We start from the raw sequence: 72,089 nt of genomic DNA, 5'->3' as shown, positions 1-72,089 counted from the left end.
TCATTGGATTTGCTTGATCTCTATTTAGATTTCATAAAATTTGTTGTGAAATTATTAGATTTACATACTCAAGTCATTCCAAACATAAATAAAAGTTTTTCTATAATTGAACTGAATACCAGAGATAATTTTCCTTTAATATTCATATCTATGATGACAAAGCATGTTAATATTTTATAAGAAAAAAAGTGTATCAGTTTTAAAACTTTATCCAAGTTAGGTAAATTCATTAACTGTGTCAGCTTGGAGTTATTAATATTAAGCTCAGAGGAAAGCTGCAAAAATTGAAGGACAATTCCAAATTTGACAATATGAACAAAACATTTTCAAATTTTTCCTTATAGTTTTACAGCTAGTTTACATAGCACAGTTTGCAACTTGATTCACTTTAGAAAAAATGTGTAACATCAATACTATTGTATTTTTAAAAGTTTTCATTTCAAAACAAATGTTAGTACCTCTCTAGTCTGCTCACAGATAAGGTCTTTCTTTTTGAAAGTTTAAATTTAGCTTGTTCGTATGCAATACAAAAAAGTCCTACATTATATTTCCATTTTTATTTGATTACTGAATATTTGGTAATTATGTTATTATTTCAAGAAAATTTAGAATTGGAGTTACAGTACATTAGATATTTCTAAAACTTATGGCTCAACCAATGAGCACTGGAAAGAACTTAACATTATTAGATATGTTATCTTTTATTTCTTTCAATAGTTCCAAAAACTGGTTATGATTTATGTATTTGTGACACATTTTATAGCTTATTTCTAAAACCAGAGCATAAAGATTTTCAACATGTATCATGTAGTGGAACAAAGCAGTAGGGAAGCTATCAATTTCGTGTTTTAAAATTTTAGTAAGTCTGGCTTTTTGACCTAACATAGAGCACTGTTTACTGTGATTTTTAAAAATATATATACCTAGCTGAAATCATTCTTTAAAGATGTAAAATATTCAAAAGTATCTATGCCCTGAGGTTGATATTTTAGGTTGCAAGTTAACAACATTGACTTATAAAGGTCCATTGAAACAGAATATGCCCCACTATTTAATTGGGCATTATGTTTCATGTTGTAATTCTTTGTAAAGCAAAAAAATTATTTGCAATATTTAAAATTTATAATTAACTGATCTTTGATACTGTTAGAAAGGTGTACGATGGGAATTGTTTTGTACTTTAACTTTCAATTTTAACTTTTAAAATCTTTTCCTTCATGACTTGCTAACTTAATTTTCATAATTGAAATAATAATTTATTTCCTTCTCTTTATCTGAAAATGACTTTTTTGAGCATGCACAAGAATCTATGCTGTTTTATACCTCACCAATATTATAATCTTAGCTCTCGTTAAAAATCATTCATAATTTTTTTGACATTTAATTTTTATTTTAGGTGATTAATTCATTCAGTTCTCTTTTTTGCTGGTTAGATATGATTTATTATCAAATTTACTATGTCTACTTGATAGTGCTCTCTTTATTATTTCCAAGATTGTTTTTGTAAATCAAAGAACTTCTCCGTTTTGTTCTGCTGCAGCAACTTATTTATTTTTTCTGAAGAGGAATCAGAGTATGTTATGGAATAAATCATGTAAGACCAATTAAGTCTCCTGAGATTGAGGGACAGACCATGAAAGGAAACCAAGATTGATAAAATGTATAGTCTTTAATGCTCACGATGTGCCACTATGTAGATTTTAACAATATTTTGATGCCATTACACTTCACATAATAATCTTCCTAAAAGACAAAATTATTAATTAGATAATAGCTTTAAATTTTAAAATTAGATAAACGAACCCCTTCCCCCAGTAGGTTTTGTTATTTTAGAATTGCGCAGGGCTTTAGTCCTCTTTCATCTTATTTTTTTAATTGACAGATAAAAATTGTGTATCTTTGGTGTGAACAAGATGTTTTGAAATACGTATACATTCTGGAATGACTACATCAATTTAACATACGCAATGCCTCACAAACATCATTTATTTGTGGCAAGTACACTTAAAATCCATTCTCTTAGAATTTTCAAGTATAAGAATGTTGCTATTAACTATAATCACCATGTTGTACAATAGATATCCTAGGTTTATCCATGTTATCATAAGTGACAGAATTTCCTTCTTTTTAAGGCTGAATAATAGTTCGTGTGTGTGTGTGTGTGTGTGTGTGTGTGTAAAACATTTTCACTATCCATTCATCCATTAGATAGACACTTAGGTTGATTCTATAATAATGCCACAATGGACATAAGATTTCAGCTTTCTCTACAGATAGGTTTCCTTTCTTTGGCTATATAACTAGAAATGGAATGTCTAGATCACATGGTATTCTGTTTTTAAAATTTTTTGACAAGTCTTCATAACAGTTTTCCATAATAGCCATACTAATTTACATTTCCAGCAACAGTGTACAAGAATTCCCTTTCCTCCACATCCTAATACTTGTTATCTTTTGTTTTTCCGATTATAACCATTCTAAAAGGTATGAGGTAATGCTTCATTTGGTTTTGATTTGAATTTCTTTCCCTGATGACTAGTGATTTTAAGCGTTTTTTCATATACCTGTTGGCCATATTTATGTCTTCTTTTGAGAAACATCTATTAAGATCCTTTGCCAGTTTTTAATTAGATATTTTGCTATTGAATTCTTTAAGATCCTTATTTTTTTGGTATATGTAGATACATATATTATTAATGTTGTTTATTTGTAAATTTATTTTTATAATTTATAATTTTATTATAGGTTAAAGACTACACATGCAGGTTTGTTGCATGAGTAAATTGCATTATGCTGATGCTTGGGGTTACAATGATCCCATCATTCAGACAGTGAGCATACCACCCAACGGGTGGATCTTCAAGGCATGCACCCCTCCTTTCTTACCTTGTCTAGTGGTCCCCAGTGTCTGTTGTTCCCATTTTTATGTTCATGTGTATTCAATATATAGGTTCCACTTACAAGTGAGAATGTGCAATATGTAGTTTCCTGTTTTTGCAGTAGTTCACTTAGAATAATGTCCTGCAGCTCCAACCATGTTGCTGGAAAGGATATGCCTTTGTTCTTTTTATGGCTTTATAGTACTCCATGGTGTATATGTACCACGTTTTCTTTATCCAATTCACTGTTGTCGAGTGCCTAGGTGGATTCCAGGTCTTTGATATTATGCACTGCACAATTTATAGCATTGCAATAAGTACATGGATGCATGTGTCTTTTTGATCAAATCAGCAATTTTCCTTTGAGTATATACCCAAGTAGTAGGTTTGCTGGATTGAGTGGTAGCTATATTTTAAGATCTTTGAGAACTCTTCATGTTTTGCACATTAACTCTATTAGATATATGGTGTGCAAATATTTTTTCCATTCTGTAGGTTGTCTCTTTACTCTGTTTAGTTTTTCAATTATACAGTACCTTTGTTTTAAAGTAATCTTATTTGTCCATTTTACTTCACTTTGTTTTATTTTGGTAGTTTTACAGTTTCGAGTCTTATGGTTTTATCCAATTTGAGTTTATTTTTATACATGGTGTGAGATAAAGATCCAATTTTATTCTTCTGCATATATATATCCAGTTCTGCCAACACCATTTATTGAAGAGACTGCCCTTTCTGCATTGTGTAATCTTGGCATATTTGTCAAAAATCAATTGATGGCAAATGGATGAATTTATTTCTAGTCTCTATATTCTGTTCCATTGGTCTATATGTCTGTTTTTAGGCCAATACCATGCTGTTCCAATGACTGTAGCTTTGTAGTCGATTTTTAAAGTCAGGTAGTATGATGCCTCTGGCTTTGTTCTTTTTGTTCCAGATTGCTTTGGCTATTAGTATCTTGTGGTTCCATGTGAATTTTAGGGTTTTCTTCCTATTTCTGTGAAAAATGCTACTTGAAATTTGATAGAGATTTCATTGAATCTATAGATTTTATTGCATAGTGAAATATTTTAACAATATTAATTTTTTCAATCCACGAACATAGAATATTTTTCTGTCTATATTTGTGTCTTCTTCAATTTCTTTCACTGATGTTTTATAGGTTTGATGTATAGACTCTTCATCTCCTTGGTTAAATTCATTCCTAAGTATTTTATGTTTTTTGTTTTGTTTTGGGGTTTTTTTTAAAGCTCTTGTAAGTTGGTTTTCTAATTTCTTTTTGGAAAGTTCAATTGTTAGTGTATGGAAACTCTACTGATTTTCGTATGTTTATTTTTGTATCCTGCAACTTTATAGACTTTAAATTAGTTCTAATAGTTTTTAGTTGGTGTCATTAGAGCTCTAGAGAGTAAGACTGTATTGTCTGCCAAGACAAGTTAATTATTTTCTTTTGATTTAGATGCCTTTAATTTCTTTATCTTGCCTAATTACTGTGGCTATGACTTGCTGTATTATGTTGCATAAAAGTGACAGGAGTGGGCATCCTGATCTTGTTCCTGATCTTAGAGAAAGAGCTTTCAGGCTTTTACCATTGAGTATAATGTTAGCTGTGGACCTGTCTTATATGGCCTTTATTTTATATTGAGTTATACTACTCCTATACCTAATATGTTGAGAGATTTTATCATGAAAATATGCTTTATAGTGTATTATATTTTACTTACCATATTTTTTCAAACTAGAAAAACAATTTGCTTTAGTTATAAAATTATAATACATGTTTTAATCCATTTATCAATTATAATTCACATAGGTATTGCTGTAACTGCTGCTGTCTGCATAAAATATTCAAATAAAAACACTACAATCTTAAATCAGTATGTAGAGAAATATCATTCAAACTGAATCCATAGACACCAACTAGATTGGTGAACACAGCTATGTGTAATACTAGAAGTGATTAATGTTGCCAACATGTGCAGTAAAATACAACAATAACATCTCACATGACGCAATAGTTAAAGTGAAATATAGCTCTATCAAAATAATAAAGTGATATACACAAAAGTACTGCTTAAGTTTTAAAAGTACGCCTTAAATTTTAAAATTACACTGCTGAAGTTTTAAAATTTGAATAAATTAATATATGAAATGTTAAGTTTTTTGCTAGCCACATTCAGATGTTCATAGCCAAATATGACTAGTGTCTACCATATTAGACAGAACAGTTCCAGATTCTACATTGGCATTTTTTAATGTTTCACACTCAGTGACTTATTATCTTTTCTAATTGCAATAACTGTAAAGGACATATTTCTCCATATGATGTGCTTTCTCATAAACTGTGGTTATTTTTTTGTATTCTTCCTATCTAGTATATTGCCTGAACATCAGTAAATACTATGTAAATGAATAATTAAGCAAACCTATACTTTGTCACTGTTTTTTGTTCCTTCCATTATTAAGCTTCTTCAATATATTTAGAGTGATCTCTCTGAAGAACGAGTAATGACCTGATTAATTTATCATCTCTTAATTTTTATCAGTATATTTCAGATTATTTGATTCTTTCTTAAAATCTCTTGTTATAAAAATATCAATGACGACTATAAAGAGGAAAAAATTAAATACCCATCCAAAGCACCTTGTTTTAATAATCGTCAATATATAACCAATTTTCTTTCATTTATATTCTCCAAATCCCAGTCTTTGCCCTACCCCACCGCCAAAACTATTGGATTACTTTAAAGGAATCACAAACTCATTCACTCAGAAACACTTCACTATGTTGCTATAGAAGATAAATTCTTTTAGAAACATTAACACAATACCAATTACACATCTACAAAATTTTTTTAAAAAATCATGAAATACTTAGTAGTCAGTGTTCAAATTTCCCTAATTATCTCCCGAGTTTGAAATTTTGTCCAAATTTGAATACAAATTCCACACGTATCTGTTAATTCTCTAATCTATAACAATTTATTCTACATTTATTTTGTTTATTGATATTTGTTTACTGAGGAAACAAAATTTTTTTTACAGAATTATTCACATTTTTTATTTTGCTGGTGCATCCCTATGTTGTATTGTTCATCATGTCTCTTTCTCCTGCTTTTTTTTTTTTTTTTTTTAGTGGAGTGGTAGTCAAACCTAGGGACCACATCAGTTTTTAAACTTCTATGTATCCAGCAGGTTTGGTGTCAACTCTCTTTGATGAGCTCAATTATTACCGCTCATCTGAATTTTTCTAGTCACCAAATATTGGTGCTATCATTCTCACGTATACTCTCATTCTCTGTGGGTTTATACCTCTTTAAAAACCTCTTTAATATACCTTCGGAAAGGTGTGGAAACAAATACTTATGTCCAATTGCCATGCTTCTCTATTCTCCTTCAACTCAGTAATCTGCATTTTTGCTTTCTCTTTATCATAGCTGCTCTCTAAAGTTACCAATAACCTCCACTTTAGCAATTACCACTGATAATGTGTTTTCATTAACACACTATTTGGCAGAGTTTTTAATCCCTTCATATTATGGAGACCAATTTATCCTGCTTCTTCCTCTCTTTCTGTATTCTTTCCTTTATAAAGTTCTTCCTCATTCTTTTTTCTTCTTCTGTCTGTCTCTTAAGAAATAGATTTTTTGTCCTGTCTCTATATATTTTTATAAAGACCTTTCTGTTTTTTACACAACTTAAGACTATCCAAATGTGAACTCATCATTCTCTTTCAGACACATATGTAAGCTTTATATAAGCAGTAAATGTGTTTTCTTTATGCATAATTTTATTTCCAGCCCTCATGAGAAAATGGCATAAAGTATATAATAAATGTTGTAAAATAATGTAATCCATAAATAACATAACTTTAAAGGGAAGTTATATTTTCTTAGTTCTCTAACTAGATATTTTTCATTCTCTTCAGTGGATTTTCTTTCTCTGCCACCAGGTAAATGTTGTTCCCCATGTTTTGTTCTGGGTCTTCTACTTGTCTCATTCTAAATTCCTTTTCGGTTTTCTCCTAAACAGCCATAACTGTGGCTCCCTTTTAATACCGGTGCCTTCTTACATTTGGATTTCTAGTTCCAAATTTTCCATAAAGCTCCAGTTCGTATTTTCAAATTTCCTACTGTGTACCATCAGGTCTCACTCTTGCCCCTAAAACTTAGCACTTTCTGTGCCTGACACTGTGGTCCCCATCATCCTTGACAATCTGTGCTTTATCTTTCACTTAGTATCCTGGATTAATAGCCACCAGCTTGTCTGGGATAGACTCCCCATTATCTCCCCACCATCAGTGAATCAGTTGCCAAGTCCTGTGTTATTCAGTCTAGAGTTTCGAATCCAGTTGCCTTTTTATGTTAATATTTCTATGATCTGGCCAATGTCCCTATTTTCCCTTGCCTTATTGCAATGCTTTCCTTACTGATCTAATCACTCTCCCTTCTTATTTCTGTCCATCTCACACATTGCCCAGATGATTATCTCTGTAAAAATCAAACTTAACTGCATATCTCCCTTAAATAAAATCCGTTTTGCTCCCATTGCCCATACACAGAAGGACCTGACAACCTATCTTTCTATACTTAGCCTACAATCTGTCTCCTTCACCCTTAACTCTGTCCCTTTCCCTTTCTAGTGGGTTATGGAGGGCTCTCTATTACCAAGCCCGGTGGAATTATTTTGTCCATTATTACCTCTCTGTATAATCTTTAAGAGAAATACATATTTCTCTCTACTTAGAATGGCCATCTGTTTCTTCTTCACCTGAAAAATGATTCAATGCAACTTTCAAATGAATATTCAGAGAATTTTCTAATGTAGAAACACAGGTATTAATCGATCATCATTTCAAAAAACGTCTTCCTTTATTTAAGCATGTTATTCTCTTCTACAAAAAAGCCTCTGGTGTTTATTGGGGAGATTTGTGGGAAGAAGGGGACAGTGCTGAACCACACACAAGCTAACAAATCAACCCTGATAATTAGTAGAGTGGCAGATGGGGAGCCCGACGATGCTCACACCTTTCTGAGAACCAGCGCAATTCCCATCTCTGATCTGACACTTTCTTGCTGGTAGTTAGTCACTCTCTGTGTTTCTCATGCACTCTGTTCATAGTTCTATTGAAGTACATGTTATATAGCTTTCTAGTCATTTGTTGACACATCTACTAAAATGTGAAATTCTTAAGGGCAAGTCCATTTTATCTTTATATCTCTACATATATAGTTTATTCTAAGCTCATTTATTTTGAATGAATAAATTTGAAGATGGGACAACAAAGTATGAGAGATATGTTTAAAACCTATAAATGCAAAACCTTGAATGAAAAACTTGTTCTTGTTAGCTTTTAAGTTCTTGGATGACATATTTCTAGGGCATAGACAGTACCTGCCAAGGCATAAATTTTTAATAAAGGGCTTCCTTTTAAAAGAGATCTTTAAAATATCACAGTTTCTTTGGTCTGTGCATTGATATTTCAGTTAATCTGTAACAGAACTTCTTATTTAGGAACACTTTAAATGACCTGGGGTATGGAGACTAGCTCTTTATGGTCCCTTTTGTGACATGAGCAAGGCCACAGCTCCTGTGATTTCTGGTATGTCAAATTGCTAACTGAGAAAGAGAAGGGGGACTTTGTCTAAGAACCCCAGCATCTACTGGGAAGCAAATAGACAGTACGTTTCCCTTCTCTCATTATGGATAAAAATATTATTTTATTCAAAATTCTTGCAGATGCTGTGTAATTAACATTTTAATCCATAGTCACTTTATAAACGATATTGTGTTGGCCCATATGCTTGCTAGTTTCTACCTTCTAAAATACATAACCAAGAACTTGAGCAGTCTCAGGAATAGGTTTTCTTTATTTTTTAAATGTTAGTGTAAGGCAGATTTACTTGACCTTCAACCAGTATTGGTAGCAGGCAAGTTTAATGAGATTCTCAGAATAACATTACCTTTGGGAAGCAGAAAATCTAAGCTTGAGTAACCTGAGTTGCTAGGGGAAATGAATAGGTTTAACTTTGACAACTCTAGTAGTGCTGTAAATCCAAATATCCAGCAAGAGATTTGTTTTAGGTAATACTAACTACACATGTGCATGTGAACTAAAAAAGTTATACTTTGGAGCCTATGAGTGGCACCACAGTAGAAACTGTGTAGGTATATGGACCTCGTATTATCAGGTAGAAAAATTTCTGAAGGGCTGTACAGGCTTCTGCTTCAACAATGACAGCAATATTACTTACACCAGGCTCCAGATTTTTCTACTCCTGATGTCAGGAGAAAGTTGATTTACCTTTAGAATGAGATAACTTCTGGGATCCCTGAACAGTTAAAGGGCAGACGGAAATAAGCCTGGGTGAGAACTAATGAGATTCCTGCTAATAAGTCAAGATGAATTTGCATGATTAATTAAAGAATTATTAATCAAAGAATAAAGAGATGACATATTTGTTCTCTGCTTCTGTGGCTCATAATAGTTACACAGAATAGTTTGTAGAAGTTTTTTTGCATACTTTGTGAAAGTCCAATGTTGTGACATCACTGAGATCATGCAGTTATGAGTACTTAATAAGGTGAAAATATTATACAAATGAAAGAAACTTTATAATACATTATTAGCATGAATTTAAAATTTGCATAAGAACACCTATGAAGCTATAACAGTAGCAATTACTCTTGTGAAACTATTTTAAATAATTTGAAAGAAGTAACTTACCAACAATATTTTTCTAATCCTTTCCCACAAGGCAATGAAGATGGACAAGGAACATATCCCAGTACATCTATTATAAGCCATTTATCCCAGACTGTGATGCAGGTGTGCTTAAATAGGAAATGCAAGTGACTTGTACTTAGAGGCAAAATACATTCCAGCTGGGGCAAAAAGGCAAGACTTTTGCCGTCCTTTATGACCTGTTTGATCCTGTTGCTTTACATTCATTATGGATGTCTCTGGATGGTGCCAAAATAGGTGAAAAGTGGAAGATTAAATCACAGTCAACCATTTGTTTTGCTCATACTGTGCCAAAAATAAATATGCCGTTAAAATTTTTTCACTAAGTTTACTGATTTTTTCCCCATAATAGTCTTTATTATTTCCTTTCTTTTTCTCATTTTTAATTAATTTGGCTGTCTTATCTAGTTTCTGTTTGTTTTTTGAGAAAGAGTCTCACTCTTGTCTCCCAAGCTGGAGTGCAAATACCGATCCCGGCTCACTGCATCCTCTGCCTCCTGGGTTCAAGCGATTCTCCCACCTCAGCCTCCTGAATAGCTGAGATTACAGGTGCCCACCACCACACCCAGCTAATTTTTGTCCTTTTAATGAAGATGGGGTTTCACCATGTTGGCTGGCTGATCTCGAATTCCTAACCTCTGGTGATCCGCCTGCCTAGATCTCCCGAAGTGCTGGGATTATAGGCATGAGCCACTGCGCCCAGCCTGCCTTACCTAGTTTCTTAAGGTAGAGGTTTAGGTTTATTTATCTGAGATCTTCTTTTCTAATGTAGGTGTTTACAACTATAGATTAACCTTTTAGCACTAGTTTTGTTGCATTCTATCTATTTTGTTGTGTTTTACTTTTCATTCAACTCAGGTGTTTTCTAATTTCCTTTGTGATTTCTTTGACCCATTAGAGATGTAGAAACACTTGAGAAAGCTCTATGATGTACTCCACCCACAATGGAGAGGTGTTTAACAGGTGAGTTTGAGTGAATTCAAATAATGAGATTGATAGTTCTCCCTATAGTACTGGCAATGTGAGCTGATATACTGAGCTGGGGAGTTGGAGATGGGACAAGTGTAAGTTAAAACACCACAAATCTCACTAGTCTTACTGATAGTCATTCATTTTTTTGACTAAATATGACCCAGGTTGCTGCAAAGCTTTGACTAACTTTCAAAGTTTTGAAAAGTTGATACTTACCTTCTTTTTTTTGTCAGGGATTTTTGTTGCTGATTTTATGGAGGGACTGGCTTTCAGCAGTCTTTAATTCACCATTTTCGTTGATGTCGCCCTGTTACCAGAAAGACGTCTCAATTCTGACCCCAAGAGATGGTCCTTGGATCTCATACAAGGAAGATTTCAGGGTAAGTCCATAAAGTGAAAGCAAGTTTATTAAGAAAGTAAAGGAATAAAAGAATGGCTACTCCTTAGGCACAGAAGCCCCAAGGGCTGCTGGTTGGCTATTTTCATGGTTATTTCTTGATTATACGCTAAACAAACCAAAATGGATTATTCATGAGTTTTCTGGGAAAGGGTTGGGGAATTCCTGGAACTGAGGGTTCCTCCCCTTTTTAGACCATATAGGGTAACTTCTTGGTGTTGTGATGGCATTTATAACCTGTCAGGGTGCTGGTGGGAGTGTCTTTTAGCATACTAATGCGTTGTAATTAGAGTATAATGAGCAGTGAGGATGACCCGAGGTCACTTTCATCACCATCTTGGTTTTGGTGGGATTTGACCATTTTCTTTATCTCCTGCTGTTCTATCAGCAAGGTCTTTGTGACCTGTATCTTGTGCTGACCTCATGTCTTATCCTGTGACTTAGAATGCCTAACCCTTTGGGAATGCAGCCCAGTAGTTCTCAGCTTTCTTTTACTGAGAACCTATTCAAGATGGAGTAGATCTGGTTCAAACGCCACTGACAATCCCAACACTTTTTTAAGAAAATGTTCAGACATATAAAAGGAGACAAGTAGACATATAAAAGGAAATTCCAATAACTTGGTCTCCAAGTTAAAATACGTATGTCTTTACTGAACACTCATGTGATTGAAAATGTGCTAGGGGCTTTTAATGTATCATCTGATTTAATTATTTTAACACCTAAAGGAGGTTGGGTACCATTAGTCACTCGCATTTTACAGATGAGAAATCTGAGACAGAGATAATGAATTACCTGGCCTAGATGTCAAAACGAGCAGGCTGACTTTGAAAACCATTGCTTTTATTATGCATAATGTTAGGTTAACTTTTAAAAACTCAAGTTAGGGAGAACTGAAAGTCTTCAGAGAGTGTAAATAACTCCTCGTTCTGGTTGTTGCTGAGGGCATTCTTACATCATATGAACAATTGGTTTAGAGGATGTCTTTTTTTTCAATTTTTTTTAATTGTACTTTAGGTTCTGGAGTACATGTGCAGAACATGCAGGATTGTTGTTGCATAGGTACACACATGGCAATGTCGTTTGCTGTCTCCATCTCCCCGTCATCTACATCTGGCATTTCTCCCTATGTTATCCCTCCTCAAATTCCCAACCCCCTCACTGTCCCTCCTTTGCCCCTCCCAACAGACCTCAGTGTGTGATGCTCCCCAACATGATGTTCTCATTGTTCAACATCCACCTATGAGTGAGAACATGCGGTGTTTGATTTTCTGTTCTTGTGTCAGTTTACTGAGAATGATGGTTTCCAGATTCATCCATGTCCCTACAAAGGACACAAACTCATCATTTTTTATGGCTACATAGTATTCCATGGTATATATGTGCCACATTTTCCTTGTCCAATCTATCATCGATGGGCATTTGGGTTGGTTCCAGGTCTTTGCTATTGTAAACAGTGCTGCTATGAACATACGTGTGCATGTGTCCTTATAGTAGAATGATTTATAATCCTTTGGGTATATACCCAGTAATGGGATTGCTGGGTCAAATGGAATTTCTATTTCTAGGTCCTTGAGGAATCACCACACTGTCTTCCACAATGGTTGAACTAGTTTACACTCCCACCAACAGTGTAAAAGTGTTCCTATTTCTCCACATCCTCTCCAGCATCTGTTGTCTCCAGATTTTTTAATGATCACCATTCTAACTGGTGTGAGATGGTATCTCAATGTGGTTTTGATTTGCATTTCTCTAATAATCAGTGATGATGAGCATTTTTTCATATGTTTGTTGGCTTCATATATGTCTTCTTTTGAAAAGTGTCTGTTCATATCCTTCGCCCACTTTTGGATGGGTTTTTTTGTTTTCTTCTTGTAAATCTGTTTTAGTTCTTTGTAGATTCTGGATATTAGCCCTTTGTCAGATGGGTAGATTGCAAAAATTTTTTCCCATTCTGTTGGTTGCCAGTTCACTCTAATGATTGTTTCTTTTGCTTTACAGAAGCTCTGGAGTTTACTTAGGTCCCATTTGTCTATTTTGGCTTTTGTTGCCGATGCTTTTGGTGTTTTAGTCATGAAGTCCTTGCCTATGCCTATGTCCTGAATGGTTTTGCCTAGGTTTTCTTCTAGGGTTTTTATGGTGTTAGGTCTTATGTTTAAGTCTTTAATCCATCTGGAGTTAATTTTAGTGTAAGGTGTCAGGAAGGGGTCCAGTTTCTGCTTTCTGCATACTGCTAGCCAGTTTTCCCAACACCATTTATTAAACAGAGACTCCTTTCCCCATTGTTTGTTTTGGTCAGGTTTGTCAAAGATAAGATGGTTGCAGATGTGTGGCATTGCCTCCGAGGCCTCTGTTCTGTTCCATTGGTCTATATTTCTGTTTTGGCACCAGTACCATGCTGTTTTGGCATACAGTACCATTACTGTAGCCTCGTAGTATGGTTTGAAATCAGGTAGCGTGATGCCTCTGGCTTTGTTCTTTTTGCTTAGGATTGTCTTGGCTATGCAGGGTCTCTTTTGGTTTCATATGAAGTTTCAGGTGGTTTTTTCCAGTTCTGTGATGAAGGTCATTGGTAGCTTGATGGGGATAGCATTGAATCTAATAGAAGATGTCTTGAGCATTTACTGTGCTCTAGTACTCTGCAAAACTTTACCTATAACATCATGTTAGACAAAACAACTTTATGAGATACTTCTGTTATTTTCATTTTTAGATGGAGAAAAATGGTACTTGGAAAGTTTAAATAATTATCTAAAATCAGTCCCATAGATAAAATTTAATGCAGGGCATTGTTGACTAAAAAATCTCATTATCTTTATCACTAATCATTGGATTTAGTGATGCCATTGGGAGCTACAAAAATATGTCACACTATTATTTCAATATAGTAACTCATTACTTTCCTGGAAACAGTTGAGGAAAATGAATGTATAAAATTTTAGTCTTTATATTGCTATTAACTATCATTCATTTATCACCTACTGCATACAATATTCTTGCCATGCATTATCTTTAATTCTCATATCAACTGAGAAAAGTGGGTATTCTGATTCTCTTTTCATATGAGGTAAAACTAGAGGTCAGAGAATGTAAGTATTTTCTAATGTCACAGTATTAGTGAATGAGCTCAAAATCAATTGCAGGCTTATCTGATATCAGAGCTCAAGGTTTTCCCATTGTGCACGGATGCTTAGTCCTTTTGTAGACAAAGTACTTGGGAGATATTGCAGGTGATAAAAAGGCATTAATGGCACACAATGGCAAAGCATTATACTCCTGCTAAGACTTAATTGAATGACCATCCAACTTTTTGAGAGTAATTGCTGTTTTGGAAGCCCAACATGGAAAATTTCAAACTTAACATAAAAGAAAAGTTATGCTCCACTAAGAACATAACTTCTTACACACCAGGAATTCCTCAGATATGGTCAAAAATGTACTAGTTAATTCTTTTCTCTTAGAACCTAAAGAAAAGCAGCAATAAAAGGAGACATTTCTTTCATGGACCTGCCATTACTATGCCAATCTCAGAAATGAAACTTGTTCTTATTAGTGTTTTGCTATCATGGGTCACCCCTAGTATTGTGAGAGGTTTCTGGGGCATAAAGAGCAGAAAATTCAATCATAGACCTCAAGAAGTTTACATTATGTTTCTGCACACATAAAGTTATGTAATATTTCTATAAAATTGTAACATAATCTGGATCAGAGTAAAGGAAAATCTGGTGTTCTTTGTTTGCTTTTTTCAATGATTCACAGCCCACGACTTTAAACCTAAGATATATCCATGTAACAAAATGGAGAGATGAGAAACTGACTCTTACATCCATGATAATTCACTGTCTTATAACAGTAATAGGTATCACTTGATGGCTAATTATTGTGTTTAAGATGTTATCCTAGTTTAACCTGTACTATCATGTTTAATCCTTAAAATTGTCCACTTATGAAGGTATCGACATTACTTACCTTCACTTTTAGAATTAAAAAATTAAAAACAGGAGTTAAGCAACACACATCAGATCATACAGGAGGTGGATATTAGGGATGGGGTTTGAATACAAGAATTTTATCACTCAAGTCCCCTTTGGACTACTGCATTACCTAACCTGGCATACAAAGCCGACGAAGTAAAATATGTACTATTTAGTTAAATGATGATGAGTCAAGTACCAGTGGTATAACTCCAATATGACTAACGACATGATTAAAACAAGTTACAAAATAGGGATATATTTGGAAAAGTATTTGACGTCTATGGGATGGAAAAGAGTTGATATATTTTACATCTAAAAGGTATTTAAAATAAATAAAATGATAGACACACATTAAAATAGACAAAGGTAAAAAATAAAGGAAGAATGCTTAGTGGCCAGTTAGTTCAAATAATAGGTTTAGACTGGTAATTAAACAACTGCAACTCAAAATCTCAATGAAATGCTATTTTAACCTATCTAATTAACAAAGATTAAACATTTTTAACAAATAATTTAAAGTTTTGGAGTGTGTATGGGAAAAGTGACACATTCATACCTATATAATAGTTGTATTAAACTTGTGCAAAGAATGACAGAAGAAAAGATACATATAACAAACAGAAATGCAATTATTTACATTAAATGGAAACGTAAAATGCCAATGATTAGGAGTATATTTAAATAGGTTGAAAAGTAGACATATAACCAAAACTCAAAATCTGAGATCAGCCTTGCAGATACAGAAATAAAAAGACATTGTTCTTTCCCAAAAACTTGTGGGACATATTCTCTAAGACCTAAAATACGCTTTTAATGACTATATGTTTCCCATTCAAAAATTCATATGTATATGAATATGCATATATGAATATTCATATATGATATATTTATTGCACATATAATTTTTCAAATATCAGGCTTACATCAAATGTAAGTTACCTGGCTATTGAGATTTGCTCTATATTACAATGCTTAGTTTTACAGAGTGATAGAATAAGCTTAAAGGAACAGAGAACAAATTTGAAGCTAAAAGTATATGTTGTCACTTTAAAAAATGTTTTATGATAGAAGTAATTGCATTACTATTTTAAGATGAAAGTCTAATTGAATCCTTAATATGATTTAGAATGAAAAGAAACTTTTTAAGTCGCCATTAAATCATTCAAATGTACTCACTTGTCAGCTCAAACATTATCTAGAAAGAGCTATATTTTCTCAGTCCAGATATCAAATCCTCTAATTTGCAGATTTTTCTTTCTTACAGTAGAAGCACACTTATATGCTTTCTTAAAGTGCTTTAATGCGTGTTTTCAAATTTGAATGTAATGATTATGTAAACAAAGCAAATATAATCATCACTATTTTAAATAGGAAACTGAGGTATAGTGACTTTAAATTGTTCTAAGGCTCACAGACTGTTGGTTACAAAATGGAACAGTGGTTTTTTTAAAAATTTTGATGGGAAGGGTCTGATTGTTTTGTTTGCTTTTTATGGAGAGTCATTGAACTGTATTTTTGAGAAGATACTCTTTATTCATTTGTACATTCATTTAACAAATTACATGGGTTAAATTCTGTTAAGACAATTCAGTCTTTCATTTCCTTTCATACTTTCTTGACAAAGTTGCCTCTCTGGACAAGTGTTTGTTATTGTATATCTGACCCCCAGCCCCTACTCTGAGGAACAAATGAAACACCCTGTGAATCTCTCAACACTATGTTGTCCAACACAAATATGATGTGAGTCCCATATGTAATTTAAACTTTCTAGTAACCACATTTTAAAAAATGTAAAAAAACAGGTAAAATTACGTTTATTCAAATCCAATATTTAAACTTAAAATAATATAAAAATTGTTAATGAGGTGTTTTGTAATTTTTTTGGTACAAAGTCTTTGACATCCCATGCGTATTTTATGCTTACAGCACATTCAATTTGAACTAGCTACATTAAAAGTGCTATATGATTGGACAGTGCATTCTGAGGGCAGTTGGGACTTCTTATTGTCTATTTTGACTCTTGGTTAAATAAAATTTGAAATAATTTCAGAATTTAAGTAAGCACTTAGGAATATACCTGCTTGCAAAGTTACCAAGGAAGCCCTGCTAGTTAGCTTTATTCTCATAATCTCTATTATTTTTCATTAATTAAAATGTGAACTTCTTTTGACTCTGTGTGTTTTTTTGTTTGTTTGTTTTATTTTGTTTTGTTTTTGCTCCTCACTTTGTTCTGACCTTCTTCTTTTCCTTTTCACTAAGATTTGTCCTGTCTCTACAAGGACCAGCCTTGGGATAGGAATAGTGAACGACCTACCTAGAGAGTAAATAAATGTTCCTCATCCCCCAAAATTCCTTTTCTTTTATTGATACCTGATTTCCACAGAAGTCAGTTCATTTCTTTTCTTTATTATGTTATTAGTCTGCTAACTTCCATAATAGATAAACTCCAAAATTTCAGTTTCTAAACCCCAAATCTACTCTCTCAGATAATAGGCCAAATTCAGGCTTATTTTCAGCAAGAGCTCTGGCATGGGGGAATTGGGGGTGGGGTTTCTATTCCACAAGTCATTCACACACCCAGGAGACTATGCCTTCTGGAACATATAGTCTCAATGATAGTCCTTTAAAGCATTAGCATTGAATAGACAAAGAACAAAGATAGAGAAGGCACATACATTCCTCAGTTTTCTTAATCCAGAGGCAATATACATCATTTTTACTTATGTTTCATTTGCAAGAACATTCACACATGCACTAGATGCCAGAAAGGATGGAAAATGTATCACTGGCTGCTCAGGTGCTTCCTAAAGGGAAAGAAGAGCATAAATCTTCGGTGAACACCAACCCTTTTCTGCCACAAATGTTAATATCTTTTGAACTATAAATCCTGTGGAGGATTCACCTATCCTGAGAAAGCGGCAGTGACAGACTAGAGTTAATAGATACCTGTATTCAAAAATACCTTCCAGCACTTGAACAAATTAATTAGCTTTCATGAATCTAGTCTTTTCCATCTCTGTCAATATGGTTGGGAGTGGTGACAAAGATTGAAATTGTTTTTTCAATACCACTGTCCTCATATTTCTTATAAAGTGTTTTGTTTGGGGGGGCAAGTTATCAATTTAAAAGCTGCGTTTCCTGAATAGGATTAACATGTAAATTATTTTTTGGTGAATGACAAAACTGATAATTAGTTTCTTTTTGGTAGTTTTTGATTGTTGACTGATGTTTCTAAATGAGAGTATAAAAGTTTTTCAGTTTCAGTTTCTTTTTTAGAGCAGTATATCATAGGGAGTAAGTTTACACTGCATTTCTGAGGAGTCAGAAAAGTTGTGTACAAAGTAGGATAGATTGTGTTATGCTTCAGTAACAAACTATCCAATTATCAATGGCCTATTTCAACAAAAATTTGTGATTCACATACATTCTGTTAAAATCAGGTGATTTTCTATGACATCTATTCTCCATGCAGTAGATTAGTGTTGGGGACTGAAGATGCACATTCTTTCCCTCAAATTCAGAGATTTCCAGGAGAGTCACACAGAGGCCTGCAATAAGGTGTCCTGTGTGTAAAGTGCATAGACACTAATCATACTTGAAAAGGCAATGAAATAATGTTTAAATGTCTGATGGTATCTGTAGTATTTTCCAGTTTTGTATACTGTTTTCCAATTTCTTAATATAGGATGAAGTCTAAAAAATCGTTTAAGATTTAAAATGACTATTAATAACTAGGTTTCTTTTGAAAACACATGAATATAGTTATCTTCCTCTTCACCATCAAGTCTATTTTAATTGAATAAAAATAATTATCTTATAAAGGTCTCAATGTGAAAGCTGTCTCCAAATCACTGTTTTCTGAAAGCTGCCAGTTAAAGGGCTACATCTTGCCAAGGTAGACTAATAGAAGTCAAATTCTATTGTAAAAATAGAAATGAAATTATGCCTCTTGCACATCTGGCAACACGTCATTTTGTACATAAGAAAGGCGTGAATAAGATTATGTCTTGAATAAATTATCCACTGATTATGACAATTAACTGGCTGTCATAGGTATTCAATTATCTAATTACCTGGCAAAATTCTGTTCCAGGTGTTTCCTGTGTCCAGATTTCCATTATGTTACATTTTATTAACAAATTTGCTTCATTTTGAGGATCCTCACTTAACATACTTGGGCTTGATCAAACAATTTGCTTTTTTTCATATTAAAAAACCCAAATTTACACATTAAGCCATCTGAATAATGCATGAAGAGAGTGTGTGGATTCAAATTCATTTGTCCACATCACAGCAACTGTTTGTACTGGCCCAACTGCTTACTATGCATGCAGATGTTAAATTGTGCATCCTCAATCCTCTGTTTATAATGCAAAATGACAGTTTGACTTGATTTTATCTAGCAGAAATAACTCAGGCATCCACATTGGTAAATTTGACCCAGAAGGTTTTGTGAATATTTTGCAGTGAAACCTGTGGATGAATTAAAATGCATCTTCACACTTTCTGTATATAAGTGTGTATGTGTGTGTTTATCACATAGAGTTTTTAAAAAACTGGAGATTTTCCTTCTTGAGCTCCAAAGAGAAACAATTTTCTCTATCAATCAAGAGTGTAAATAACAGTTTTTTCCTTTTGGTTTTACCTCCCACTAGAAAATAGCTGTGTGCACTCTGCTCAGGACTACAATATCTACTTTAGCAAATGTAAAGAAATAAGTACTTTGAGTCTACATTTTTATTTATACAGAAATTCATGCAGAATTTTACAAGGACATGTTGGTCTCTACACTTCTTGTGATAGTAAGTGTACCTCCCATTGAAACTAGGAAAAAACCGTGTTCTACAAAACAAGTGATTTTGAAAGCCTTTGATTGCATTGCCCAATGCTGTGTCACAGAGCAGCCACACACTGACACCCAGTAATTAACATAAAAACAAAAATATCTAAGTAGAAATGCCAAGAACACGGGGAAAGAATGCATGAGAAAAAGAACGTGTTTTCATAAATATACAGTTCTTATTTTTGATAGAGCCAGTTTCCCACAATTGTTTTTCCATTGTCCCTTTTCTACTTAAAATTCTGATGTTCAATTACTTGAACATTTTCGAAGACCTACCTGGTCTTTCTGTTACATGTGCTATGTTCTGAGCCCTCCATCATCTACTCTTCCTTATAAAATCTAGACCCAGCTGCAGGATAACGTCTGTAAGACCTTGATCTTATCATCTACTATTCCTCTGTGGGGCCTGTGTAAGTTAAGGGTGGGGAGTAATCTTTGTAAGGCCCAGGTAAAGAGAGAACCAAGTCTAATAATTCACTTAGCTGCTGGGAATTCGTCACTATGGCACTGGTAACTAGTTTTCTGACCTTAGCTTCTGCCATATTTTATTCTCTTCCTTCTCCCTCTCCACCGCCAACATTTTAACACCACTCATGTAAACATTATTCTCCTGAATAACATATACTGCTCCATTTGCAGGTCCTTGTTCAAATTTATATACCTAGACTTAAGTCCTCACTTAGTGTCACCAGTAGGTTCTTGGAAGCTGGTACTTCAAGCAAAACAATGTACAGCAGGTCCTCCAATGACTTTGTTTCATTCAACACAGTCCAGTTATAATGTTGATGAGAGAAAGAAAATGGTTTTGTTATACATTGTTTTGCTTTAAGTCACTGTTTCCAAGAACCTATCAATAACACTGAGACCTACAGTATGTATGAATATACATATATATATATACTTTCCATAATGTCTTTTCTTGTACTGTCTACTTGTCAAAACACTGAGACATTTTTATAGATCTGCTCATTATATCCAGAAACTGCCTTGCCTACACCTTTACCGCCACCAATCCCAATCTACAATATGTTTTCTACAACCATATCTAGCACATTTTTTTTGCCTCATTTATGTATCTGTGTTTCATTGGCCTATCAGAAGTATTTGTGTCTTACTACAATATTAAATTGTAAGCTTCTGCATATTAGAAGCTGTTAAGTTTTCCTTTGCACTGCCTTTGCCACTGCTATCAAGATGCAGAACACAGGATATTATGGTAAATATTTATTAAAGTTAAATTTAGATCATTTATTCAATTAACATTTATTAGCCATTTATATATTTGGTGTTTGGCTGAGCTTAGAATGCAAATATGAATGAATCACAGAAACATAAATTATAAAATGTAATTCACAGGGAAATAATGAACTCTGTTGGTGGTTGAGGTATCCAAGGATATTCTCTGTAAACTAAATCTTAAAGCCTGAATATGAGACCATTGTGATTAGGGCATTTTAGGTAAAAGGAATAGTGTAAAAAATGATGTACAGACAGGAACATGTGGTATATTGGACGTTACATAATGGTAAAACCAGAATACTTGACTACTCTAAATACACATGCACGCAACACAGGAGCACCCAGATACATAAAGCAAGTTAGTAAAGAGACTTAGATTTCCACAAGATAATAAGGGGAGACTTTAACACCCTACCAACAGTACTAGATCATCAAGGCAGAAAATTAACAGATATTCAGAATCTGAACTCAACACTTGACCAAATTTACTTAATAAACCCCTTATTCAAGAAATGGTGCTGGGATAACTTATTAGCCACATGCACAAGATTGAAACTGGACCCTTTCCTTACATTATATACAAAATCAACTCAAATTGATTAGACTTAAACTTAAAACCTAAAACTATAGAAAACCTGGAAGCTAACCTAAGAAGTATCATTCTGGACATAGGACCTGGCAAAGATCTCATGATGAAGAAACCAAAAGCAATTGCAATAAAAACAAAAATTGACAACTGGAACCTAATTAAACTAAAGAACTTCTGCACAGCTAAAGAAACTATCAAAAGAGTAAACAGACAATCTACAGAATGGGAGAAAATATTTGCAAACTATGCATCTGACAAAGGTCTAATATCTGACATCTACAAGGAATTTAAACAAATCCACAAGAAAAACAAACAATTCCATTTACAAGTGAGGAAAGGACATGAACAGACACTTTTCAAAAGAAGACATATATGTGGTCAACAAGCATGTGAAAAAATGTGCAACATTACTAATCATTAGAGAAATGCAAATTAAAACCACAATGAGATACTGTCTCACACCAGTTAGAATGGCTGCTATTAAAAAGTCAAAAAATAACAGATGCTAATGAGGTTGCAAAGAAAAAGAAACCCTTATACACTCTGGTGGTAATGTAAATTAGTTCAATAATTGTGGAAAGCAGTTTGGCGATTTCTCAAAGAGCTCAAAGCAGAATTACTGTTCAACCCAGCAATCCATTATTGGATATAGCCCAAAGGAATAGAAAGTCTTCTATCATAAAGATACATGCACATGTATATCTATTACAGCACTATTCACAATAGCAAAGACATGGAATCAACATAAATGCCTATCAACAGTAGCCTGAATCAAGAAAATTTGGTGCATATATGCCATGGAATACTACACAGCCATAAGAAAGAATGAGATCATGTCCTTTGCAGCAACATGGGGGCCATTATCCTAAGTGAACTAACACTGGGACAGAAAACCAAATATTGCATGTTCTCACTTAAAAGTGGGAGCTAAACATTAAGAACCTATGGACGCAAAGAAGGGAACAACAGAAACCAGGCCTACTTGAGGGTGGAGGAAGTGAGGAGGGTGAGGATTGAAAAACTACCCATTTGGTACCATGCTTATTACCCATATGGTGAAATAATCTGTACACCAAACCTCTGTGACATGCAATTTACCTACTTAACCTTTACATGTACCCCTGAACCTAAAATAAAACTTATAAAAATAAAAATAAAGAATTTATTTCCACTGAGGCATTTTATAAAACGATTGTTTTGCAGAACAAATTGTAGGAAATTCTGCCTTGATTATATTTATTTGGTAAAATCCCCAAAGTCTAGGTGTTAAATCTGAGACAATATGCCTCAGTTTCTGACTTGAATGGTGGGATGGATAGTGATGTCATTAACTGTGATAGAAACCTTTGAGGAAAGAAAATTATTTCATTCTTGGACATGCTAAACTTTGAGTTGCCTATATGATATCAAAGTGAGAAAATCTCTAACTATCAGAATATGCACCTGAAGTTTATCAATATCTTTTACATATGTGAATAGCAATTAAAGTTTTATGAGTAGAAAAAAATGCTGTCTTAAATCTTCAGCATAGATTTTGATTGAATGTCCTGTCTGTCTAACTGAGGGCATTTGAGACTTGGGAAACATCCTTTGCAAACAGAGTTGGATGGTAGTTTCCAACAAAATGTCTAAGATGGGGAAATGAAGGGCTGGTGCAGACTTTATATTTTTAACATAGCCGCTCATATTATATCCTCTGTCTGTCTCTATTGAAAAAGGTACCTTTGAAAAGCAGAGATACACTTCTTAGAGTTTCGAGGTGGATAATGAGTGTCAGCCTCCAGCAATAATGGTGATGTGTGAACTTCAGGCAATGACATGGAATCTCTCAGGTCTCTCTCAGTTTTCAGAGCACGTATCATTGTTATTAACTTCAGCCTAACCTGAAACAAGTATCTCAAAATAGAAAAACTTGAGTGGTCATTCTGAGCTTTATGAGCTACAGAGATCCATAAGCCTAATTAAATTCATATTTTTAAAGAGGTCAAAAACTCAAACAGTTCGTATTTTCAGATGGAGCAGCATGAACACCATTTTGTGTACTCTACAAAAGAATGACTCATGAACACCACCTGTTAAACATCCTTTGCCTTCTTAATGGCTGTTTCTGTGTTGATCTCTCTAGCATTCCATGTCAGAATGCAACCCTGAACTTTCTTCTTTCTTAACCCGTGACTGGCCTGTAAATGTAACATGATGTGGAGAAATAGTAAGCAATGTTGTCAAGCTTGCCATCATTTCAGTCCCACTTATTGAGCCCAGCCATAGGCACTGGGATTACTGGTTTCACATTTTCTTACTATGTTTTCAGGGAATAACCATTGGAGATGCCAATCTCTTGATGCAGAAACAAAAACAAATAGTGATGAAATAGGGAAGAGAAAATAGTGAAGCACATATAGAAAAATATACAGAGTGTACTTGCCTAGAGGAAATACATTATGCAACTTTTCCTTCAAAGATTTATTTAAATTTAATAACATATATTACACTTGTCAAGGAAAAACTCATAGCAACAGGAGATTCTCATGGCAAATCAGCATTTTGAGGTCTATTGAAATTAAGAGGATTAAACATTTTCTCATTAAACTTGAAATAGCTGATCACTGAGTATGTGGTGGCTTAAAGATGATTGCCGAATTCTTTGCCACAATCTTATAAAGAAAAAGAGTTAATTTGTCCTTCTCTAAAATCTCTATCAGCTTCTGCCTGTTCACTCTAGAACAATTACTCTTTGGATACTCCCTCTCAAAATTCATCTGCTTCTCAGAAACCAAAGTCACATGAAGAGGCTATGAGTGTGAGTTCTGGTCAATAGCCTCAGCTGAGCTCCCAGCCGAAAGAACATGTCCTCTACCAGCCATGTGAGAAAGCCATTTTGGATGTTCCAGATCAAATAAGTCCCAGATGATGCAGCTGTAGCTGATATAACATGGTGTAGAACTACCCAGCTGGCTTTAGCCAATCCTTAGAATCATGAGAAATAATAAGATTATTTTTAGCCATTAAGTTTTGATATAGTTTATTATGCAGTTATTCATAACTGAAACAGATAACATGGCTTATTCTTGGGGACAGAATAAGCCACAGAATTCCAGAGGTAAGCCACTCTACAAAGCCCAGTGCAGGTGATGGTTGAGAAAGAAAATGAAAAACGAGGCGGGCAGAGCTGGGGATAATGGGCAAATAAGAACTTCTCAGAGAGCAGAATCAGAGCCTAATCAAGGGATTACCTCCCTGTTCCTCAGAGTTGGGGTTTCTTATAATGTGTCTACCTAGTGGGATTTAGACTTAAGTTCCAGTAACTGCTATGTGTCTCCTATTCTTCTTTCAAAATAAGGGTCTGGGTTGTAGTTATCCTATTGCAGCATTACACATTGGTGTGGAGGGTAAGATAACTAGCAATGTTATTCTATGATCTTAAGACTATGACTTCGCTTCCCCAGTAAGGTGAAGTAAGTGCCACTCCACACCCAGAGATGTAGACTTTGAGGATGCAATGTCTATGTGGAACTTTGTATTGTCTCCTTGTGAGGGGATTTTTAAAAATAAATGTTTTCTTGTAATAGGCTTTATTTCTTAGAGCAGTTTTAGGTTCACAACCAGACTGAACAGAAGGTATGAACACACTCCTGTCCCACTTCCCATGGCCTCCGGCAATATCAACATCTCCTACCAGAGTGGTACATTTGTTATAATCAGCATGAGAGAGTTTGAGTGTGCTTACTATATGTGAAGAAAGGAACAAGGAATATACTGGTTCTAGAAATATGACTTATGCTCAACAAATATGTGCATTCTTTCTACTCATTCCCCAGACATGTTTACAGTTAGGTTGGGGGTATGTGATTAGATATGGGCAATAAATAATCTGTGAGCAGAAGTTATGTGTTTCATTTTTAGGGCAATGCAGTTAATATCTACGGTAATGCTTCTGCCTTGGTCTTCCACTGTCATGGCAGTTTGAAATCCATTTGTTCATAAAGTACATAAGAAGATGAAAGAAGACATCCTAACCTGTAAATCTGGAATCTGTTTATTGCAACAACTAGTGTTAATCACCTTAATTAATGCATTTCTGGGAGGAAATTCTTTGTAAGTGCTTTCACATAGAAAGAGGTAAATAACCTTCATCTCTGACTTCTCATTTATTCTCCAACATTATACACACCCTTGTGAGAGACATTTAAAGTTTCACATATTTCAATCCTTCATTCAATCTTCGCTCCATTTTCACAATTTTTATAATAAAAAGTGTGCTAATTGGCATTATTTTCCATATATTTTTCGAAGTGAAGTGACATATCTCTGGCTGTGGCCTTTATCCAAATGTAAGTGTGTCTATTATCCGACCATCCAGCCAGAATTGCTTTTTCTTTTTTGTTTTGCAATCCTAGTCCATAGGGCTGTCACTTGCAGTCTCAAACTTCAAGTGTTCTCTTGAACACTTCTATATGTAATTGATGACATTTGGCATCAGTTTTACTTTCCTAAATTCATGCTAATACAATATGGTATAGTGTCACGCATTTTAAGGAAGAAAACAATGGAAATTCAAGCATGAAAATAGCAAAGATAAAAGTAAAAGTAAAACATAGACATTTGAATTGCATCCAGTAGTTTCTTGTTTACTTGTTTTGTGCTTTGTGTTTGCGTACATCTATATACATTTTGTTCTGTTTTGCTTTTTGCTAGTAAGAATACATTTACTGAGAAATTTCTTGTTTGAGACTCTGATACTCCTGAACAAGATTTTTCTCCTGTCTGAGTTATAGAACTAACGTTGACAATGTTGGGAATTAGTTGAGTGAAAATAATTAATTCAAATAGAGTATGAATGTCTATATGATATATATATGAGATACAATCTTTGTAAAGCTTAAAAATAAGTAAACATAAATGATATTTCACAATAGCTTATGGGGTAAAACTGCTTAGATAAATTATAAAATGATAAATGTAAAATTTTAGATAAAAGGCTTGGTGCGGTGGCTCACACCTGTAATCCCAGCACTTTAGGAGGCCGAGACGGGCAGATGATGAGGTCAAGAGATTGAGACCATCCTGGGCAACATGGTGAAGCCCCGTCTCTACAGAAAATACAAAAATTAGCCATTTGTGGTGGCGGGTACCTGTAGTCCCAGCTACTTGGGACGCTGAGACAGGAGAATTGCTTGAACCCAGGAGACAGAGGTTGCAGTGAGCTGAGATTGCTCCACTGCACCACTCCAGCCTAGTGACAGAGCGAGACTTCTGCCTCAAAAAAAAAAAAAAAAAAAAAAAAAAATACATAAAAATTGCCTCTGAAGAAAAGTAAGGGGATATAACTAGGAAATATTAGCATATGATTTTTACTGGCATTTGGTAATATTTTGGTTGTTAAGTTGGGTGGTGGATTCATGAATGTTCAATTAATCACTGTAATTCACAATTCCCATGCTAACTACATAAAGTTTTGATCCTATTAAATGAATATATTTTTTATAATTCAGAGGTGAACAACTACCTCTAAAGTTAAAAAAGCCAGCAAGCAATAATGAACTCTAAAGAAAGTTTAGAGTTCACTGACTAAAAAAAAAAAAAAAAAAAAAAAAATTCTTGTCTATATGTGTTTTATTTGAATTCCAATATCCCTCCAAAAGAGGTGACTCTGTGGCAGATAGATCTGAATCACCGACACCCAGTGATTTCCACTTCCCAAAGTGTATGGCTTTGGGTATTCCCTACTTCTTGAGTATGGATGAGACTTGTGACTTGCTTTTAACCAATTAAATATGAGAATTCACTTTCACAGTTAGTGTAGATTACATGGCAAAAGAGATAGAGTGTCACTCTTGTGATGATAAGTGTGACTTGTGCCTCAGCCTCCCAAGTGGCTGAGATTACAGGCATGTGCCACCAAGCCTGGCTATTTTTTTTTGTTTTTTGTATGTTCAGTAGAGATGGGATTTGCAGAGTTGACCAGACTGGTCTTGAACTCCTGGCCTCAAGTGATTCGCACTCATCGGCCTCCCAAAGTGCTGGAATTTCAGGCTTGAGCCATTGTGCCCACCTCAAATCTCTATTTTTGGAGTTGTTATTAAGCTTTGTGAAACAGAGAACTGTAGCTTTTATTCTTTTTTCTTTTTTTTTTTTTTGATGGGGGTTGGGGAGACAGAGAGAGAAAGAGAGAGATTATGCACATGTGTGAGCTCTTTAAAACTAACTTAAGAAAGATTTTCTAAAGACCAATATCCTAGAAATCAGTATAAAACACAACTAGTATAACATAAATAGCTTTCTTTCCTAAATGAAGTTATTTGAAGAAAGTTAGCTGTCAATCAAAAACTGTTTTATTTGATCAGGCAGAGGCAAGATACTATGGCTACTTAGCCAAAGAAAATGACATTATAGATACATGTAAAATGTCAATACATTGCGTAAGGTAACAAAACGTAAGCTGTCTTCTCATTATTGTTATTAATTTAGATCTTTATTCTACTGACTTAGTTGAGAATGTTCTCCACTTTCTGCTTTGAAAGTTAAGCAACTTTCTATGAGTTGTTCACTTGTTTAATAGTACACCAATGAAAACATGTTTTGCCATAGATTTAAAGGTGTGTAACACCTCCCTCCACCAGCATTTAATCATAGACCTTAAATACTAAGGTCTATGATTTTGCGTATTCATGATAAAATAGTATAAGTAGTATCAAAAAAGACTGTGAACTATCCCTAGACTACGAGATGTTTGAGGGAAGGGGTTGTGCCATGTTTATCTTTATGTCCAACTTTAGAGAGCACCTAGTACTAAGCAGGTCATTGTAAAATGTTTCCTAAATTAAACAGAAAACCAATTCTTATTTTGTGCCAGTGAATCAAGCACAAAATAACTTTATTGCACTAAGTTTCACCAATATTGATGGTCAATATTTGCCATAAGAATTGGATGGGAGTATTTAGAGCTGAATTTCAGTGTACATTATTTGAAGGATTTTCTACTCTTTTCAGTTTGTCAGGACCTTAAATGAGGATTTTGAATTGGTGTGTAACTAAAATAGGAGAAAGCATTTAAGGATCTGGCTTGAACTGCAGATGTTTCGGATTACATCTAATTGCTTCACTGCTGCTGCTATTTTTGTCAGTCTGCTGAAAGGACTTTTGCAAATGCTGGAAGAAAGCCTAAGTTAAAAGGGTTAAGCTTCTAAAGTGCTGTGATCTATAGTCAGTGAGATGTGACAAATTGTAAGCAAAAGATAATCTCTTCTACTTTCAGAAATACCAGACCAAATATCATCTGTAGAAAGACTTCAGGAATTTTAATATATTCATGTTGATGAAGCAGAATTTACAAATAGGCATATATGGATCTTTGGAGTCCTGTTGCTTTGTAGATTTCAACTATGCTGGTGAGCAGGTTTTTTCAGTCATAGTCTGATGGAGTACATGGAGTCTCTGTATTTTAGAGGTCATGAAAAGCCTATACTGTGGAGGTAAGCCAACACCCAGTCTCCCAACTTTTTGTATCTTTCACACAATGGAAATCCACAGCTTGTGAGGCGGAGGACTTTGAATGCATTAGGAAAGTTTTACATTCCAGATAATAGAACAAAAAGTGACTTTAAAAAAGAAAAAAATTAAATCACATTAATTTTGAAAGTACTCCTTTAAAAATATCATCTTAATTATATCAGGGCTGTGGGCATTTTTGCTAACCTCTAGTAACTCATGGAGCTACACTCTACAGAGGACACCACAATATTATATTCCAAACAGAAAGTGAAGGCGACAAATAGAAAAAGGGCACTCCTTTGTTAAGGAGTAAAATCCTTTTCAGATTTCTCAAATAGCCTCTCTTTATGTCCACTTTGCTAAAACCACTTAATATGGTCATCTCTGGCTGAGGAGATGACAAGGAAGAATGAAATGGTCATAACTAGCTTAGATAAAGCATGTTTCATTCTATGTTTTAATTCTATGAAATTAGGTGTTTTCTTTAGAAAAAATTGGGACCTGTTAGCAAAAAAAAAAGGAAAAACTATAGGATAGCAGCGTAGCCATGCAACGATATTTATAAACTCTCATTCTATTTTATGACTGTCCTAATTTGAAGAATAGTTGAAAGAACTTCTCCACCATCATTCACATATATCGTTATACTTAATCCAAAGAACAACCAACAAAAAAACGAAATTAAACCTAGCAAAAGACAACACTGAAGACTCTTGAAATTTATCCATAATTTTATCACTGAAAAAGAATTTGTGTTCAAATTTGTATATTACTATCAACTTGCTCATATTATTTGTATATCATTATACCTTTAAAGTCTATATTCTTTTGTGTTCTTCCATTTTCATTTGTCATAAAGACATTTCCTTCTGTGAATTCTTTTAACAGTTTTCACTCAATGGTTTCATAGGTTTTTATCCAATGTTATGCCCAAGTATATGCAACAATTTTCCTATCATTGGAAGTCAGTATGCATAGAAAAGTAGCCTAGCAGACCATAAGCTACAGCATCACACTACCTGGCCTCAAATTTCAGTACACCACTTTCAAAGTGGTGACCTTTGCAGGTTATTTAATTTCCCTGAGACAGTTTTCATATCTGTAGAATAAAATTAATAGAAAGATCATAGTAATAATTAAACAATATAATTTCTTTTTTTTATTGCATTTTAGGTTTTGGGGTACATGTGAAGAACATGCAAGACTGTTGCATAGGTACACATGTGGCAGTGTGATTTGCTGCCTTCCTCCCCTTTACCTATATCTGGCATTTCTCCCCATTCTATCACTCCCCAACTCCCTATGTGTATCACTGTACAGTCCATTATAATAGTCTCTAGCTGCACATGGCTACAGAAATTTAAGTTTGAATTGATTAAAATTAAATTGAATTTAAAAATTAAATTCTCAGTTGCACACTACATTTCAAATACTCAATAGTCACATGTGGCTACCATATTCCACAGCAAGTAAAGAACATTTACAACATTACCAGAATGTTTTATTGAGAAGCATTAAGTAGAATATAGTAAGAGTTCAATACATAGCTGTCCATGTTCTTTTTGCTTCTCGTAAATGTCCTTGGAAAAATATCCCTAGGAGTATAGTTTCTAAATCAAAGAATATGAATCGAAGAATATGAGCTTCCCTATGGTGAAGCTCATAACTTTCAAAATGATATGTATTTATATTTAAGTAGAGTTAAACACCTCTCAAAATGCCTTTGCAAATACTTATGCCTTTGGAAAGCAGTCTTTTCCTCCTTTTAATTACTGAATAGCTTAGAATAATAATGTCACATAATATACATTCAATAAATATAGTTGTTGAGCGAATGAATGATTGAATGATTGCCCAGTGAAGTATCTAGACAAATATTCTTTCAGTTTTACAGATGGGAAGTCTGAGCCATTCAGTGAATTGTCAACAAATTTCAAACCAGAGCGCAGTTGGCCAAGCCTAAGTTTTATTCAATATTGTCATTGACAAATATTTTAAAGTATAATCATGATGAAAACAGTATTATCTCTAAAGATCAATGTGGAAATATCCATCTCTATTCCATGACAAATTTTACTGAAGTTACTGCTTAGATCAATGTATATATAATATGTATACATATACATTATATAAACATACTGTATATGAACACTGCATATGTCTAAAATAATCATATGTCCAAAATTATACTTGATGGTAATAGTGATATTAATACTCTGTTATTATTTAAAGACCTAGGACCCTAAATACTGCCCAAAATAGATTCATACCTTCCATTGAAGGTCCCAAGGAAAATTTGTAAACAAAACACACTCACAAAAGGAAATTAAAGGCTGATTTTATTGTTAGCTGGGCTTCTGCCCATAACTACAATGCAGAGCATTCTGGAAAAGTGATCTAACCCATAGCCTTCAAAGGTATTTCCCTCTGCTTGTGTCTAAATTTTCCCAAAGGCCAGCTTTTAAAAGCTAATTGATTATTGAGCCACAGTACACTGTGAGAAACTGAAACATTTCAAGACAGATGAGCTAAGCTGTCCTACTGACATTGCAGCATAAATAGAAGAGCCAAAATGCAGCTCCAGAACTATCTAAAACTTCCCTCAGTGAAGGCCCTAGTATGGCTTCCTGCTTTGACATCTAGGAAACCAGAGGAAAGAGAGAGGGAGAATACACCAGAAAGGATGACATCCATGTCTATGTGCATGCCCTTTTAATGCACAATTGTCTTTTCCACTAGTTAAATGGTCTGATTAGAGTTCCAAAATATAACTCAATAAAATGAGCTGCTTCTTTCGTTGAGAGGAACTGACAGTGGGGATTGCATGGAGGAGTGGATCTTTCCTGCTGCATTTGGGACCATCAGGGAGCCAGCTGGCTCTTATCTCTCAGCTAGACTTTGTATTAAATTCTAATACACTGTGTGTCTACATTTGCTTAAACATCTATGTTTTCCCAAAAGTGTTTTTTGAAAGTGATTTTCACTGAGCAGAGGAAAAAGGTTTGTTAAATGCTAGTTTGAAATGAACTTGAATTAGATTTATGTTGAAATTGACAAAAATTCTTGAGGCAGATGCTTAAGTTCTTTCTTTATGGGATGAACTTTAGCATCCCGTAAATGAAGCTTTGTGACAGACAAGAGGCTCAAAGAAAGAAGAGTCAAAACACTATCCTTCTGTAAAATGGTTTGGCTGCTGGGTGAGCTGTGCATTTTGTGTCTGATGTCATTCCCAAGAAAAATCATTTAGTTTTGGATTTCAAACCCTCTCTGAATGCAACAGAACAATGCAACCCTCTTCTTGAAGGAATCTACAGAAACTAAATGTCATTACTTCATTTTTCAATTAGAAGACAATCCTTAACTTTATTTTTAACCCATCACTTATTGCCATATGGGTCAATTTAAACACACACTGTGAACTAACTTTTATATTCTATTATATGTTAATGTTAATCTTATCTACACAATACTGTTAAACCAGGCAAAATGGTGAGGATCAATTTGATATTGGTCACCTTCCTTTCAAATCTGGAAATGATGAGGCTAGATATTTATAAGAAATGATGGAAATTCACTAAAATATTCTGAAAACTAGTCTGCTGAGAATCACAATCATGGTAAATAACACAGTAAATTTTGATTCTTTGATTGATGTAATTATATATGCTACCCTTGATTAGAAAATATTTCCTGGTTTTTAATAGAAAAAAGAATCAAAGTATAATTTTTGTTATAAACTATCATAGTCATTCTTTAGTTTTTATGATAATGATGCAAAGATATCACTATAAGTTTAATTGTTTGATGATATTAACTAAGTTATGAGACATGTTATTTTTATTTGTAAATTATTATATTAAATACAAAATAAAATGGTTATGTGCAGGAATGGTCAAAGGTCCCAAAAGCCTGAAAAAATTAGGACATGTGTGTGTGTTGTGTGTATGTGTATATATATAGGTGTGCATGTGTGTTTTCTTATATACATGTGTATTTGTGTAACAGTATGATAAGCAGTAGAAATGGAGAAATAAAACTACTGTTGATTGAATATTGACTCTCTTCTAGGCAGTGTTCTGGATACTTTATAGTCATTCTTCCATTCTCTGTGTACTTTATATTCAATACGTTTAAGGGGTTAATTATCCATCCAAATACGGCAATATTTTGTCACTAAAATCATTCTGATTTGGTATACTTGGTGGTTTTAAAACCAATACATGCTTCATCTTTTGGCAGTGCCTTTACTTTTTGAAGTTAGTATAAATGAGTATAAATGCTGTTTAAGTATAAACAAATCTTTTAGTCCCAGAGGAAGACTGAAATTAGCATATATAGTAAGCATCTTTACTTGGAAAAAAAAGTTATTTTTGTTTGTGTTTTTTCTAGATTTAAGAAATGTGTCTATGTGTATACTTACACAAATATGTGATCTCAAATCATATTAACAGTGTGTTAAAATAGATACTTTACATAACTTCAAATGTAGTATGTACAGGGGTTAGCATTAAAGCTACAAACAGTTGAGTCAAGGTCCACCAAAAGTGGATACAAGACACTTTCTTTCTCCTTTTTCCAGAAAGGAAAATTGTCAATATGTCCTGCCTCTTCTATCCTTGCCTAGAGTACATTTCTATTCATATTTGCAATAAGTCAGCTTAACACTCTATTTATCTTATTGAGTGTCAGATCTGACCCCTAGACCCTGACCCAGCAATGGATGAACAAATGCATTCAGACACAGATATGTGGTGAAAGAGCGGGCTAGGGGGCCAGGCCACTCACAGACACCGAAGAGAGTGCTGTAAAGAGTCAGCAGCTGTGCCCCTGACAAGCTGGCCCTGCGGGCCTTTGTTTAGTGCAGAATTAATGACAAAGGCCTAAAGCAAACACCATTTGTGAGTCATTGACTTTGCTGACCCCTAAGTAGAGAACAGTCACGTGCCTGCGGAAGATCAAAGATCAGTCTTAGGACCACATGAGTAACAATTTCTTTAGATAAACTCCTCTACATTCCCTTGTTATATGCTCTATGCTGTTGGCTCAAGGAAAGGGGATTAGGCTGCCTTCAGCCATAACCTCTTTCCCAAGGCTTTTGTAAAACCTTCCAGCCTCCCAAGAAGGTTTGCGTTTTCTAAAATTTCTCCCACCACCCTGACTGAACTCCTACTATTGAGAGATGACTTCCCTTTATTTTTTATAGGTTAATTTATATAACTAGATAATATAGAAGCATCTAAATGCATGGACACCAGAAGAATTTCTCTGACTATCTTGAGTTACCTGATCATAGCTATCACACTTTGAATTCTGAAGGAAGCAGACTCTAAGAATGAGTTTGGCGTCCACTAAGTTGATTGGGGAATATTCTTGGAAAGGAAGGAAGCAGGAATAGGCAGAGGGAAAATTGGGCAGCTACACAGTCTCAATGGAAACCTTAGCTGATGCCACAGAGAATTCTGGAGCTAGAATAACCCTTCAGTGTTCTACTGAGTTAGGATGAAGGGAACGTGTCTTTAGAGCCCTGGGTCAGTCATTCTTTCCAAACCACTCCAATAAAAGAGCATGCAGCTTTCTTCAGCTAAGCAGTCCTTATAGGGATTGTCAGCTAGGGCTCTCTTCTGACAGCACTATCAGCAGCTGGGAGAATATGTCCATCATTCCTGAAGGGCAATGTCCATGGTATCTTACAACATCAACCAAAAAGACCAATAATGCATCCATTTCTGAGAAATTAATTATTGAGTTAATAACACAAGAGAAGGCAGAATGGTAAGAATTTATTCATCCTAGAGACAAATGACTAGATATCACAAACATAATGGTCAGCAAAAGAAGCCGGTCACAGAAGAATATACATGTTATAATTCCATTTTTCTAAGATTAAAGCAAACAAACAAAACACACAGACACGTACACAACACACAAACAGAGCTAAAATTAATGTGTGGGTTTTAGAGGTCTCAGAATAATGTTTACATTTAGTTTTCTTTTTTTAATTTGGTAGAATTTTTGTCATTCATTAATTTTGTTGTTATTTATAAGTATAAAGAATTTTTAAGCACAAAGAATTATACTTAATTTCATGTGTGTATTTATTTATTAAGAAGCATAATAAGCTGGGTGCAGTGGCTCGTGCCTATAATCCCAAGCACTTTGGGAGGTCAAGGTGAGAGAATCTCCTAAAGTCAGGAGTTTGAGACCACCCTGGACAACATGGTGAAACCCCATTTCTACTAAAATACAAAAAAATAGCTGGGCATGGTGGCACACACCTGTAGTCCCAGCTACTTATGAGACCGAGGCACAAGAATCACTTGAGCCCCAGAGGCAAAGGTTGCAGTGAGCCATGACTGTGCCACTGCACTCCAGCTTGGGCTACAGGGTGAGACTCCAACTCAACAGCAACAAAAAAAGAAGCATATTAATAAACATAATTGAAGTCAAAACTAGGGCTCCATAAGAATTCTTTTTTGTTTAAAAAGAATCTATCAGTTTTTTAAGAGTTTAAAGTACTGTTTTGTAGAAATTCAGTTGGGCAGAAGCCAATCTGTGGTCAGATGAGTATAAGCAGGTAGGAAAATAGAAGTTAGATACTTGAGTTGAAAGGGAAAATGTGGAATCAGAACTGAGGTACCTGAAACCAACACTGGAAAAGATGATACTAAATACTAAAAACAACTAACATATGATGATTAAAATGATTTTTCATAGGAGGATAACTATCATAACTGTCATATATTGAACACTTTCATGAGTTAGACACTCTGGTAAGCATTTAAAAAATATCTAACATTTGGCCGGGCGCGGTGGCTCAAGCCTGTAATCCCAGCACTTTGGGAGGCCGAGGCGGGTGGATCACGAGGTCAAGAGATCGAGACCATCCTGGTCGACATGGTGAAACCCCGTCTCTACTAATACAAAAAATTAGCTGGGCACGGTGGCGCGTGCCTGTAATCCCAGCTACTCAGGAGGCTGAGGCAGGAGAATTGCCTGAACCCAGGAGGCGGAGGTTGCGGTGAGCCGAGATCGCGCCATTGCACTCCAGTCTGGGTATCAAGAGCGAAACTCCGTCTCAAAAAAAAAAAAAAAAAAAAAAAAAAAATCTAACATTTAAGAAGTTTTAAAATTAAAATTATTTGAAGTTTTACTGAGGAAGGCATTGAAGCTCAAAATAACTAAGTAATATCCCCAAAGTCACAAAACAAAGTGTTTAAGCCAGAAGCCAATCCAAGTCCATTCCAAAGAAAGTTTCTACTCTTCACACAAGGTAATAATAGCCTGGAAGCGATTTAAAATATATGTATGAAAATAATAAATGTATTTAGTCACAACAGCTGTGACACAAACCATAAGAAATAGACAACCTCAAATGAGAGGAGATCTGATTGTGTAGTGATTCAATTCTGAGGCCATTCTGCTCAGGCATTCCACACACTTTGATTTCCGTTTTTCTCATTTTAATCAGCATGGGAATTTACTTGGAAGCAAAATCTTTGGTTTCTTAACAATTATTACCCACCTGAAGCCATCATTTCTGTTTATTACATCATAATCATCTCTACTTTCCACCAATTGTACATTCCCAAAGAGGAAATTATGATTTCAAGTGAAGACGATGGAACAGGAACAGATGTGCTACTAAAAGAGAGACGTCCTATTATCCTGGAAATGTACTCCATAATGAAGAACAAGGGAAAAAAGATCAGAAGATATTGTCATATATCAAACTAGAGTCTGTTCTAGCAGCAGGATTACATTTAAATAGAAAGATCTGCTGATATTTCCATGCACCATTCATAACACTTTATGCTTGACATTTTTATACTAAAGAAATAGTGAAATTTGACCAAAAAAATCCATATGCATAATTTTTGGCGAATCCCTTACTCTAGCCTTTGCAGCAATTTCCTTTATCCTCATTTGGTCGAGTCACACCATATTGACCCTACTTCCAATTGTGGCACTTCTGTGTGGTTCTGACTTTCTTTTTCTCAAGAACTCCATTGAATTGCACCACCAGCTATTTTAGAGGTCTTCATAAAATATCTGTGTCTTTTAATCCTAAGGAAGTGAAGCTGACAGAAGGAAGACTGTGTAATTATTCAAACTGTTTTTAAAAACCGTTGTATGTGGTTACTAGGACTGTGAAGCATGTGTTTTATACCGATTCACTCATAAAAGCAGTATTCACTTAGGCCGGGCACAGTGGCTCATGCCTGTAATCCCAGCACTTTGGGAGCTGGAAGTGGGTGGATCATGAGGTCAGGAGTTCGAGAACAGCCTGGCCAACATGGTGAAACCCTGTTTCTACTAAAGATACAAAAAATTAGCCAGGCATGGTGGTGTGCACCTGTAATCCCAGCTACTCAGAAGGCTGAGGCAGGAGAATCGCTTGAACCCAGGAGATGGAGGTTGCAGTGAGCCAAGATCGCACAATTGCACTCCAGCCTGGGTGACAGGATGAAACTCTGTATCAAAAAAAAAAAAAAAAAAAAAGGCAGTATTTACTTAATATGTGTCAGACAATGTCTGATAAGCTAAAGGTACAGAGATTAAACACCTGTTACATAAATTCAATGAGTCCACAGTAGAGTGAAGGAGACAGATAAGGTAACAGATAATCACAAAACAGTGGCCCAGTGCTATGATAAAGAGATTCAACGTGTCTGATGGAAACTTCTTATAAATACAGACAAAGAGGTTAATTCAGACTGACTGGGAAAGACTAAAAATGAGCTGAACAGTGTTTGCAAATGTACGGAGATAAAACAAAGCATGGTGTGTTAGGGACAGAGCCAAGTGATAATATAAATATATTTAGGCTGTTGGCTGTGGAAGTGTCTGATGAAGATAGCAAGGGGGTCAAGGAAGGACCAAATGGACTTTCTAATCAAAATCAATGTGCAGACTTTTGTCCTATCTCTAGAGTCACTCTCAGAAAATTCCTAAACTAAACCTGCTGCTGATGCTCCCAAAGCCCATGAAGGCCCAGTGAGGACCATGGTATTTTCTTCTCCAGGAGCTGCCCTTTTATCTCCTTTTGAATTTCCTAGGTTTGGAATAGCTCGTGCTATTTCTATGATGACAGAAAAATTGCCATCTCCTTTCCATTTCCTTCTGTTCATCTACTTTCCTGTTGACCCAGTAAACTGACTTTAATTAAATCAAATTCAACTTATTTTAACATCATTTTACCTGAAAAATCCCTGGAGTGATATTGCATCATATCCATATCTTCTGCTCACATTCAGGGAAACATGATATGAGATATATATACCAGGGGTGCAGGAATCTTGAGGGCTGTCTTAGAATTCTGTCTACCACATGCGTTATCCTCTAATGCCTCACCCACAGTCCTTAATAATATAGATAATAGCACAGTAGATAATATATATCTGTTTGTTAATTTAATATATGCATTACATAGCTTCAAAATTATACATAGTGTATATAACAAATTAAATAAATAATATTTACTAAAGTTATATAAATAATACGTTTAATGTTGTAGTATTTCTTCTACTTCCAGGGAAAGAGGTCCTTACATTCTCTGTAGGTCTATATTTATTTAATCTTTATAAATCATAACAACTAATATTATTTGACTCTTTCCACACTGTCTATGCCTTCTGTCAAATGTGAAATTATTTAATGATTTGAACAGTCTTGAGTCCTGGCAGTGAGGCAGAACAGACTACCTTAGGTTTGTGGGCAGATTCATTATGATTTTCAGAATTTATAATGAATCTATTCTAAGAACTTTATGATTGTTCTAAGTGGGAGAAAATATTCTAATTTTTGAAATATTTCTCTTAGGTAAGAAGTTAAGGACTGCAAACATTTCTTTCTTTAATCCAGGCACCTATAGACAAGTATTCTTCTATTTTTTTTGTGGAAACATACACGAAAAAAATAAGCATATGCTAATTCTCAGCAAAGCATGTACTGACACTTCATGTTCAGCTTTCTTACTGAAAACATGCAACCTACACACCTGCAAAGTTTGGCTTATATACAAAAATAAAAGTCATAAACTGCTTATTATCCATACTATTGTTGTCAGGATTACTATACTGATATTTTTTATTATCAAAGAGCTTAAAGGCTATGTAGGGATTTTTTATACCGGTCTGCCATAATCAACATATGCAATGAACACATAAGCAGAAGATTTACAAAACTTACCTTTTATTAAATTCCATAAAAGAGAATAAGAAAATAAAATTTACTCTAAATCTATTATGCCCATCTATAGGAATATAAATGTAAGAGAAAATTGATAGCTACTCTAACACTAGTTTACCATAATTTGTGTAACAGAGCAAAGTTTCTGAACTACATGCCCATGTAGTTCAGAGACTGATGCTGACAAAAAGGGATGGAGTCAGGTATAATAGTTGTATTAGTCTTTTCTTATACTGCTAATAAAGACATACTAGAGACTGGGTAATTTATAAAGGAAAGAAGTTTAATGGACTCATAGTTCCATGTGGCTGGGAAGGACTCACAAGCATGGTGGAAGGCATAGGTGAAGCAAAGGCATGTCTTACTTGGTAGTGGGCAAGAGGACTTGTACAGGGAAAGTCTGATTTATCAAACCATCAGATCTCATGAAATTTATTCACTACTACCAGAACAGTATTGGGGAACCCACCCCCATAATTCAAGTTCTCCACCTGGCCCCACCCTTGACAAGTGGGGATTATTACAATTTAAGGTGAGATTTGGGTGGGGACACCACCAAACCATATCAATATTTAGCATGGTTTTTGTCAACTATTTGAAAAAAATACTTCAAAATGAAATGGATGTCATTGGCTGTTACATTTCCATTAATAGGTACTGGCATACCTGATTTGATTGCAATTCCTTTTATTGTGCTTTACAGATATGCTTTTTTACAAATGGAGGTTTGTGGATAAACTCCATCAAGTAAGACTTCGGTGCCATTTTTTTTCTAATAGTGTGGGCTTATTTCATATTTCTTTATCGTGTTGTGGTAATTCTCAACATATTGTTTCAACCATTTTAATTGTTATATCTGTTATGATGATCTATGATCAGTAATCTTTGAGATTACTATTGTAATTGTTTGGGGGTGCTAAAAAATGCATCCATATGACACAGCAAATTTAATCCATAAAGGTAGAGTGTGTTTTGACTTCTCTACTGGTTGACTGTTCCCTTATCCCTCTCATCCTCTTCGGACCTCCCTATTTCCTAAGATATAATCATATTGAAATTAAGGCAGTTAAAAACCCTACAATGGCATCTAAGTGTTCAGGTGAAAGGAAGAGTAACACGTCTTGCACTTTAAATGAAAAGCTAGAAATGATTCAGCTTAGTGTGGAAGGCATGTTGAAAACCCACATATGCCAACAGCTAGGTGTCTAGATGTCACCAAACAGCTAGCAAATTTAGGAATGAACAGAAAACATTCTGAATAAAATTAAAAGTCCTACTCCATTAAACACACAAGTAACAAGAAAGCAAAATATCCTCACTATTGATATGAAGAAAGTTTTCTGATCTGGACAGAAAATAAAACTAACCACAACACATTCCCTTAAGCCAAAGCCTAATGCAGACCAAGAATTTAACTCTTCTTTTTTTTTTTTTTTGAGATAGAGTTTTGCTCTTGTTGCCCAGGCTGGAGTGCAACTGCACAATCTTGGCTCACTGCAACCTCCATCTCCCAGGTTCAAGAGATTCTCTTGCCTCAGCCTCCCAAGTAGCTGGGACTACAGGCATGTGCCACCATGCCCAGCTAATTTTTTTTTTTTTTTTTTTAGTGAAGACAGGGTTTCTCCATGTTGGTCAGACTGGTCTTCAACTTTCAACCTCAGATGTTCCACCCACCTTGGCCTCCGAAAGTGCTAGGGTAACAGGCATGAGCCACTGTGCCTGATCCAACTTAACTCTTTTCAATTATTATTTTTTTAACTCTTTTCAATTCTATGAAGGCTGAGAGAAGTGAGAAAGCTGTAGAAGAAAAGTTGGAAACTAGAATAAATTTGTTCATGAGGTTTAAGAAAATAAACCTTCACTATAACATAAAAGTGCAAGGTGATGCAGTGAATACTGATGTAGAAGTTGCAGCAAGTTATCTAGAAGTCCTAGCTAGGCAATTGTTGGAGCTGACTACACTAAACAAGGTATGTTCAATGTAGATGAAACAGCCTTCTACTTAAAGAAGATGCCATCTAGGACTTGCATAGCTAGAGAGGAGAAATTGATGCCTGGGTTTGAAGCAAAACTTCAGAGTATAGGCTGACTCTCTTCCTGTGGGCTAATGTAGCTGGTAACTTTAAGTTGAAATTCAACGCTTATTGAACATTCCAAAATCCTAGCGCTCTTAACAGTTATGCTAAGTCTACTTTGCCTGTATTCCCTAAATGAAACAAAGCCAGGATCACAGTACATCTCTTTACATAATGGTTTACCAAATATTTTTTACCCACCATGGAGACTCACTGCTCAGAAAAAATAATTTCTTTCAAAACATTACTGCTCATTGACAATGCGCTTGTTCACACAAGAATCCTGATGGAGATGTGCAAGGAGATTACTGTTGTTTTCATGCCTGCTAATACATACCCATTCTGCAGCCCATGGATCCAGAAGGAATTTTAACTTTCAAGTCTTATTTTTTTAAGAAATACATTTCATAAGGCTATAGCTGCCATAGATAGTTATTCCTTTATGAATCTAGAAAAAGTAAATTGAAAACTTTTTGGAAAGGATTTATTATTCTAGGCACCATAAAGAATATTTGTGATTCATGAAGGAGGTTTAGATAGAAACATTAACAGGCATGTGGAAGAAGTTGTTTCCAACCCTCATGGATGACTTTCAGGGGTTCAAAACTTCAGGGGAGAAAGTCACTGCAAATATGGTGGAAATGGCAACAGAACTAGAATTAGAGCCTAAAGATGTGAGTGAATTGCTGCAATCTCTTAATAAAACTTGAACAGATGAGGAGTTGCTTCTATAGATGAAGATAGAAAGTGATTTCTTTAGATGAAATCAACTCCTGGTAAATTGCTGTGGACATTGTTGAAATGACAATGAATGACTTAGAACATGACATAAACCTAGTTGACAAAGCAGCAGCAGGATATGAGAAGACTGACTTCAAGTTCAAAAGACGTTCTACTTTGAGTAAAATGCTATCAAACAGCATCACTTGCCACAGAAAAATCTTTTGTGAAAGGGAGCATCATTCCATGTAGCAAAATTTATTAGTCTTTTTAAGAAATTGCCATAGCCATTCAGCTTTCAGCAATACCACTCTAATCAGTCAGACGACATCAACATTAAGGCAACATCCTCTACCAGCAAAAATATTATGACTCACTGAAGCCTCAGATGATGATCAGCATTTTTCAGCAATAAAGTATTTTTAATTTAGATAGGTATTTTTTTAGACATAATGCTTTTGCACACTTAATAGTCTACAATATAGTGTAAACCTAACTTTTATATCCACTGCAAAGCCAAAAAATATGTTTGATTCACTTTATTGTGATATTCGTTTTATCGTGGTGGTCTAGAACTGGACCTGCAACATGTATGAGGTATTTGTGCATTAATATTTACAACTAACATTGACCTAAATTACTTACAATTGAAATTTTAACATCTACTAAATTCTTATTTTTAATAATCAGTTAAGACATGAATGAGACATACATAGGTTAGTAAGGAACACATAAACCAAATCATATAATTGCTTCTGATGATGGAATTGGCACATTAATGGAGGCAAGGAATAATTTATATATTTTTAATTTGAATTATTTTACATTACTCAGTATATGGCTCAGGATATTTGAACTTAAAAGAATCTATGCATACTGGGCTAGTTTTTATTCTTTGTAGTTTCACTTGGGGAGAACCACCAAGACTCTTTTAGAAGACAAACACGGTTGTATTTAACATGGGTAGCATTCCATTAGAAATGACCTAGAAGGGAAAATAAAGAAGACACTTGTGGAATGATAATATATTGAAAGATGCTATACATTAGAGATAAAAGCATGCCAGAGGCATGAGCAAGGAGAGAGAAATTGTGATTCAGCTCAGAAATAGTGCATTGTTATGATAACGGGAAATTAGTTGGAATCAAGCATTCAGGTCTCAGAGAAACAGTCCTCTAAAGATGATCAAAAATACACTTCTTCTTTCTTTTCTTTTCTAGTTTGATCTTCTCCTTCACAATTCTCTTTTTTTCCTATAAGAATCCCACTTTACTTTTAAATTGATTTGTGCAAAGGACTAGTAAACCCTAAATACACCCCAAATTAGGTAGGTTTGTGTTTGTGTGTGTGTGTGTAAATAAAAGTACTGGTAACTGAAACACAGTATGTACAGTAATTGTTTCTTGCTAATACTGTTTTTCCCAGACAATTAAAGTCCTAACATACAAAGATGATTCTTCCACATTCACACACACACAAATGCAGACACACAAATCCTAAACATACTTTTAAACTGAAAATTGAAAAAGCCATATATATTAGTCCATTCTCCCATTGCTATAAAGGAATACCTTAGACTGGGTAATATATAAAGAAAAGAGGTTTAATTGGCTCGTGGTTCTGCAGGCTATACAGAAAACATAGAAGTTTCTGTTTTTAGGGAGGTCCTAGAAAGCTTCCAATTATAGCAGAAGGCAAGGAGAAACAGGTATCTTACCTGGAGGAGCAGGAGCAAGAGAGAGGGTGGGGGAGGTGCTACATGCTTTTACATAACCTAATATTGTGAGAACTCACTCACTACCATGAAGACAATACCAAGAGAATGTGGTAAACCATTCATGGAAAATAGTCTCATGATCTAATCACCTCCCACTGGGCTCCACTTACAACATTGGAGACTACAATTTGATGTGAGATTTGGGTAGGGACACAGATTCAAACCAATATCACCATAACATTTGTTTGGCAGTTAAAAAATTTTTTTTAAATTCTTTTTGAAGTAACTTATTTTTATATTATATCAATAGGTAGCCAGCACTATTTCTTGAGCCAAATACCAATAAATGAGAAGAAACAGAGAAGGCAACATCTTGGTGATATCCTAGGCTCTTCTTGTGCAACATAATGGGTATGGTGGGAGGGAGTTACAAGAAGACTAATTTATAAAGAAATATTTGCAATGCTGGTTTGCATAGTATCATATAATTTGACAATGAATGATATAGAAAGTATAGAGAAAGATGAAATAAATATGCCTTAAGGAGAGGAAGAAATAACTTTCTCTTTTAGGAGCAAAGCCAAGATCTATATAGGCTAAATTTAAGAGAAAGAAGAATTTACTATGAAATAACAGAAATCAATCTGACCCACAGTGATGACTTGACAAGGGAAGAAACCGCAAATTACTTCAATAGTTTTATCCCTAGTGGATTTTTAAACTAAAGTAGGTAACATACAGCCAAGTATATTAATATGAACAACAATATTCTGGCAGAAAGACAGAGCAAAAAAACTTTTAGGTCATTTTCATTATTATTCATTGGCTTTAAAAATGTGTTTGATATCTTAAAAGGTCTTGAAGTTTATGAACACATTTTTCTGCAGTGTTCTAAAGCAAAAAGTAAAAGAAAAGAGAAAAAGATCTTTAAATAAAAAAATTGTACCTGAGAGCAATTTTAGCCATTTTCTCAGCAAGTTGAACATTTAGAAATGTCTTATGGTTGCAAATTAACATAAGAGCTTAAGATTTGTGTGATAGTGAAAAATTCCAGAATCATAGGTCGCAGGCTTAGAGTTTATGACCCTTAAAAGACTTGATACCCAAATTACATTCTGAGAGCATTCTAATCCCCCTCCCTCACATGCCCGCTGTGCTATAGCCAAACAACAGTAGCAGCAAACACTCTATTGCCTTCCTTTCTGATACCCCACATATTTTCTGGACTCCATGCTTTTGTTCAAGAAAGTTCCAGCAACTTTTATACAGTCCTATATCACCCCTAGTAAATATCTTAAAGAAAATGTCAAACTTTAGAGGCTGAAAAATAAGTTATTTTCTGCCCCAAACATGCTCTTCTTTATTCCCACTCTTGCTTCGTTATCAATAAATACTCACTTTTTTGAGTTAAAAATGCCAGAGTCTAACTGACTTATCTCTCCTCATAACATATTCATTAATCAAGTCTCACTAATTGTTACATTTATCTGGTTAAATCTCCTGGATATTTTTTCCTCAATTTCACTACTCTTCTTTCAGATGTGACACTTCACTGGATGTGTATGCTGTCCATATATGATTTTGTGTTATAAAAGTACATCTTTATGTATACAAGCATCCTTAATAGTGATATTTTTAATGTTTTAAGAATTTACATATATGATATCATCTTGAAACTACATTTCAAAGATCAAATCTTAATTTTTTTTCCACTCAACATTGTATTTTTGTGATTTATCTATGTTGACATAATTTCTGATTCAGTCATCTGGCGTTTCATCAGATGATTAGACTATTTCCCTATTGGTTGACATTCAATGGTGCCAATATTTCTATTACAAATGATGTCTAAATTTCTTGGCCACATAAATGAGAATTTCTTTAAGCCCTATACCTAGAAATAGAAATACTGACCATAAGCTGTTACATTAGCTTCCTATTGCTGTTGTAACAAATTACCACAAAGTTAGTAGCCCTGAATAATGCAAATTTGTCTTAGAGTTCTGCAGGCCAGGGTCTGAAGTGGGTTTCACTGGGCCAAAATCAAGGGTACTATGGGCCACACTTATTCCAGAGGCTCAAGGGAAGGATCTGTTTGCTTACTTTGTCCAGCTTCTGGAGGTTGCCCATGCTTCCTGGTTCCTGGCCCACTTCATCTTCAAAGCCAGCAGTGTGGGATCTTCAAGTCTCTCTGGGCCTGACGCTTCACTTATGTTATCACATCTCCTTCTTTGACTCTGACTCTCCTACCCCCCTTTGAAGACCCTCTTATATAACATTGGGCCCATTTACATAGTTCAGGATTCTCTCTCCAGCTCATGATTTTTAACTTAATCATGTTTCAAAGACCCTTCTGCCATTTAAAGTAACAACACCTTCACATGTTCCACAGATTAGAATGAAGAAATCATTAATGGGACAGCATTCAGCCTACCACAGGTATAAACATCATCAAGTTACTAGATATAATATCATTTTTCTTCAACACAGTTGAAGCATTTTAAGTACTGTCTCCAGTGTTTCTGTTTTCAGCAATACCTGGCATTGTCAGTTTCTCTGGAAGGCCTAAAACCTGAACTAATTGCTATTGCTTATAACTTAAATTTTTAAAGTATTAAACATACAAAAAAGTTGCAAAAATTAAGGAACTGTTGCTTACTTACCTACATTCACCTATTTTTAAATTTCATCCCATTTGAGACTAAGGTCAAATGTGCATCCCTTTATTTATAACCATTTTGGTATGTATTGCCTAAGAATAAGATAATCTTTTGTTTACTCACATAGCAGTTATGTAAATGAGGACATTTAATATTGATTTACTATTAAAATCCCCAGTCCTATTCAAATTTTATCAGTTGCTTAATAGTACCCTTTATACCTATTGTTCCTTGATTCAGGATTCAATTCAGAATCACATGTTGCATTTTTTTGTCATTCTTAGATGCCTTTCATTTGAAAAATTTCTTTGGTCTAATATTTTGAAAGAATACAGAAAATCTAATATTTTCTATGGCATTTCTTTCAATTTGGATTTATCTAATATAGCTCCATGTTATTATTCAGGTTATATATATTTTGGGCAGGAATACCTCAGAAACTGTGTTATTTCCTTCACAGTGCAGCTTATCAGGAGGCACACAATATTTTTCCCCAAATTTAGTGATTATATATTTAGTTTCTTGTTTAGGGTAGTTTCTGCTAAATTTCTCCATGCCCCAGATATATCTCAGGCTCAATTGCAGATCACCACAATAAGGTGAATAATGCAACAAAGTGAGTCACACAACTGTTTTGGTTTCCTGGCGTATATAAATGTTATCTTTATACTATATTGTATTCTATTAAGTATGCAATAGCATTATGTCTAAAAAACTATGTACAAACTTTAAAATACTGTATTGCTAAAGAATACTAATAATCATCTGAGCCTTCAGCAAGTCATAATTTTTTTACTGGTAGAGGTTCTTGCCTTGATGTTGATACTGGCTGACTGATCAGAGTGGTGGTTATTGAAGACTTGGTGGCTGTGGCAATTTCTTAAAGTAAGACAACATTGAAGTTTTGCAGTTCAATTGATTCTTCCTTTCACAAAATGTTTCTCTGTGGCATGATATGCTGTTGATAGCATTTTTCTCACAGTAGTACCTCTTTCAAAATAGGAGTCAGTATCTTAACCGCTGCTACTATTTTATTAAGTAGGTTTATATAATATTCTAAGATCTTTATTGCCATTTCAACCATATTTATAGCATATTCACCAGGTACAGATTCCAATGCAAGAGAACACTTTCTTTGCATATTTATATGTAGTAACTCTTCATCCATTCAATATCTGTCATGAAATTATAGCAATTCAGTAGTATCTTCAGGCTCTACTTCTAATTCTACTTCTTTTTGCCATTACTTCCAAATCTACTTCTCTTGCTATAATCTTCTGCAATGATTTCCTCCAATGAAGTTTTGAACCCTTGAAAATATTCCATGAGGGTTGGAATCAGCATCTTCAAAACTATTAATGTTAATATTTTGAACTCCTCTTATGAATCACAAATGTTATTTAAGGCATCTAGGAAGATAAAGTCTTTCCAGATAGTTTTCAATTTACTTTTCCTGGATCCATAAAGGAATCAGTATCTACAACAGCTATAGCCTTACAAAATGTATGACTTAAATAATGAGACTTGAAAGTCAGAATTACTTCTGGATCCATGGGCTGCAAAATAATAAGACTTGAAAGTCAGAATTACTTCTGGATCCATGTGCTGCAGAATTGACATGTTAGTGGGCATAAATACAATAGTAATCTCCTTGTACATCTCCATCAGAACTTCTGAGTGACTATGTCCATTGTCAATAAGCAGTAATGTTTTGAAAGGAATTCTTTTTTTCTGGGCAGTGGTTTTCAACAATGTGTTGAAATATTTAGTAAACTATGAGCTAAACAGATGTGCTGTGATCCCGGCTTTGTTGTTTCGTTTAGAGAACACAGGCAGAGTAGATATAGCATAAATGTTAAGGTTCCTAGGATTTGTGAAATGGTCAACTAGCATTGGCTTCAACTTAGTCACCAGTTGCATTAACTTCTAGAAAGTCAGCCCATACTTTGAAGCTTTGTATCAAACCCAGGCATCAATTTCTCCTCTCCAGCTATGCAAGTCTTAGATAACATCTTCTTTGAATAGAAGGCGGTTTAATCTACTTGAAAATATCTTGTTTAGTTTGGTCACCTTCAACAATTGTCTTATCTAAATCTTCTGTATAACTTTCAGCAGCTTATTAATCAATGCTTGCTCCTTCACCTTGTACTTTCATGTTAGAGAGATGGCTTCTTTCCTTAAACCTTATGAATCAATTTCTGGTAGCTTTAAATTTTTCTTCTGCAGCTTTCTTCTCTCTCTCAGCCTTCACAGAACCGAAAAGAGTTAGATCCTTGCTTTGGATTAGGCTTTGGCTTCAGGAACTGTTGTGGCTGGTTTGATCTATCCAGAGCTGTAAAACTTTCTTCATATCAGCAATAAGGCTGTTTTTCTTTCTTATCATTTGAGTGTTTACTGGCTTGCACTTTAACAATTGAACACTTAGATGCCATTGTAGGGTTACTAACTGGCTTAATTTCAATATGGTTGTATTTCAGGGAATAGGGAGGCCCAAAAGTAGGAGAGAGACATAGAAACAGACAATCAGTGGAGCAGTCAGAACACCACAACATTCATTGATTACATTTGCCATCTCATATGGGTGCATTTCTTAGCACCCCCAAACAATTACAATAGGAACCTCAAAGATTACTGACCACAGACCACCATAACAAATATAATAATGAAAATGTTTGAAATATTGTGAGAATTACCAAAATGTAAATAGAGACACAAAGTGAGTACCTACTGTTAGAAATGGTACCAATAGATTTGCCAACGCGTTTGCCAACACAGTTACCATAAACCTTCAATTTGTGAAAAATGCAATATCTGCAAAGTACAATTTTAAAAATGAAGTGCAATAAAATGAGGTATGCCTGTATTAATTTTTTCTTTGTAATTAGTAACTAATTTGTGGGGATGTACCGTGAGATTGTTTATGTCTTTTTAAATCAAACTTTCACTCATTAATTTTAGCATTTATGTATGAGTTTAGCACCATCAATAATTCTGTATTGATTAGTTTGCATTTTTATTTGTACGTTCCAGTTGTTCCAGATTTGGCCAGTTAGAGCCCCTTCAAACTAGCCGAAATATATTTTTCATGTATCTCCATCATTCACTGAATAATCTATTATTTTGTGGCATGAAAAGATGTTCTGGGCTCGTTTTGTGCCTATGCTTGATTATTTTCTGTCCATTTTATCTTGCAGCACTTAGACTTAAATATGTGATAAAATAACATTATTGAGTGTCTTGGTGGTTTGTATTTATTATTCAATACTAAATACATTGAATACTAAAGTGTGATGATGACATGAGGGAAAACAGAGAAGAGAATGGCAGTGACAGGGAGAGAAAATAATGACATAAATATAGCATTGATCAGAATTACTGTACATCTTGGAAAATAAATTTCTTTCAGTGATGCTGTCTAAACTTCTATGTCATACTAAACAGCAGAAGAGTTTAGAAAGAGAGTAAGTAATAATAGTAAAAAACCACTTGATTGTAGTAATAAGAAGGTCTTCTAACCCCTTTTTCTTCAAAATGATGTTATATACAGTTTTGTATTTCTAAACCCAAGCAGTCAAATGTTTCTGTAGAATAGCATGTATCTTTCTATATGCAGTGTATCAAATATTAAATGTAGTTTAATTAAATAATTTTACATTAAGACTCTTTCTTATCTACTTGGCCCTTGTGTGTGCATGTGTGTATGTGTTTTACTCTTCCTTGTAGCTGTCTGTGCCCTCTTAAATTGTGGCATGAGTATTTTAAATGATTGTGTTTTTATTCTTTTTCAAAATATACCTGCACACCCTCGCCCACACATTTAGTCTTTGCTGTGTTGCAGTTCATATTAGTTTTCCACTGCTGGTTTAAAAAAATGCTACAAACTTAATGGCTTAAAACAATACAAATTTATTATTGTTCATTTTTGGAAATCAGAAGTTTGAAATGGGTCTCAGTTGGTTACACCCAACATGTCAGCAGATCGGGGTTCCTAATAAAGCCTCTCGGAGAGAATCGATTTTCTTGCTCTTTCCAGCTCCTAGAAGTCACTCACACATTTCCTGGCTTTAGACCCATTCCTGGATCTTCGAAGTCAGCAATACCTAGCTCAGTCCTCACACTGCAATCTCTCCATTTTAAGGACCTGGATAATCTCAATCATGTCCCTAAATTAAGGTTAGCTGATAGCAAACTTAATTCAATTTGGGGCATTAATTTGCCTTTGCCATATAATGTAATATATTCAATGTTTCTGAAGATTAGAACATGGACATCTTTGAGGGACCATTATTCTACTTCCCACAGTAGCCAAGACTAACAATATTCCTGCACTGGTAGAAATTGCATTTTAATGGGGGTGATAGAAAGTCAGTAAACACAGACATATGTCATAAATTTTCAAGAATAGATATATACTTGAATACAGCAGGGTAAGTACTGAGGGAAATAAAAAGGTGACTATATTATCTCCAGTTTCCAAATGAAGAATTAAGGTCAGGCAGGTTTAGGCACTTTTGCCATTGTTAATTTGACATTTGCATCTCTCTCTGTCTGCAAATCCTATGCTCTTTTTGTTTTTAAAAACTTTCAACTTTTATTACAGATTAAAGGGTACACATGCAGGTTTGTTATACAGTCAAATTGCCTGATGCTGAGGCTGGGTCCCAACAATCCTGTCACCCAGGCCATAAGCATAGTACCCAACAGGTGGTTCTTCAGCCTATGGCCCCATTCCCATTTAATGATGCCCAGTGTCTATTATTCTCATATTTACAGACAAGTGTATTCAGTGTTTAGCTCTTACTTGTAGGTGAGAACATGTAGTACTTGGTTTTTGGTGCTTGTGTTAGTTCCTTTAGGATAATGGCCTCCAGCTCCATCCATGTTTCTGCAAAGGACATGATTTTGTTGTTTTATATGGCTACATAGTATTCCATGGTATATATATATGACATCTTCTTTATCCAATCCACCGTTGAGGTGCATTTAGGTTGATTCCATGTCTTTGCTATTGTGAATAGTGATACAGTAAACATATTGGTGCATATGTCTTTAAGACCAAATGAATTATTTTCATTTGGGTACATACCCAGGAGTGAAAATGTTGGGTCAAAAGACAGTTCTATTTTTAAGTTCCTCACGATATTTCCAAATTACTCTCCACAGTGGCTGAAATCATTTTCATTCCCACCCTCAGTGTATAACCTCAGTGTATAAGCATTCTCTTTCTTCTACAGTATCCTACATCTGTTGTGTCTTGACTTTTTAATAATAGCCATTCTGACTAGAATGAGATGGTATCCATTGTGGTTTTGATTTACATTTCTCTGATAATGATTAGGGATGTTGAACATTTTTTCATATGTTTGTTGGCAAGCTCTATGTCTTCTTTTGAGAAGTATCTGTTTATGACCTTTGCACATTTTTAATTGGATTGTTTGTTTTTTGCTTGTTGATTTAAGTGCCTTGTAGATTCAGGCTATTAGATCTTTGTCACATGCATAGTGTGCAAATATTTTCTCCCATTCTGTAGGCTATCTGTTTACCCTGTTAGCTATTTCTTTTGCTGTGCAGAAGCTTTTTAGTTTAAATAGATCCCTCTTGTTAATTTTGGTTTTGTTACAATTACTTTTGGGGATTTAGCCATAACTTCTTTGCCAAAGCCTATGTTGAGAAGGGTATTTCCTAGATTTTCTTCTAGGATTTTTATAGTGTTATGTTTTATGTTTAAATCTTTAATCCATCTTCAGTTAATTTTCATAGATAGTGGAAAGTAGAGGTCCATCTTCATTCTACCCAACACTATTTATTGAATAGGAAGTACTTTTCCCATTGCTTTTTGTTATTGTTGATTTTGCCAAAGATCAGAAGGTTTTAGGCATACAGGTTTATTTCTGGGTTCTCTGTTCTGTTCCACTGTCCCATGTGTCTGTTTGTACCAGTACTATACTATTTTTATTACTGTAGCCTTGTAATATAGTTTGGAGTCAAGTAGTATGCAGCTTCATCCTTTTTGCTTAGGATTGCTTTGGCTATTCAGGCACTTTTTTAGTTTCCAGTGACTTTCAGAATAGATTTTTCTAATTCTGTGAAAAATGACATTGATCTTTTAATAGGAATAGCATTGAATCTATAAATTGCTTTAGGTAGTATGGGCATTTTAACTATATTGACTCTTCTATTCCATGTGCATGAAATATTTTCTGGTTATTTGTTTTGTCTCTGATTACTTTCAACAGTGTTTTGTAGTTCTCTTTGTAGAGGTCATTCACCTCCTTGATTATATGGATTCCTAGGTATTTAATTTTCTTTGTAGCTGTTAAAAAGGAGATTGTATTCTAGATGTGTTTCTCAGCTAGAATGCTGTTGGTGTATAATTAATGCTACTGGTTTTTGTGCATGATTTTGTATCCTGAAACTTTACTTAATTTGCTTATCAATTTCAGGGGTTTCCTGCTCTTTTCATGTTGCAGCTCTGTTTCATTGTCTCTCTAGTTCTCAGGGGAAGATAGTAATGAGTCTACTCATGTTATTCACAATTGTATCTCTATTGCCTGGCATTGTACCTGAAACATAACAAAACCTCAATTATTTGCTCTTGGTGTTGTTATACTTCTAAGACATTCTCATCTCACATTTTTATTATAAGCACAGAACCAATATAAGTCTCCTTTGAAAAAATTTCTGAGGTCAAATCAGTAGACGTATCTATAGTTTATAACATTTCCCACATCTTTCCACGGATTTCTTGAATGCCCTCTGAGAGTTTGCAGAGCCATGGACAAAATATCAGTAAGCAATGGATGTCCCCTCTAAGAAAACAAGCAAGGCAAAGATATTCAAAAATTGTGATTACTGGCTGATATAGTCCTAAGAGGTCATTTTTAATAACTTGGCATTTCTTTAAAATGGAGAATAATAAGAAGCAGGTTACATAATTTACTTTGTGGTAAATTATTTTCTTCGTTTTCTTGCTGTTGCTACTTGAGTCATTGTACTGTTTTAAAGTAAAGTTCAGTGAGTTCTTATCATCACAGTCCTGTCATCACATTCAAGGATCTTCACGATCTGGTCCTAGTCTGTTATTTCATCTTCATTTTTATCATCATATACTCTATTGTAGACTACATTGTATTACATCATAAATGTTTCCAGATTGCAATAAATTTTTTGAATTTACACTTTTCTAAAAGCATGAGTTCCATAAAAACAGAGATGGTGATACTTATTTTTGTAGCATTGTTACTTAGCACAAAGTCAAGCACATAACAGAGATTCAATAGAAAAAATATGACTGAAAGGGTGAATGAATAACGGATTGATACCTTAGCAGAACATTTTGACTGCTCAGTAGTTCTGTTATTGTTTCTTATATCTGTAACTGCATTTATCTCTATTAAAATTATGGAACACTTGCTTTATTTTTAGTGTCAAATTAACACAGGTATTTCTAATTGTTTATAGTCAAGGAATTAGCTTGACTGTGTCTCAAGGTGGATGACTCTATGGATATTTTGAGCTGTACGTACTAATCTCCTGATCATCCATTTACCTTGCTTTGGTACATTAGGACTTTAATAGAAACTGCCTAATGTGTAGGTAAGTCAACGAGAAATGAAATATGGGTCATTATTCAGTGGTATCAATTGAGCAGAGCAGCAAAATGTAAATCACTGAGACATGGGGATGGTTCATGCCATTTTGCAATTTGAAGTAAGTCTGAAGACTTCATGCGGCCCAGAGTTCACTTTGGAAAGCTGAGCAGCAAATCTCTCTCCTGTAAGGGTCAATCTGCTACTAACAACTCCAATCTCTAGGAAATGGAAGTACAGACAATATTTTTCCTTATGCTCTGTAATTGTCTAACCATATCTTTCATGTACATATGTTATGCTATAAGACTTTAAGTTAGTCCCTTGGGTTTTCCAAACCTCACTTAATTCATAACACAAAAATGATACCTACTCTGGCTACTTGGCATGATTCTCTTTTAGTATTGAATAAAATATGCAACAAAACTTGGATACCAATGTCTCAGTGTCCTTTAACAGAACTTGAATAACAGTATCTCAGTGTCCTTTGGTGTTGGCCAAAGGACAATCTATTTTTCTTTATGAATTTATTTTTTGGTGTTGGCCAAAGGACACTGAGATACTGGTATCCAAGTTCTGTATCTAAATACAGAACTTCTAGTATCTAAAACTGTGCACCTGAGGGATCTTTTTGTTAGAACTGTGGAAGATTTCATATTTCCTTTATGCGTGTATGCACACACCAAACAGGTTGGGTGCTGAGGAACTAAAACTTCTGTGACCAACTCTCCACCAATGGTTCTCCAATAATTTATAAATATTCCAGTTTCCTTATACTTTAAGTTGGATAATTATGGTCTATGTTTTCTATGAATTGTGCTATCAAGCTTGGTGATCAATTTCCAGAGTTTCCAAGCAGGATGTAGCTCAAGCTATGTACTATGTTAGTTGGCGTATTAGCCCGTTCTTACATTGCAAATAAAGACATACCTACGCCTGGATAATTCATAAAGAAAAATAGGTTTAATGGACTCACAGTTCCACATGGATGGGGAGGCCTCACAATCATGGCAGAAGGTGAAATAGGAGCAAAGGCACATCTTACATGGTAGCAGGCAAGGAGGAGTGCAGAGTAAAGGGCAGGGGAAACCTGCCTCTCAGATCTCATGAGAACTCACTATCAGGAGAACTGGATGGGGAATACTGCTTCCATGATTCAATTATCTCCACCTGGTCCCTTCCACATCATGTGAGGATTATGGGAACTACAATTCAAGATGAGATGTGGGGAGGGACACAGACAAAGCACATCAGTTGGCTTAGTAGCTCACCTTTTGTTGGCTGTCTTCCTTCCTTTTCATCACCTCTCAACCTGTGTTATCAGAGTTTACCAAACGTATCATTTACATTTGAATCCTGGTTTCAATTTCTACATTGAGTAGAGCCTAAAAAAGAGAGCCTCTACATTGTGAAAAGGCACATAAGTGAGGAGTAATATTATTAATTTTTAAAATTAATATTTTGATGAGTTTAATATTTATCAACTTAAGATACCTTTGATAAATAAGAATTGAAAGGTTTTTCTTTGGTTTGGGGTTTTTCAAGAAATATAAGAAAGAGGTATGTAAAGAGATCTAGTGATAGGCAGGGTAGAAAGTGGAGCAAGGGAAGAGTCTAGATGAGCGCAAAGATTTGGCCTAGAGACTTCTAGTTCAAAAAAGGGCAGCATAGATGCAAGGTGGCTTCATCAATGAAGCCAGAAAGCCGAAAGTAAATATGCAGCACCAAGATTATCTCCAGCAATATTTCAGAACTCAAACATGGGAATAAGTTACTTCCTGAGGACACAGAAAAGTGAAAAAACTACAAGGAGATGGACACTTATCTGTGCCTCCACACACAGGAAGCATCATGAGTGTCTGCATTAGTCTGTTTTCACACTGCTATAGAGATACTACCTGAGACTAATTTATGAAAAGAGCCTTAATTGACTCACAGTTCTGCATGGCTGGGGGGCCTCAGGAAACTTACAATAATGGACGAATGTAAAGGGGAGGTAAGCCAACTCTTACATGGTGGTTGGAGAGAGAGAGTGAGGATGGAACTTCCAAACACTTTTAAACTATCAGATCTTCTGAGAACTCACTCACTATCATGAGAACAGCATCAGGGAAACTGTCCCCATGATTCAGTCACTTCTCACCAGGTCCCTCCCTCCACATGTGGAGATTACAATTCAAGATGAAATTTGGGTGGTGACACAGAGCCAAACCGTATCATTGCCTAAAGGGAGAAATGCTCCTAAGGACAGACAGAGATAAAGGATTGGATTTAGCTAAGGTAAGAAAAAAGGAGAAACAATTCAAATAAGTAAAATCAGAAGTGCTGGTGAGGTGGCTCACACCTGTAATCAATCCTAGCACTTTGGGAGGCCGAGGCAGGTAGATCACAAGGTCAGGAGTTCAAGACCAGCCTGGCCAAGATGGTGAGACCCTGTCTCTACTAAAAATACAAAAATTAGCTGGGCATATTGGTGGGTGCCTGTAATCCTAGCTACTTGGGAGGCTGAAGCAGAGAATGCTTGAAACTGGGAGACAGAGATTGCAGTGAGCCAACATCGGGCCACTGCATTCCAGCCTGGGCGACCCAGTGAGACTTTGTCTCAAAAAAAAAAAATTAGAAACATAAAGAGGATATAACAGCTGAGACCACAAAAATACAAGAATTAATTAGAAACTCTTACAAACAACTATACACCAACAAATAGAAATACTTAGAGGAAATGTTTAGACACATACAACCTACCAAGATTTAACCATAAAGAAATAGAAAATCTGAACAAACTAATGACAAGTATTGAAGCAGTAATAAAAAGCCTTATATCCAAGAAAAGCCCAGGACCTGATAGCTTTCCTACTGAATCCCACCAAACATTTAAAGAAGAACTAATACCAAGTCCACTCAAGCTCTTCAAAAAAATTTAAGAGGAAGGAATACTTCCAAAATCATTCTACGAAGCCAGATTACCCTGATACCAAAACCAGACAAGGACATAATAACAACAAAAAAGGAAACTACACACCAATATCACTGATAAACACAGATGCTAATATTCCTAACAAAACGCTAGCAAACCAAATTGACAACACGTTAAAAAGATCATTCACTGTGATCAAGTGAGATACTTCTCAGGGATGCAAGGATGGTTCAAGATATGCAAATCAATAAACGTAATACATCACAAGAACAGAAACCATATGATCATTTCAACAGATGCTGAAAAAGCATTCAATAAAATTCAACATCCCTTTGTGATAAAAACCCTCAATCAACTAACTATAGAAATAATACTTAGTTCAAATCAATAAAAGTTGTTATATATAACAAACCCACAGTCAACATTATATCCAATAGGAAAAAAATGAATTTAGTTTAAATTTCTTCAATTATCTGGAACAAGGCAAGTATTCCCACTTTCACTGCTTTTATTCAGCATAGTACTGGAAGTCCTGGCTAGAGTAATTAGGTAAGAGGAAGCAACAAGGCATCTAAATTGTAAAGGAAGAAGTAAAATTAGCCTTGTGTGCAGACAATGTAATATTATAGATTGAAAAAGCTAGAATCCACTAAAATACTCTTAGAACTCATACATTAATTTAAAATTTCAGGATACAAAATCAACATACAAAAATCAGTAGCATTTATATGTACCAACAGCAAATAATGGGAAAAAATAAAAGCAAGAAAGCCGTCTCATGTACAACAACTACAAAGAATATAAAATGCATAGGAATCAATTTAACCAAAAAGCAAAATATCCATACAAGGAAAACTATAAAACACTGATGAAAGAAGCTGAAGAGATCACAAACAAATGAAAGAATATTCTATGCTTGTGGATTGGAAGACTTAATATTGTTAAAATGACAATAGTACCTAAAGCAATTACAGATTCAATGCAATCTCTATCAAAACACCAATGACACTATTCCCAGAAAGAGAAAAAGTAATCCTAAAAATTTCTATAGACCCACAAAAGACCCTAGAGTGCCAAAGCAATCCTAAGCAAAAAAACAAAGCTGGAGGCATCACACTTCACCCGACTTAAAAATATACTAAGATGCTGTAGTCACCAAATCAGCATGCTACTAGAATAAAAACAGACACATAGACCAATGGAATAGAATATAAATGCACACATTTAAAGCCAACTCATTTTCAGCAAAGGTACCAAGAACATATAATGGAGAAAGGATATCCTTTTCAATAAATGATGTTAAGAAAACGAGATAACCAAATAAGAAAGAATGAAACTATATCACTATCTGTCACCAAATATAAAAATCACATCAAAAGGGATTAAAGACTTAAATTTAGACCCAAAACTGTGAAAGTACTAGAAGAAAACTTTGGGGGCATGTTCCAGGACCTTGGTCTGATCAAAGATTCTTTTGTGTAAGACTTCAAAAACAAAAATAAACAAATGAAATTACATTCAGCTAAAAATCTGCACAGCAAAGGAAACCATACACAAACTGAAGAGACAACCCATAGAATGATTGTATTTACAAATTATCCATCTAACAAGGGATTAATAACCAGAATATATAAGGCATGCAAACAACTAAATAACAAAAAAGTAAGTAATTCAATTTAAAAAATGAGCAAAAGATATGAATAAACATTTCTAAAAATAAGACATTTAATGGCCAACACATATGAAGAAATGCTCAGCATCACTAAGCATAAGAGGAATGCAAATCAAAATCCCAATGAGGTCTCTTCTCACTTAATTAGAATGCCTTTTTATCAAAAAGGCAGAGAATAACAGATGCCGGTGAGGACATGGAGAAACAGGAATTATTAATATCATACACCATTGGTGGGAATGTGAAATAGTTCAGCTACTATGGAAAACAGTTTGGATGTTCCTCAAAAAATTAAAACTAAAAAAAAAAAAATCTAAAAATAGTTCTACCATACAATGCAGCCATTTCGCTACTGGTATATATCCAAGAGAAAGGAAATCACTATATCAAAGAGGTATCTGAACTCCCATGTTTAGCACCATTCACAATAGCCGAAATATAGAATCAACCTAGGTATCCATTAATGTATGAGTGGATAAAGAAAATCTGGTGTATATACACACAATGGAATATTATTCAGGTATAAAAAATAAAATTCTGTTATTTGCAGCAACATGGATGGAACTGGAGGTCACTATGTTAAGTGAAATAATCTAAGCACATGTATGCGGAAGCTAAAAAAAAGTGGATCTCCAGAAGACAGGGAATAGGTTGGGGGCTACCAGAGTCTGAGAAAGGCAAACGGGGAACGAAGAGAGGTTGATTAATGGGTATAAATATGCCCTTAGAAAAAATAAGACCTGGCATTGGATAGATTAGTAACTGTAGTTAGTATTATCTTATTATATATTTCAAAACTACTAGAAAAGAATAATTGTAATGTTCCTGGCATAAATAAAAGAAAAACATTTAAGGTAATAGATTTTTCAATTACCTTGTTTTGACTATATGAGTATATCAAATTATCACATGTACTGTGAAAATATGTACAGCTATAGTGTATAAATAAAGCATAAATAAATATATTTTTAACAAAGGATTTGGCCTAAGGGTAGATCATCAGACTTCAGCTCAGAAAAACATTTTTAAAACCCAGTAATGATCTCTGGTTCATTAATACAACTAATACAAAGAAAGGAAAGGTAGCAAATTGTATTTCAGGCACATTCATATGTGTGAACACACCCATAGCATTTAGAACCTTAACTCTAAAAGAGACCTTATCAACTCATACCAAATTACCTTTGTAGCCTGTTTTTCTGACATTTCTGACAGATTGATTTTCAAAATTGTTTCAGAAGAACAATTTGAGAAAGAAAATAATGATAGTGTTAGATTATTACCCATAAAATAAAACAGGAAGCCATGAGTTAGTATTGATTAAATAGTTTAAATAAAAATAAATAGTAAGGTACAGACGGGTCTTCCTTAAAGTAGAATTCCAACTAATAAATCTAGAAGGAATAAAATAAATGGAATAATTGTTTCAGCATAGTTTTAGATGTTACGCAAAGGCCTGATAAAAAACTATATATATTTGTATAGTTTTAAATTATCTCCCTATATGTTACTTATTAATCACAAACCAAAATGTAGTAACTTTTAAAGTGAAGAAACTGTCAGGCATCATCTTAACCTCACCAAAAATGAAACATATGGATATCCTGAGCCTGGGACAAGCAGGATATACATTGCTTCCGTGGTGCTCTTACAAAAATGTATAATCATAAGAAAACATCAAACTAAGATACATTTTTACATATTACCTCTCCAGTACTCTTTAAAAGTGTCAAAGTTACGAAAGACAAATGGTCAACAGAGGAACCCTTCCAGGAAAGAAAGTAAGAAGCCGTGACAACAAAATGCATCCTCTGATCCTGCATTAGATCCCGGGTCACGACAAGGACATTTATTTGTCAGTTGGAGAAACTGGTCTGTAGATTTAAGTATTAATATTGTATCAAGGTTAATCCCTGATTTTTCACTGAACTGTAGTTATATAAGATGTTAACACATGGAGAATCTGGATAAAGCATCTAAGGAATTCTTTGTACTGTTTTTGCAACTCTTTTAATGTCTAAAATCGTTTCAAAAATACAATTTAAAAAATAATTTTAAAAAACTTCTAAAATAGACAGAACCCTCAGGGTTATCCACACATAACTAAAAAATAATTCAACCTCAAATTTCAAAACAAGGCACCAAAATTTAGAAATCATATTATATTTAAGATAAATTGTCTCCTTAAAATTTTGTTACATTGTCATTGGCTTCTTTAAAGCAAACAATGTTTTGTAGAAAATCATGTTTGACAGGACTTACAAAACCAGCTTCTCTCTAACTCTACCACCTGAGTATATTTCACTGTATGTCTCTGCATTTCCATTTTCTTCTCTGAAAAAAAATATACAGATAAACATCATCTGTACTCTGAGATCTCTCAAGTTATCACGAACAAAGACAATCAAAATAGTTGTAATGAAAATCCCATAGAACAGCTCTATCTTCTGCTTACTCAGATTCAATATCCCATGCTGAATGAGTAAAAGACAAGGTCTAGTATTTTTCTTTAAAGATGAATTATTTTGAAATATGATTACACGTTTCAATATGTTTATTTTTATTGAGACTGAATGTTTTTAACCTCAAAACTTTCTCTGTTCTCAAGAGGTTGCCTTTTAATTATGTCCCTTCTTGATCTAAAGTCTTTCTTATTATTCGTTTAAATGTTATTGTTTGGACCTGTATTGATTGCTTCCGTTCAATTGCAAGGTTAGCATTTGCTGAGATCTAGAATGAATTTTTCCTCCTGTTGCCTTGAGGACATTCATTGGGAAGATCATGTTGTGCTTAATGGAGGTTCTCTTGATGAAAAGGTTTACAACAAAGAACAAATTATTTTTTGGTAACAATCAATGGCATGATCCAGTGCATTTTCCTATTCCCTTTACTTTTCGATTCTTTTTCTCTTTGTTTTCTAGCTTCCTGATTCTTTTCATGTAGAAAGTGGACTGTAGTTTATTTTAAAAGAAATACTATGACTTTCTCCTTGTCTTGATTAAAACAAGGACCTTAGCTCATCTAGAATCCTAAGCTGGTAAACAGAAAACATAAAGAATCAAGAGGGACCTGTCTTTCCTGAAGCAAAAGAGAAATGGATCCTCCTAGCTGTAAGATAAATCCTTACTCCAGTTAACTCCTTTACTCTTATTTTTACACACACATACACACACACATCATACGCGCATGTCTGAGATTTGTTTTGTTGTGTTGTGATTTTCACAATAAAGGTTATAACATGAATCCACATGGAATAGCTAAATAATTTGTGGGCTTCTCCTACACTGACTTTTTGGTTGTTATGAATCTCGTTTAGCACCTAAGAGATTTCCTTTATCATGCATAGAGATTGTGGAAATAAAATGTAGCACCAAGCTACCTGACATGGCCAATTTACCCAGCTTAATTTGTCAGAGTGTTTTTTTGCATGTTTGAAAATGGTATATTCAACTCAGAAAAAGTATATTTACCCCAAAATACATATTTGGAAGACTCTTGCATTACTAATTATGTGCCCAGTGATATTCTCTCTGAATTGCTACAAGAAAGTCAAATGACCCATGGTTCTGAAGAATTTTGGATGGAAGCAAGTAACTATACATTCAGAGCATAGAGTCTATCCTCTTACTATATCAAAGGAAAAAGGTTTCTGTCTTTGGTGTTCTCTAGAAGTTCTTGAGTTGCAATACTCAAAAGGAAGCATCACTTTCATATACACTAACCAATGCCTACAAAACCTTAGGATATGTTATATTTTAAATTAATATGTATTAGGATGACATAGTAGGGTTAGCACTTGTTACTTGGAAATACAGCTTATGATTTTAAAGTTTCTGATTTTTCCTCAAAGAACTAATATTATCCTTAAAACAGAGAAAATGCCTCTTCCAAATGCATATTTCTAGAAAAAGCTCATATGTTTTGATAAAATCTGTCAAGGAAAATCAGAGAAATGGAGAAGAGAAATTACAAGAAAAAAAAAATGAACATGGAGAGTCTGAAAATCTGTTCAGTTTAGCCATCAGCAGCTTCCTGTTAACCTAGGGCCAAGAAATCATCTTACATTTTATTTCTTGAATGAGAAATTAGAATACTTTTTTCTTTACTTATAAATATTCTGAGAGTGTAGGCCATTTGTGTAATGGTCTTAACTAAGATCATTTCAATATTTCTTTCTGCTTGATTTTCACATATGTGTGCTAACATCATAGGAAGTTCTACTAAATTAAAATATTGTTACAGCTAAATGTTACAGGTGTTACATTTTAATTCATGATAAAAGGTTATTCATTAGTTCAAGGTTCTGCTAGCACAATCTTTCTGCCTTCTTGACTAAGAAGTAACAATTTTTTTTGCTCTACAATAGTTACCTAATTGTTCATTTTCCTAATGCTTTCCCTGAAAAAAAAATGTAAAGAACATGGTGACAATATTTTCTCCTTCCTAGTAAAATAAAAGAAGGAATGAAGAACAGTATATTTGAAAAAGTTATAATTGCAGAATTAGAAAAATTGGGTTTCAGAGCCAAGTTCTGTTCCTATATACCATTTAAAAAAGTAATTTCTTATTTCTGACTCTATTTTCTTTAACTGTAAGATGGGGATAACAATTGAAATTCTCTTCTAAGGATGTTGTGAGACTCAAATGTGATTGTGTATGTGATCATACATGTGCACATTTTAAAGTGTAGGATATGAATACCATTATATTTTGCAATGACCATTATATTGTGCAATTCCCCCCAAAAGCATCAACAACTGTGAGGTTTTATAGGGTTATTTAGATATGCTTATGCAACTTATGATGCAAACATTAATCTTTAAATAATCACAAATTACATTAATATTGAAAGCCATTTGAAAGAAAGAAAATACTATTACTGTTCCATGGTGAGTAAGTATATGCAAATCTATCCTCAAGGGCCAAGGGAGCTGAGAGATTTAGTTTCTCAGAGAGAAATTGTTTACTAGGGACTTATGAACAGAAGGAATGTCTTGGGTGGTTGTGGAACAGCAGATCTTCTCATCTACCCTCTAAAAAGTATCTTTTATATAGCAAGCCTTTATGGTAAAGACACCTGAAACTGGTTATGTCTAAGACTATTTTGCTGAAAACTTGTGCCCACTGGCGATGTTAGATAAGCATCTTTATGAGGAGTTATCTGGGCCACACGCATTGCTGAAAGACCTTGCTGCAGAACACCCTGGTATGCTTGAGTCAGATATTAGTCATTATGGTGGCTTTGCTTCAAGATAACATCACTGTGTCCATGCAACAGGCTGTTTTCCTCCCCTCCACTCCTCAAAACTGGTCCTTACACCCACATGGCCACCTCTGCTAGGATAGTCCTTGGGCCTGGAGGGAAGTTTCTTGATATTTCATAGCTTCAGCAGTAGTGCGTTGTCTCCATTGGAGACTTGCCACAGCAACAGTAAAGGCAAAGATAAGACAATAAGCAACATGTGAATATAACACCTAAACCAAGAAGCAGCTACTGCCACTAGGTACCCCAGGAACCAAACCAGCTATGAAACCAATCAAAGCGGAGGGTCAGTCAGAGAGGTCAGTTATTTAGGTCTTCATATCGGTCATTAATTTAGTGATATCATATGACTCATCAGGAATATAAACACAGCTTTCAGGTTTTATGATCGCACAGGCCCCTCCTTGTGCAGTAGTATGCCTAAAGCCGTGCAATTTTGCAGGACAACCTTTCTCATAAGAGGGACTTCCATGTTTAAAAGAGAGATTCCCATGTGGCTATTGTTCAAAGCTTTCTTTGTGTAATTGTGTTAGTGCTTCCACATTCCAAATAACATCTTCAATGCCCAGTTGAGGAATAAAAATAGAGGCTAAATGACCAGACCAAAAGTAGAGGGGGCCCAGTGTTATTTCAAATGAGGCGGATTTGCAGGCTTTGTAAGGGTGTGAACGATTGGATCTTGTGCCCATGTATAACCCAATGAACATATTTTTAAACATTTGGGGTGTAACCAAGGCCATAAGCTGGTGGCACACATCCAGGAAGTTCCATTTGGAGCCAACCAATAGATTCCTGGATGCAGTGCCCATTCTATATCATGCCAGTCATTTGTAATATTTTAGTATGTGAACATTTGTCTCTTGTTATCCGTACCATATTCCTCATGCTATTTGGCAAAATATGTTTAGAATGATTCTTTTCCTAGCATAGCCAGGCAAATTTGCTGGAGTACTGCCAGTTGGAGAGTGAGTGAGCTGGTTTTATTGACAGAGAAACTCTACCTGTGTCCTCTTTCAGAAGAGTAGTATTAATGGGCCATTGGATTATTTCATAAGAAAGAAACAGGGGGTTCTTGCAAGGGAAGTTCTCCAACTATTAGGATTATGCCTGTTGATTCATCTACAGCATTTAGTAAGAAAGGCAGTTATTGGCTTTTGTGAAGGGGTTGTACACCAAATATGTTTCCCAGGGGATCATGTGACAGCAGTGGTTGTCAAAGTAATTTGGTTGAGAGTACACCATATTAGAGAAACCACCACCATGCCACATATTTCTCCTGACCATTTATAGTGGGTGATTGTGGGTCCAGGGTTAATAGGATCAACAGGTACCATTTTGTTTAAGATACTCCCCACTCTCCAGCAGGAAATAGCCTATCCAGCCCGAAGATGCTTGCCGTTCCAAGTCCCAGTGGAGCCTTCCTTTTCCTGGTAGTATGTTCATTGGTGTTTTCATGTGCAAAACACACTGATTGTCAATCAGGTCTGGGAGTAAAGTAGTTGTCTCAGTTACCCATGTGCAAACAGTGGTAGACTTTAGTGACAGTTGTTTCAACCTGTCATATGAGGCATGTGTCCCCACTTTGGCTGAATTTAAAGAAATAAAAGCTGCAGATAACACATTCATCCACCTGTGCAATGTGGGTTTCCCCAGTAAAGTTTGAATTTGTGTTTTCAACAGACCATTTTTTTCCTTTTAATGAATCCTGCTGCTTGGTGGTTTTATAGGTGATGAAAATGCCGTGTGTGTTCCCTGGCCTAGTCCTGTATCATGTCTAGAAAAATTGACTCCTTGGTCACTGTCAATGTGCTGAGGATATCTATACATAGTACTCGGAGCCTCTGAACCCTTAGGAGTACTGGTTTGATTAGCTTACTTACAAGGAAACCTTGCAGCAGTCCAACAGCAGTGTCCATGAAGGTTAAGACAAATTTCTTTCCTTGGCTTACAAGGAGATGTTCTATATAAGCCACTTGCTAATCTGTTACAAGGTAAAAATTCCACGAATGTGTCCTGCTTGATATGGTATATGTTAGGGACACACTCAAGAAAAAACAGTTTGTAACAGCTGCTAAGAGGTCACTATACCCGGGCACGGTGGCTCAAGCCTGTAATCCCAGCACTTTGGGAGGCTGAGGCGGGTGGATCACGAGGTCAAGAGATCGAGACCATCCTAATCAACATGGTGAAACCCCGTCTCTACTAAAAATACAAAAAATTAGCTGGGCATGGTGGCACGTGCCTGTAATCCCAGCTACTCAGGAGGCTGAGGCAGGAGAATTGCCTGAACCCAGGAGGCGGAGGTTGCGGTGAGCCGAGAACGTGCCATTGCACTCCGGCCTGGGTAACAAGAGCGAAACTCCATCTCAAAAAAAAAAAAAAAAAAGTCACTATAATATAAGGGCAATCCTGCACCCTTGACTATCTCCCAGCCTACTCTTGCACTTTTAAGACCAGTTTTGTTATGTACCCAGGTTGCTAGTTCGGTGTCCTGGACTGGCATAATGCTCCTGATTTTTTAAGGGTATCAGCTTCTATATTTTCTGGAACTGAATCTTTTTGTGTGTGATCAGATGATGTACAGTTAAATCAGCTGCAGGGCGTTGCTCCTTCTTCCATATGTCTTGCCACATGTTCATGCCTGATATGAGTTTGTGCAGAATCATCCAATTTTCTAATTCCCATTGGGCTAGCCACATAGGCTCTCAGTGCAAAGAGCCAGAAGCCAGGGCCCATGTGTGATTACCAACCAAGAAGCTCACAACACAGCCCATTGACTACTCTAATGTGTACCTATATCAAACCATATTGTATCAGTTTGTGATTATAAAGCAACAGTGGTTCAAGTATAGGAAGTTCCCCTGCTAGAACCATCTGTATTGTCCAGCATGAGCAACACTCTTTCTCCTACTGTGTCAGGCACTGGAATAGAAGGGGGTAAGGAGTTCCCTTTGGTTACTCATATATAACACGGCCTAATATAGCAAGTAATTCTAGGCTTAACAGACTAATTGCCAGATATTTTGTTGTTACAGATAGACATTTATTCAAAGAAAATTTTTGGACTACAGCAGAAGGGGGTCATTTAAATGATCCTTCTATCCATCCCTTGATTGGTTGACCTATTCTCACAGTTACAGGAAGAGTCTTTGTTAACCGTCTTGCCTACTATAAAATATTATATACTGCTGGACCTTGCTCAATGAGTGTCTGGTTTCAGCTCTTTTCCATAATTGTGATAAAAACCCTTAAAGGACTAATTTGCCATACTTTGGTAATTTACCATACTTTGGTTGTCACAAGGTCCAACTCATACCTTGAGGAGTAGCAGTAGCATCCAACACTATATCCTCTAAAAGTGTTCCTGAGTCTTCTCCCTGTCATATAAGCACTTTAGCCTGTTCAAAGCTTCCTGCTGTAATGTGTCCCAGGCCCAGTGTGTCCCATTTATAACAAGTTTATATAGTGGTCTCAAACATTGGGCTAAGTGTGGGATAAATGCTCTCCAATAAACCAAAAGATCCAAAGATGTTTGAAATCCTTTAGCATTTTCAGAGTTAAAATTTCCAGACTTTGTCAGTTTGGTACTGTACCTTGTACCAAATAAGTCTTAACTGGCTATGTAACTCCTGGAATCCTCACTGAGACCCAGAGCTCTGGATCCTGAGGGTTGATTGCCCATCCCCATTCCCACAGGTGAGCTTACAGTACTGTAAGACTTTCTTATAACACGTTAACATTTTCAGAGTTTAAGGTAATGTCATCCACATAATAAATGCAAGAAAGAAAATAATAAATGCAAGAAAGACAAGATGAATTCAAGCGATTCTCCTGGCTCAGCCTCCTGAGTAGCTGGGATTACAGGCATGCACCACCATACCCAGCACATTTTTGTATTTTTAGTAGAGACAGGTTTTCATCATGTTGGACAGGCTGGTCTCAAACTCCTGACCTCAGGTGATCCACCCACCCTGGCCTCCCAAAGTGCTGGGATTACAGGCGTGAACCACCGCACCCAGCCAGGCATTAGCAAAACATAAGACAGCTTGCTATCTGCAGCACTGACACTATGTGGTTGACTACCTGAGTAAACCTCAAAACTGCAGCATGTATGGACTGGGTTACCTTATTCAATTTCCAGTAATTCATGGTCATCTGTCAGATATCATCTAGTTTGTATAGAGGCTAGACAGGACTGTTAAACTGGCTTTGAGCTGGGAAGATAATATGCATCTTTGCCAGTTCCTCAATAGTTACACTTATTTCAGCATCCTCCCCAGTCAATTTGTATTGTTTAATGTTGACAGCCCACCTAGGGGCAGGGAGTTAAATGCGTTCCCATTTTGCCTTTCCTCTGACAACAGGTTTTACTATAGATATTTCAATCTGAATTATCCCACTGAAGTTTGAAAAGTCTTTCTTAGCAGAATACCCATGCCTCAAATGTTTTCTGGGATAGGGAAAATAAACACCACATATAAGGCTGGGGGAGCTCTCACAATACCTAGATGTAATAAAGTCCTTTTTACTTGAATTGTTTGTCCCTCATAACCGTTAATGGCAGCCATTGACCAGGGTGTCTTTCTGGATTTTCATGGGTTAAAGTACATTCCACCTCAGCATCTATTATGGCAAGTCTTCTCCTAATTTGAGGGAAACTAGTAAATGGTGAGCTCAATATAGGGTATCAGTTTATCCCTGATTGCTCAAACATGGGGTCAACCTTGGCCCAACTACTAATCTTGGGGGGTCAGGGTGAAATCTACCCAAGATAGACTGGGCCATTAGAAGGAGAGGTGGAGTTGTCTTTCTCTTCTGCTGGAGGAGCAGAAGGAAAAATCTGAAATTGGTGTTCAGGTGTAGTTTTCTCCGTAAGGCTTCTGATATAGCATTAGGTTGCCTGTTTACTTTTTTCTAGTGATGTTTCTGCTCCCAATAAATCATGCCACATTTGCTTACATGTGATTCTTGTCTCTTTTTCCCATTTCCCCCTACTTTTTGCAGAGCTTTCTTTTTCCCTTTTGTTAGTCCTTATTGGGTTATCAAGTATACCCTGTCCTTGGTTTCTCAGTTTCTCCCAAATCTGTGATGTCTTCTCCCACACCATATACATCTTATCCCACTATAGGGCTCAACAAAGATACTGAAGGGACATGCTGGTATCTTGATGCACCCTACAGTAATTTATTTTATGCCAGCAGTAAAAACTTTTAATGGGCCCTACAAAAACCTGAGCACAGATGGCTTGCCTCATCCCTAATTCTCAGAGAAGCCCCTGAGCTGCTTCAGTTGGTCACCAGGAGGTCATCTCTCCCAGTAAATCTCGTTCATTAGGTCAAGCCTCACTCATAGGAACCAAGTAATTTAGGTAGAATTCCCACCTCCTTTCCTGAAAACTATACTTTTCAGAAATTTCCCTGATCATCCTAAGGAAGTTCTCCTATAGATGACATGAGTCTGAGAAAAAGTGCGAAGTCATGGGTGGCCTGAAGAATGGAAAGACTTTATCTATATTCAATCTTCTCCAGAGGAGCAGTGACCAGAGATTTGTCCACCTATACTATTTATAAGTTTCACCAAGCAGAAAGATTACCAGCTGGCAGTGACTACAGGGTTCTTCAAAATCTGTGCTACCATCTTGTCTTTCTTTGTTTCCTTCCAACTTTCATATTAGGTTCAGGGGGTACCTGAGTAGATTTGTTGCAGTGGAAAATTGTGTGTCACTCAGGTTTGGTATACAAAGGGTTTTGTCAACCAGGTAGTAAGCATAGTACCCAATAGGTAGTTTTTGATCCTCACAGTCTCACTCCTTCCACCCTCAAGTAAGTCCTGGTATCTATTGTTCCCTTCTTTGTGTCCATATGAACTCAATATTTGTCTTCCACTTATAAGTGAGAGCATGCAGTATTTGGTTTTCTGCTCCTAAGTTTATTTTTTAAGGAAATGGCCCACAGTTGTACCCATATTGCTGCATAAGATACTATTTTGTTCTTTTTTTATGACCACATAGTATTCCATGGTGTATATGTACCACATTTCTTTAGCCAGTTCACTTATATTGGGCATCTACATTGATTCCATATCTTTGCTATTGTGATGAACATGGACATGCATGTACCTTTATGGTAGAATTCTTCATATTCCTTTGGGAATATACCCAATAATGGGGTTGCTGGGTCAAATGGTAATTCTGTTTTAAGTTTTGAGCAATATTCAAACTGCTTTCCATGGTGGCTGAACTAATTTACATTCCCACCAACAGTACATAAGCATTCCCTTTTCTCTGCAGCCTTGCCAGCATCTGTTTTAATAAGTAGCCATTCTGACTGGTGTGAGATAGTATCTCACAGTGGTTTTGACTTGAATTTCTCTAATGATTAGTGATATTTAGCATTTTTATATATATTTTTTGGCTGTGTGTATGTCTTCTTTTTGAGAAGCATCTGTTCATGTCCTTTGCTCATTTTTTAATGATGATGTTGGTCTTTTGCTTTTTGATTTCAGTTCCTTGTAGATTCAGAATATTAGACCTTTGTCAGATGCATAGTTTGCAAATATTTTCTCCCATTCTGTAGACTCTCTGTTTACTATGTCGATAGTTTCTTTTGTTGTGCAGAAGTTCTTTAATTTAACTAGGTACCACTCTCCAGTTTTTTTGTTGCAATTGCTTTTGGAGTCTTTGTTGTGAAATCTTTGACAAGGCCTATGTCCAGAGTGATGTCTTCTAAGTTTTCTTCTAGGGTTTTTACAGTTTTAGGTTTTACATTTAAGTCTTTAATCTGTCTTGATTTGATTATTGTATATAGTGTAAAGAAAGGGTCCAATTTCAATCCACAGCACATGACAAGCCAGCTATCCCAGCACTGTTTATCAAATAAGGGGTCTATTCCCTCTTGCTTGTTCATGTTGACTTTGTCAAAGATCACATGTGCATTTTAGGTTTGTGGCTTTATTTCTGAGTTCTCCAGGTTTTTCCATTGGTCTATGTGTCTGTTTTTGTACCAGTACTATGCTGTTTTGATTACTGTAGCCTTTTAATATAGTTTAAAGTCAGATAGTGTGATAACTCTGGCTTTGTTCTTTTTGCTTAGGACTGCATTTGCTATTCAGGCTCCTCCATGGTTTCATATGAATTTTAGAATAGTTTTTAAAAATCCTGTGAAAAAATGTTGTTGGTATTTTTATTGGAATAGCATTAAATCTGTACATTGCTTTGGGCTGTATGGCCATTTTCATAGTATTTGTTCTTCCTATCCATGAGCATGGGTGTTTTTTTTTTCCCCATTTGTTTGTGATGTCTCTGATTTCTTTCAGCATTGTTTTATAATTCTCATTGTAGAGATCTCTCAACTCCCTGGTTAGCTGTATTACTAAGCATTTTATTCTTTTTGTGGTTATTGTGAATAGGATTGCATTCTTGATTTGGCTCTCTGCTTAGATTATTAGTGTATAGAAATGCTGCTGATTTTTTATATTAATTGTGTACCCTGAAGCTTTGCTAAAATTGTTTATCAGATATAGGAGCCTTTGGGCAGAGACTGTGTGGGGTTTTCTAGGTATAAAATTATAATATCTGCAAAGAGAGATAGTTTGACTTTCTCTCTTCCTATTTGAATGCTTTTAATTACTCTCTCTTGCCTGATTGCTCTAGATAGGACTTGCAGTACAATGTTGAACAGGAGTTGTGAGAGTGAGCATCCTTGTCTTGTTCTGGTTCTTAAAGAAAATGCTTCCAGATTTCGCCCATTCAGTATAAGGTTGGCTGTTGGTTTTTCATAGGTGGCTTTTATTATTTTCAAGTATATTCCTTTGATGCTTTGTCTGTTGAGGGTTTTTAACATGAAGGGATGTTGAATTTTAACAAAAGCCTTTTCTGCATTTATTGAGATGATCATGTGGTTTTTATTTCTGTTGATGGGATGCATCACATTTATTGATTTGCCTATGTTGAACCAAACTTGCATCCCAGGAACAAAGCCCACTTGATCATGGTGGATTAGGTTTTTGATGTTCTGCTGGATTTGGTTAGCTACTCTTTGAGTATTGTTGATTATTGGGTATTGTTGAATCTATGTTCATCAGGGACATTGGCTTGAAGTTTTTTTTTCTTTCTTTCCTTCTTTTTTGTTGTGTCTTTGATAGGTTTTGGTACAGAATGA

Source organism: Aotus nancymaae, unplaced genomic scaffold (genome assembly GCF_030222135.1).
Source record: "Aotus nancymaae isolate 86718 unplaced genomic scaffold, 86718_ANA_hifiasm-v0.15.2.pri h1tg000019l, whole genome shotgun sequence".
Taxonomy (NCBI): Eukaryota; Metazoa; Chordata; class Mammalia; order Primates; family Aotidae; genus Aotus; species Aotus nancymaae.
This window is presented reverse-complemented; position numbering follows the sequence as displayed.